The 72089-nt window shown below is 42.1% G+C and overlaps 3 protein-coding genes across 4 annotated transcripts; 2 read left to right on the top strand and 1 right to left on the bottom strand.

Moving 5' to 3' along the window:
• Positions 1 to 14872: 14872 nt before the first annotated feature.
• On the bottom strand, positions 14873 to 21627 carry ky (kyphoscoliosis peptidase). Of its 2 annotated transcripts, XM_024383221.1 has the most exons (7): positions 21512 to 21601; positions 19683 to 20468; positions 19224 to 19338; positions 18420 to 18537; positions 18075 to 18266; positions 17187 to 17377; positions 14873 to 16918 (listed from the first exon to the last, which is right to left on the bottom strand). In XM_024383221.1, exons 2-7 carry the CDS (start codon positions 20433 to 20435, stop codon positions 15606 to 15608), a joined length of 2682 nt encoding a protein of 893 aa, XP_024238989.1. In that variant the 5' UTR covers positions 20436 to 20468; positions 21512 to 21601; the 3' UTR covers positions 14873 to 15605. The 2 variants fall into 2 exon arrangements, with proteins under 2 accessions (XP_024238989.1, XP_024238990.1); XM_024383222.1 differs by lacking the exon at positions 19683 to 20468 and having other exon boundaries at positions 21512 to 21627.
• A 1238-nt stretch (positions 21628 to 22865) lies between these two features.
• LOC121840321 (vegetative cell wall protein gp1-like) lies at positions 22866 to 28632 on the top strand. Its single transcript, XM_042302851.1, has 2 exons — positions 22866 to 22923; positions 27860 to 28632. The coding sequence occupies exons 1-2, from the start codon at positions 22866 to 22868 to the stop codon at positions 28630 to 28632; spliced, it is 831 nt and encodes a 276-aa protein (XP_042158785.1).
• A 5748-nt stretch (positions 28633 to 34380) lies between these two features.
• slc4a11 (solute carrier family 4 member 11) lies at positions 34381 to 64708 on the top strand. Its single transcript, XM_024383220.2, has 20 exons — positions 34381 to 34526; positions 39765 to 39815; positions 41260 to 41364; positions 41946 to 42001; positions 42241 to 42460; positions 42986 to 43067; positions 43206 to 43329; positions 43530 to 43748; positions 45308 to 45392; positions 45990 to 46115; positions 46348 to 46461; positions 46566 to 46698; positions 47047 to 47120; positions 47504 to 47774; positions 48057 to 48163; positions 48326 to 48491; positions 50141 to 50314; positions 50628 to 50823; positions 60680 to 60849; positions 61217 to 64708. Exons 1-20 carry the CDS (start codon positions 34490 to 34492, stop codon positions 61281 to 61283), a joined length of 2577 nt encoding a protein of 858 aa, XP_024238988.1. The 5' UTR covers positions 34381 to 34489; the 3' UTR covers positions 61284 to 64708.
• Positions 64709 to 72089: the final 7381 nt, after the last annotated feature.

The following is a 72089-nucleotide window of genomic DNA, read 5'->3' as shown; positions in this document are numbered from 1 at the left end:
AGTTGAGTATCTAGAGCATCAGCATTTGTGGGTTCGATTATAGGCTCAAAATGGCCAGAAACAAATCACTTTCTTCTGAAAATCATCAGTTTATTCTTGTTCAGATAAATGAAGGCTATTCCATGCGAGAAATTGCCAAGAAACTGAAGATCTCGTACAACGCTGTGTACTACTCCCTTCACAAAACTGCAAACTGGCCCTAACCAGAATATAAATAGGAGTGGGAGGCCGCAGTGCACAACTGAGCAAGAGGACAAGTACATTAGAGTGTCTAGTTTGAGAACAGATGCCTCACAAGTCCTCAGCTGCAGCTTTTTAAATAGTACCAACAAACACCAGTCTCAACGTCAACAGTGAAGAGGCAACTCCGGGAAGCTGGCCTTCTAGGCAGAGTTGCAAAGAAAAAGCCATATCTCAGACTGGCCAATACAAAAAAATATTAAGATGGGCAAAAGAACACAGACACTGGACAGAGCAACTCTGCCTAGAAGGCCAGCACCCTGGAGTCACCTCTTCACTGTTGATGTTGAGACTGGTGTTTTATATTTTGATTTGATGAACAATTTTTGCCAACTACATGATTCCATATGTGCTATTTCATAGTTTTGATGTCTTCACTACTATTCTACAATGTAGAATATAGTAAAAATAAAGAAAAACCTTGCAATGAGTAGGTGTCCGAACTTTTGACTAGTACTGTAAGTATATATTGCTGAAGGGAGGGACATCCATTTTCAATTCAGAGGTCCGTCTTTCTCCATGTAACCCTTATTATAAATAAAGCTCACTCCCTTATGTTGTAACTTTACCTCACATCACTGTCCTTTTTGGATTGATCCTAATGTCATATGTTTTATTTTCAAATGTTATGATTCGTGTTAAAGTTTTCCGAATGACACTCATGATCATCCCAACAGAAACAATCAGTCTCGGTTCAGTGCATTTGAGAATGAATGGTCAGATGTGTGGTTGAACGGCAGTGATAGGAGTTCCTCTAGTCACCTCATTAGTGCTGCTTCACAGCGCCGGGCCTGCTAGTTCAGCAAATATGTCACCTTTGTGTCACATCATGTCCTCAGGTCTCTGAGAGCTCACAGTCCACATCTCACCCCAATTCACGTCCATTGTCTTGCTTTAAAGGTCCAATGCAGCCTATTTTAAATCTCAGTATCAAATCATTTGTGGGTTACAATGAAGTACCTTTCTGTGATTATTTTCAATTGGCAAATTTCTCATTCAATCATCTTTCTAGGACTGTATGGGAGTAGTCTGTGTGGGGAGGGGGAAACTGAAAACTAGCTGTTATTTGCAGAGCGTTTAGGAACTCTGAAATGTCAGGCTGTCTTTTCAAACAGATCTTTTCAAACAGGGGATTATCATCATTTGTACAATTTCACTTTATTATTCCAAACTCATAGTGTGCAAATATATTTCAAACACAAGAAATTAATGTGTTTGGCAGCACTGGGCCTTTAACCAGCCACCAAGGAGACCTCCATTCTCTGCACAATTCAGCAAACCTGAGTCACTGATTATCTCATCCTCTCTCATTAACTCGGAAAGACATTTGCTACCTACCTTGAAACAGAGTAAGATTTCTAGCAGCTCTGTGTTTGTCAAGCTGAGGCAAGTTTCAAGTTTTCTTGTCACACATACAAGTACAGTGAAATTCCTTTCTTGTTTTCTCTTTCCCAACAATGCAGTAATCAATATCAGTAGCACTATAAAAAAATTAATAAAGTAAAATAGATCAAAAATGGGGGGTAAGGTGACTATAGGGGTAAGGTGACTAGGCATCAGGATATATGTTAAACAGAGTAGCAGCAGCATATTATGTGTGTGTGTGTGTGTGTGTGTGTGTGTGTGTGTGTGTGTGTGTGTGTGTGTGTGTGTGTGTGTGTTGAAGTGTAAGTGTGAGTGTGTATGAGTGTGTAGAGTCCTGTGAGTGTGCATAGGGTCAATGCAAAACTAAAACTAAAATATAAGGTTCAATGCAGATAGTCCATGTAGTCATTTTGTTAGCAAAAAAATAAGCAAACATTTAGTAGTAGGGGGTTTAGTAGGTCAGATACTGGTCAGGTCAGGCCAGGTACTGGTCAAGTCAGGTACTGGACCTAGTCAGGTACAGGTCAGGTCAGGTACCTGCACTGGTCAGGAACAGGTCAGGTCAGGTCAGGTCAGGTCAGGTCAGGTACTGGTCAAGTCAGGTACAGGTCAGATCAGGTACAGGTCAGGTCAGGTATTGGTCAAGTCAGGTACTGGACCTAGTCAGGTACTGGTCAGGTCAGGTCAGGTACTGGTCAAGTCAGGTACAGGTCAGGTACTGGCACTGGTCAGGTACAGCTCAGGTCAGGTACAGGTCAGATACTGGCACTGGTCAGGTACTGGTCAAGTCAGGTACTGGACCTAGTCAGGTACTGGTCAGGTCAGGTACTGGTCAAGTCAGGTACAGGACCTAGTCAGGTACAGGTCAGGTCAGGTACTGGTCAAGTCAGGTACAAGACCTAGTCAGGTACAGGTTAGGTATAGGTCAAGTCAGGTACAGGACCTAGTCAGGTACAGGTCAGGTCAGGTACTGGATCTAGTCAGGTACAGGTCAGGTCAGGTACAGGTCAGGTCAGGTCAGGTACAGGTACAGGTACAGGTACAGGTACAGGTCAGGTCAGGTACAGGTACAGGTACAGGTCAGGTACAGGTCAGGTCAGGTCAGGTACTGGTCAAGTCAGGTACAGGTCAGGTCAGGTACAGGTACAGGTACAGGTACAGGTCAGGTACAGGTCAGGTACAGGTCAGGGACAGGTCAGGTACAGGTCAGGTCAGGTACAGGTACAGGTACAGGTCAGGTACAGGTCAGGTCAGGTACAGGTCATGTACAGGTCAAGTCAGGTACAGGTCAGGTCAGGTACTGGTCAAGTCAGGTAATGGACCTAGTCAGGTACATACAGGTCAGGTCAGGTACAGGTCAGGTACAGGTCAAGTCAGGTACAGGTCAGGTACTGGTCAAGTCAGGTCAGGTACAGGTCGGGTACAGATCAGGTCCAGGTCAGGTCAGGTCAGGTACTGGACCTAGTCAGGCACAGGTCAGGTAAAGGACCTAGTCAAGTACTGGTCAAGTCAGATACAGGACCTAGTCAGGTACAGGTCAGGTCAGGTATAGGACCTAGTCAGGTACAGGACCTAGTCAGGTACAGGTTAGGTACTGGTCAAGTCAGGTAAAGGACCTAGTCAGGTACAGGTCAGATCAGGTACAGGTCAGGTCAGGTCAGGTCAGGTCAGGTACAGGTCAGGTACAGGTACAGGTCAGGTACAGGTCAGGTCAGGTCAGGTACTGGTCAAGTCAGGTACAGGTACAGGTCAGGTCAGGTACAGGTCAGGTCAGGTACTGGCACTGGTCAGGTACAGGTCAGGTCAGGTACTGGAACTGGTCAGGTACAGGTCAGGTACAGGTCAGGTACTGGTCAAGTCAGGTACTGGCACTAGTCAGATACAGGTCAGGTCAGGTACTGGCACTAGTCAGATACAGGTCAGGTCAGCTACTGGTCAAGTCAGGTACTGGCACTAGTCAGATACAGGTCAGGTACTGGCACTGGTCAGATACAGGTCAGGTCAGTAGCAGGATTGGCAACCCCTTGTCCTGGTTCAGTCCTCTAACACTAATGAACACAGATTATAGAGTTGGACTCTGCCAAGTGCGTACCACTAGTATTACTGCCCTTTCACCACTCACCCACTGGTTCTGCTAATAAAGGCATCACTCCAGTTGGCCAACTACCTCTACTGAGGCATTTGCTAACGTGCTCATGTCCTATTGAATAGCAAGTTACATACCCTTCATGTCAGAATATTAGCTCTACTGTTTATATTGCTTATTAAAGGGATAGTTTAGTCAAAGTGTACATTTGTTTCTTTACCTTAAAAGCAGTCTATGGACAAATAAAGGACATTTTGACATTTTGGTTTAGTTCAACTAGCTACTGCCTCCAACCACTAATATCTCTGTGTTAAATATCATGACTAAATCTGCTTTAAGGAACGGAAACAAATATGTGAATTTGTAATTTGGCTTAGCTATATTTGGCTTAACGTGACATACACTATACTGTTAAACTGTTAATGGCTGCGTAATGTAGTTTTACACACAGTCCAGATTGTAGACTAGGGACTATATACATTTTACTGAAAATCCTTGTTCAACCCTGTCGATGCATTGCCAATCTTCCCTTCCAAGATCATGTGATTGCCCTGCTACAGTTAGCAGGCTACTTGGTCTTTCCCACACTGTCAGGACTAGTGATCAGACGGCTTGCAGACACACACCTCAGCTGACTAATCTGGACACAGGACCCTGGCTCGCTACAGACAATTGACACCTACAGTACGACTTCCTGTAATATTCCACTGGAATGGAAGTCGTATGGGTAAAGCTGGCAAGGGAGCAGGTCTTAATTCAAAGATGATGCTGAAAGTGATGGGAGAAAAAGGACTGACATGATGGGAGAAAGATAGAGATTTTCATGGAACATAAAAAGAAAATCAAAGTAGACGTTTTTCTAGAATTCAAACAAACTGCAATGTGCCAACATCGATCGCACCTGACTTTTAATATCAATAATAGTAATATATGCTATTTAATGGACTCTTTTATCCAAAGCCATTTACAGTAATACGTGCATACATTTTACGTATGGGTGTTCCCGGGAATTGAACTCACTATCCTGGCGTTGCAAGTGTTAACAAATATAATTGCACAAACGTCTGGGAAATTGCCTTTAAATGTCAAGTGTAGTGAGATGTCGGCGCAGTGTGGGTTCTTTGAATCCAGCTTAAGTTCAGTATCTGATGACCTAATGATAATGATAATAATAATTAAAAAACATACAAAATAATTAAAAAGTCACTAGATAGCGAGCAACAAAATCCGACTTATATCACTCTCATTAGTTAGTTTAGTTTCCGCCATGATCACAACACATATCCCACGTGAGTGTCCTCTCCAATATGTATTCAGGCTCATAATGTGTTACATTTGTGTCATAGCTACTTAATGTCCTCCATCCCTGGTTGCGTACATTGTGTTCCTTCCCAGAACCTCCAGCGCTGCTGTCAGTGAGCCTGTCTGGCAAGCAGCCAATGGGGCACACATTGAAAGCCTCTTGATGCATAGCTGTGTGTAAGTGCGTGGCTGTGCATCATCAATAAGGATATAGTGCTCCACTGTCAATACGAACCTTTCGTGCTGTACATAAATTGAATATAAATTACACTGTCTCAAACTCTGAGTTTTCACAGTGGGTATCATAAGTATCCGCCTCCCTTGGATATTTTCACATTTTGTTTAGTTACAAAGTGGGATTGACGTAAATTTAATTATGATTTTTTTTGTCATTACCACATTTCCACCCACAGTTTTTATGCAAGTAGTCATAAAGTTTCAGTGCAGATTTGTATATAGTACCAGTCAAAAGTTTGGACACATACTCATTCAAGGGTTTTTAAATTTATTTTACTATTTTTTACATTGTAGAATAATAGTGAAGACATTAAACCTATGAAATAAGACATAGGGAATCATGTAGTAACCAAAAAAGTGTTAAACAAATCCAAATATATTTATATTGGAGATTCTTCAAAGTAGCCACCCCTTGACATGATTACAGCTTTACACACTCTTGGCACTCTCTCAACCAGCTTTACAAGTCACCTGGAATATATTTCAATTAACAGGTGTGCCTTGTTAAAAGTTAATTTGTGGAATTTCTTTCCTTCATAATGCGTTTTAGCCAATCAGTTGTGTTATGACAAGGTAGGGGGGATTTTGAGAAGATTGCCCTATTTGATAAAATACCAAATCCAAATTATGGCAAGAACTGCTCAAATTAGCAAAGAGAAATGACAGTCCATCATTACTTGAAGACATGAAGGTCAGTCAATGTGGAAAATGTCAAGAACTTTGAAAGTTTCTTCAAGTGCAGTCGAAAAAACCATCAAGCACTATGATGAAACTGGCACTCATGAGGAACGCCACAGGAAAAGAAGACCCAGATTGGAAATCTCTCCTTTGGTCTGATGAATCCAAATTTGAGATTTTTGGTTCCAGTCCCTGTGTCTTTGTGAGACGCAGAGTAGGTGAATGGATGAGCTCCGCATGTGTGGTTCCCACCGTGAAACATGGACGAGGAGGTATGATGGTGTGGGGGTGCTTTGCTTGGACAAGCATCCAACAACTTCTCAGCATATGTGGGAACTTCTTCAAGTGTTGGAAAAGCATTCCAGGTGAAACTGGTTGAGAGACTGCAAAGAGTGTGCAAAGCTGTCATCAAGGCAAAGGGTGGCTACTTTGAAGAATCTTAAATCTAAAATAAATGTTGATTTGTTTAACATTTGTTTGGTTACTACATGATTCCATATGTGTTTATTTCTTAGTTTTGATGTCTTCACTATTATTCTATAATGTAGAATATAGTAAAATAAAGAAAAGTATGTGTGTATACCCATACCCATACCAAGTATACCCATACCATGATGCAGCCACCAACACTCTTGAAAATAAGGAGGCAGTTACTCAGTGATGTGTTGTGTTGGATTTTCCCCAAACATAAGGCTTTGTATTTAGCCCAAAAGGTTAATTCCTTTGCAGTGTTTTTTAAACTTCAGTATTACATTAGTGCCTTGTTGCAAACAGCATGTTTTGGAAATATTTTATTCTGTATATTTGTATTCTTCTATTCACTCTGTCATTTAGGTCATTATTGTGGAGCGACTGCAATGTTTTTGATCCATCTTCAGTTTTCTCCATTCACAGCCATTGTAGCTGTTTTAAAATCATCAATGGTCTCATTGTGACATCCCTGAGCAGTTTCCTTCCTGTCCTGCAGCTCAGTCTAGAAGGATGACTGTATCTTTGATCTGTCTGGGTGGTTTAATACATCATCCACAGCATAATGTTTTACTTGACCCTGCTTAAATATCCACTGTGAGTGTACAAAGCATTATGAACACGTGCTCGTTCCATGACATAGACTGACCAGTTGAATCCAGGTGAAAGCTATTATTACTTATTGACGTCACATGTTAAATCCACTTGAATCAGTGTAGATGAAGGGGAGGAGACAGGTTAAATAAGTTGTTGACCCTTGAGGCAATTGAGACATGGATTGTGTATGTGTACCATTCAGAGGGTGAATGGGCAAGAAAAGTGGCTTTGAATGGGGTATGGTAGTAGGTGCCAGGCATACCGGTTTGTGTCAAGAACAACATCCAGCCAACTTGACAAAACTGTGCTATATTCCCTGTGCTTTTTTATATGTCCTAGGACAGACACTTCAAAACCTTATTCTTTATCATTTTTTTTCACTGTCTTGTTTTGCTATTTATGAATGTGTTATTCAATGTGTTTCTATGGGCACATTTTATTTCCATTTTTTGTTGGATACCTAAAAGGGTCCTAAAATGTGAAATCAAATAACTAAATTGTCCATGGTATGAACATCTTAAAACAATTCCATATGTTAGCTTAGACCAGAACTTGATGTTAGATTTCACTTGTTTAGCATTTACATGGGCAATCTCAGGACTATGTCTCCTTACAAGCAATGCTAACCTGGCTATCACTTGTCTCCTTACAAGCAATGCTAACCTGGCTGTCACTTGTCTCCTTACAAGCAATGCTAACTTGGCTGTCACTTGTCTCCTTACAAGCAAGGCTAACTTGGCTGTCACTTGTCTCCTTACAAGCAAGGCTAACTTGGCTGTCACTTGTCTCCTTACAAGCAAGGCTAACTTGGCTGTCACTTGTCTCCTTACAAGCAAGGCTAACTTGGCTGTCACTTGTCTCCTTACAAGCAAGGCTAACTTGGCTGTCACTTGTCTCCTTACAAGCAAGGCTAACTTGGCTGTCACTTGTCTCTTACAAGCAAGGCTAACTTGGCTGTCACGTGTCTCCTTACAAGCAAGGCTAACTTGGCTGTCACTTGTCTCCTTACAAGCAAGGCTAACTTGGTTGTCACTTGCAGTTTGTTGTACATGCCTATTTGTTCTCTATTGCTCCTCTATTATTCTTCAAGCAAGATGACATCACATTTGACCATCAGACCAATTCATTAAATGCCCTACTCCTTGAAGTGTGCAGCATTGAATCCAGCCCTAGGTCTGTTTACATCTGTCTTAAAGATGATTTCCACATAGCATGATCATTTGGATAGCCACTCTAGCTTAGCCCTCATGTGCGCTCAAGCAAGCATGCTAGGTAGTGCTAGGTATCAACAGCCAATCCAGGGTGTGAACCACAGTGAGTGAATCACAGGGAGTGAACAACAATGAGTGAATCACAGTGAGTGAGTCACAGGGAGTGAACCACAGTGAGTGAATCACAGGGAGTGAACCACGGTAGGAGTGAATCACAGGGAGTGAACCACAGTGAGTGAAACAGTAACTGATAGTGTGGTGTAATAATCACCTCTCTCTGAGTGGGAGGTTGCCTGGTAATTTGTCTCCAGCCTGGGACATGGGGAACTGGGGCTATTTATAGTGCAGCTGACCTTTACCCAAATGTCTGTTTGTCTTCAAGAGACCATGGCTTTGTTCATTCACTGTGCCAAGCCGCGTCCAAGCCACGCATGGTCAAATGTGAAGTTATTGTTTGTGACTAAGTTCTGCTTATCAAGTGAATACAATGTTATTTCTCAGTCTGTTGAACGTTTTCATGTTGGGGGGTATTATTATATAAGTCTACGTTGTAATTACGTAATTGTGTGTGCTGGAGTGTGTTTTAGGCCTTGGGTTGGTCTTAAAAATACTGTACAAGAAAGTGGTCAAACTTTCCGCTTAACAACTGCTAGTGTACACTGAGTATACCCAACAAATTTTGGTCTCAATTAGTCAGAGCATGGAGTCTACAAGGTGTTGAAAGCATTCCACAGGGATTCTGGCCCATGTTGACTCAAATGCTTCCCACAGTTGTCTCAAGTTTGCTGGATGTCCTTTGGGTGGTGGACCATTCTTGATACACACGGGAAACTGTTGAGTGTGAAAAACCCAGTGGCGTTGCAGTTCTTGACACAAACCGATGCACTACCATACCCTGTTCAAAGGCACTTAAATCTTCTGTCTTGCCCATTCGCCCTCTGAATGGCACACATACCTAATCCATGTCGCAATTATCTCAAGGCTTGAAAATCGTTACATAACCTGTCTCCTTCCCTTCATTGATTGATGTGAATTTAACTAGTGACATCAATAAGAGATCATAGTTTTCACCTGGATTCACCTGGTCAGTCTACGTTATGGAAAGAGTTCTTAATGTTTTGTACGATCAGTGTAAATTACTATACTTTTGCTAATACGTGTACTAATTCCTGTTGTTCATGCATATATGATTACAGGATCCTGTAATAAATGGTTAAAACATAATAAATGTGTTCACAAATTAGGACAAACATCTTTACATATTTCTACAAACTGTATGAATGGTCAACATACTATGTCTGTACTACACTGTACTACACTACACATATTACACTTACGTTCAGCTGGCCACAAACCTAACCATTGCATTACTACTTCTACTTAAGAGAGAGAACGATAAACAGATTGAGACAGATTCAAATGGAAAAGACAGGTAATTGTAATGGTTTACCAACCGCTTCTAAAGACTTTACCAACTGTTTATGAACAGACTATATCAACCGTTTATAAACAGACTTTACCAACTGTTTATGAACAGACATCACCAACCGTTTATAAACAGACTTTACCAACTGTTTATGAACAGACATCACCAACCGTTTATAAACAGACTTTACCAACTGTTTATGAACAGACTATATCAACCGTTTATAAACAGACTTTACCAACCGCTTCTAAAGACTTTACCAACTGTTTATGAACAGACTATATCAACCGTTTATAAACAGACTTTACCAACTGTTTATGAACAGACATCACCAACCGTTTATAAACAGACTTTACCAACTGTTTATGAACAGACATCACCAACCGTTTATAAACAGACTTTACCAACTGTTTATGAACAGACATCACCAACCGTTTATAAACAGACTTTACCAACTGTTTATGAACAGACTATATCAACCGTTTATAAACAGACTTTACCAACCGTTAATAAAGACTATACGAACTGTTTATAAACAAACTTTACCATTAGTTTATAAACAGAGCTCACCAACTGTTTAGAAACAGACTTTACCAACCATTTAGAAACAGATTTACCATTAGTTATATGCCTGTGTATCCACCAGAAAGTGACAAAGATATTGTATAGGCTATGTATGAGACAAGAGTATCCTAAAATAAACTTTAACAATGATACGTTGATTGATTGGGAAATGATATCTCCATTTGAAAAATATTGGCAATTGTTATGCTATTTATCTGAGCTCATCAGGCACCTCAATTTCTATTCTAATTTCTTTTGAATTTACTGGCACGATTTCAGAAATTATACACAGATTATCTTTAACAAAAGAACACCTTGTTACACCTTTTTCATTCTCAATCTGTTTTTGCATGTGTGATATGCACACATTAAAAGTTGTTTTGCTTTACATCGGCACAACCTTTCCGTGTTGAATGGACGCAACAATAGACCTTATTATCTAGAACCTGCTTTGAATTATATTGTCTCTCACATTGCTTAACTCAACCACGCAGTGACAGCTGTGGGTACTTGTATTCAACTGAAGTGAGTGACACTAATTGTGATGATAAATACACCCGTATTCACGCCGTCCTTTTCTAATACAGGGGACCCCAATATACAAGAGGACACATCTGTGTCATAACATAATCATCTAAATAATATGACTGTCAGTGATGAAATAGGAGGAGAATAGGCAGCGTGTGGACATCTTTGTCGTTGGCACATGGATGTATCATCACATAATTGACTGTAATTTGAGCACACTCCAAGTGTTGTTCAGATAACATTTGGCAGCAACACCCTCCCAGGGGCATGTGCTAAGCCCTACAGTATAAATGTATTACTCAAGCATATATGTATCATGATGACCAAGTATGTGTACGCTGAATAATGCATCTACATGAAATGCATTGATTACATAATGTCCTCATTTACATTATGCCTTCATAACCAAGGGCTAAATATGTATGTTGGTACACTCTGTACTACACCATTAGACAGTCATTGACTTCTAACTCATTCAAATGAATAGTTTACTATTTAGTGAGCACTATATCCGCAGTTATATTTAAAGCCACTGTTAAATCCTTAATGGTGAAACTAGCACGTCCGTTTGTGATGTTACAACAACAAAGAAATGACTTCAAACAACAAACACTGTATTTTTCCCCTCGGAAATCATTGCACATCATTGCACATCATTGCACTTCATTGCACTTCATTGCACATCATTGCACAACATTGCACATCATTGCACATCATTACACACATGATAGAACAGTAGAGTATGTATTGCCATGTTTTTACCACGATGCTGGACGCTCCTCGATGCTGGACACCCCTCTCCTCCATTTCATCAACAAAACAATAAACAATAACAGATGTGCTGGGGGGCCAACAGTGGCACTGCTTCCCCCCATGCAGATTCCAGCTTTAAGGCATTAGAGGTACCAAAAGTCCAGCATTCACAGTTTCAAACCTTATGCTACAGTACATAGCCACTAGTATGTGCTGTATAGAAGATTGTGTAAGCACTAGGCTGTAGGCTATAGTAGGTTGCGTTATGTGTAATGTGCTGTCCCTCAGGGGAATGGTGATAATCAGTCCATCCGGTGGAGGATTGTCAAGCAGACCAACACCCCTCGATGGCACAGCCAGACATAGACTTTGCCTGGGTTCAACTGACTGGTCACTACTGAGCCCCTATTGAATCAGGCTTTAATGGAAGCTCTAGCCACTTCAAATGGGACGGCTGATTGAGGTGGATGTATTAAAACTAATCAGACGCCTGCTCACCTTGAATAAGGTGCGGATGTGTCTGTTAAAGGGACAGGTTTTCCTTGCAGTGGGGAGAGTTTTATTGAAGTCTCATCAGATGCATTTTATTCTATCAATCATATTTATATGTTTACTTGTTTAATCAGTTCACTATTACATCAGGAGGGGGTAAATACTAGTCAATTAGCTGTGGCTGTTAGCTAGAGCTGAATGGGCATTAGTTAGGTAACTTAGCTAGCTTGCGCTTGGTTCCAAAACTGAACAAAATTCCACTGTCATTATTGATGTCCATGGGGTTCAATCTAATTGACATGTTTTGGCTATAATGATCTTTCCACCAAATTTCCCCCCATTATAAAAAATGTAGCTCGCTGGCATAGGCAGGTCAGTCCTTAAGTAGCAATGTCCCACCCATCTGAGGATCTGTCTTTTTCAGCCATCTATTTCCTGTGTTTTTAGGGTGCAAAATACACTTTTCACTTACATTTCCCTCAATTGATTTTTTTCATTTTACTACTACGACTCTTTCATACTCTTGCTTGTGCCTGTTGTTTTTTCCCCGTTAACATTGCGACGTTATGATGTTACGTTGGTAAAAAAAACAGCTATTACTGGCAGAGAGGTTTGGAACTTTCTTATTGGTCTACCCTTATCAATAATAATTTTACAAATTCTTTGAATAACGTGGCTAGTACATAATATACTTTCATTGACATTCCTGACCACTTTCCATTTTTCTACTTCTCTTTGGCAGCTGGATATAAACAGACATTCTCATTGACCTCCATACAAAAGTTCCTTGCTTGGTGAGCGAAAAAAACAACATCAAAAAATGCCACCTGCAGGAGAAGACAGATTTTGGGCACAGTTAACCCTCTCGCTTCGCATTTTCCTCTCTGGTGCAGGTAGGCCTAGCCAGAGGAAGTTTTTGTGGTTGCAGCCCTGTTACACCCCTTTATGTTAATGAATTCATAAATAAAAAGTATCTTCACCCTTTGTTCAACTTTTACATTTATTAGAATTGTTTTGAAAACATTTTAACAATTTTGATGACCGTTGCTACTTTAAGTTAACAACATCGGCTAATGTGTCCAACTTCGGTTGGAAAAGATGCACTGACTGCCTTTCCCAAGAGCAGTGGCAGCTTGCAAGCTTTCTTATAGTTAGCATAAGTCGTGTCATTAGCTTCTGCTAGCTCGTTAGCCTCCTTCACAGCCAACTGTCTCCTATCAAACAATGAGATAGCAAGTTAAGTGTTGGCTTTTCCAAATATATATGTTGTTGAAAACACAATTTCCCGATCAGTAGGGATATAATGAATGATGCTTTCTGCACTTATGATGCATATCAATGTTTTCTAATGATACTATAACTACTTATGAGCAATTATAGCCAGTATTATAAGGAACTATAATATAAGGAACTAAGTGTATTATACAGCATTATAAATATACTTACTGTGTAAGGCATTATATGTGTAAATCTCATAGAAAGTGTAACTAAATATTACATGTTGCTCCTGTAATTGGCTGTTATCGAGTCTTGGATGTGTATCACAATGGACTGTGCGGCTTTGACTAGACCACTCTTAGACATGAATGGTTTGCTTGTGTACCACAATAGCAATTTCATGGAGATCAGTGTGTTGCTAGGTCTCAAACATGCAGTCTCATACTCTTTGCCTTAGCCTCTATCTTTGATGTTGCCAAGCAATGTTCGCAACTACAGACTGGCTGAACAAATGTTTGTCATTCTCTTTGGTGTATAAATATTGAAGGTGTGAAGCAAAGTGCAAGAGGGGAAAAATGGTCTTTGATTTGCGTGAGCGAGCAGCAGGTACAGGGAATGGTGCGGACAGGGATGAACATGATCCGTGCCTACAAGTGTAGGATCTTAAATTGATCACCCTGTTGCAGTAGAACTTTAAACATTTCAAACATGTAGTGTATCTGAGATTTAAAAGTTTTAAACCCCTACAAAAATGTCAATTTATTATAATCCACATAATTCCCTGGTATAGCAAAATGGCTCAAATTAAGATCCTACACATTTAAAAGACTATGTCGGGCTTTAGCAAGGGGGTGACATCATCTAGCAGGCAGGCTGACTAATGGAAAATATGCTGAGCTCGCTGTTGACATAGCAACTGACACAACAGTAAAGAAGGTGAGATCCACAACCCAGATGTAAAATAAAACCAAAAATAAGTTGATGGTGAGGTGGTGACAATGTCCACAGAGCCAGGGTTCATAACTCTTCAGATTTCATAACAGCTTATAAAGAAGACTGTTCATGGGATAGTGTTGCATTACTTAGACATACAGTATCAGTACATAGTGTTCATTATGAAATGAGTTTCTGTGCTAGAGGCCAAGTACAAGCTAAAGGTGTAAAGGGCTTCAGACACTGATTTCACCTTCATATAAGCTGTCAATAATGAAAAAAAATCATATCCAACAGGAGTCTAATTGTCACGTTCTTTGTACAGAGGAGACCAAGGCGCAGTGTGATGCGAATACATGATACTTTAATGAAGACGAAGACCACTAAACAAACGTGAAGCTATAATATACTGAGTGCAAACACAGGCAACTAGACATAGACAATAACCCACAAAATACCCAAAGAGGATGGCTGCCTAAATATGGTTCCCAATCAGAGACAACGATAAACAGCTGCCTCTAATTGAGAACCAATCTAGGCAACCATAGACATACATAAAACACCTAGATGGTAAACAACCCCATAAACATACAAAAACCCTAGACAGTACAAAAACACATACATCACCCAAGTCACACCAAAACACATACATCACCCACGTCACACCCTGACTTAAGAAAACAAAGAATACTAAGGTCAGGGCGTGACACTAATATAGAGATAAACACCCATCTAGACAAAAAAAGACTTGAATAAAAAAGGAAACAACAATGATTTGTGATCTAGAAGGGTTTTATTAACCTTCAAGAGACCAGAACCTTTTGAAAACTTGAATACACTAAGTCTAACCACTAGCACCTTCTTTAGCAGTAAAAACACAAGTCAATAACGTGTAACAGACAATATAGGATCAAAGTATTGCACAGGATAAAATAACTATCATTTTTACTATTTTCTACATTGTAGAATAATAGTGAAGACTTGGCCTCCACAATCACCCGACCTCAACCCAAGACCCTTGAATGAGTGTGTCCAAACTTCTGACTGGTACTGTAAGTATAATAACTGTTTCATCCATAATTGCACAGCTCATAAAGCATTCGGCAATTCATGTTACTACTAATTTAATAGGATTCTGACAAATGGTAATGATTCTAAAGACATTTTTATACAGAGCAGCAAAGTCCATACTAATAATTATTATACACAGGAAGAATGAATTTGTGTTTCATACAGCACCTTGCAAGGAAACTTTGAGGCATAGTCAGATATAATTTTCTGATGAACTAAACAAACAAACAAATCAGAACCAGAAATGAAAGCTACAAATAATTTCACATTTATGCCATTCAGTACCTCTGTCAAACCAAGGTATTTCTGATGGAGCACCTTATTCCTTGAGCCTAACCCATCCGTGCTTTACTGTGCTTCAACAAGGCTATGGTAAAAGACCTGTTTATACAGTCTCTTATTAATCCCTCGCCTCCCCGCCCACCTGCTTATCGCTTTACATTTCGTTCTGCTGGCTCAGCACGTCGAAGGACATGATAATGGCCATGTCAGTGGAGCCCCCTCCACCCCCACTGGCTGCCAGTTTGAGCTGGGACATGCTGGCCCCGGTGAACACCTCTCCCTCCCACACACGGCTCTTACTGAGCTGCAGCTCCATCAGCTGCTCTCCCACCACGCTCACCCTCTGGGCCCCAGGCACCCTGACCCTGAACAGCACCCAGGACAGGGGCTCCAGGAGACCCCCGCGGGGCTCGAACAGCACGCTGCCCCTCTGCCAGGCTGTGTAGGTGCAGGGGAACGGAGGCCAGCTGCTCCCTGAGCTATTGCACAGCACAAAGTCACATAGCAGACTGAAGTCCTGGTCAGTGGAGGTTTTGGCGTAAAGGCCCAGCTTGTAGACTCCGGCCTCGGGTAGGGCCACGCTGATGGTCACTTTGCTGCTGTTGTAGGTGAAGAAGACGTGCCGGCAGAGTGGGTGTCCCAGTCTCTTGCGTTGTTCCTTGAACAGCACAGCGTGGAGCTCCAGGTCTTGTTGGTTTTGGAAGGTAATGTTGCATTTGCCTTGCTGGGTGCTCACCAGCGCCCCTGTGTGGCTGAACTTGGAGAGGCCAGCGTCTTGCGTCCGGATGCCAGGCCCACAAGCAGTGCTAAGGGCAGGGGGAAAGAGCTCATTGAGGTTGATAGCGCCTCCTGTGCAGTGCAAGAGGAAGTTGCCTCCATTCTGGAAGCCGTCTTGGGGCCGCTCGTAGTTCCGAACAAACACAGACAACCGATAGTAACCTAGATAGGGACAGAGGACGTTACAGGTGAGGCGGTCAGATTGGATTTGAGTTGCCAGACACCTCTTGGCTATGGACGAGTCAAGGTCTTTCTGGGTCAGTTCACACAGCATCATGAGTGGTCTGGAGGTGTGCAGGACAAGCTCGAAGGAGCCAGTCTCCGACACCGCAGCCTCTGCTCCGTTGCTGCACTTCTTCACCCCCAGGCTCTCTGCGCTCCGCTGCAGACCCCAGGACAAGAAGGGGTTCTCAGGGAGTTCTTTAGTTGGTTCCTGTTCTGGACACTCCACCAGGAGAGAGCAGACCCAGCTGAACGTCCCTGAGTTGTTGCCTGACCGGGCAAAGATCATGACGTCATACGTGCCACCTGTAGGGGGCAGCAGTCGTAACCTCATGCTCTCCCGGGTCACAGTGAGCAGGCCAGATGAGCTATTGACCGCTTTGGGTTCACAGCCGCTCCGCTGAGAGATCTGGTAGGTGAAGTCGACAGGCTTGGTGAACTTCATGGACACCGAGGCCTCACCATTTTCTGACCAGAAACAGAAACAGCAATTAGCAAAATCAACATATTGTACAGTATGGGCCTGAATGATGGTACCTCTTCAATGGTAACTCTTCAATGACATATTCATCTACAACTACTTTATGACTAACTGTGAATAACTTCTGTGAACAGTGTCCACTTTCAACAACGTGTTAGCCTACCATTTATGTTGTATAATTCAGCTTTGAGCACTAGTCTCCAGTTTTTGATGGACTGTGCCTCCATTTTTGTTTTATATGGATGCGGGACTGACCTGTGACCAGCAGGAAGTGTTTGGGATGGAGGAGGGTCAGACCCAGTCTGTAGAACTCCGAGGTCTTTAGAACCCTCTTCTCAAACTCCTCCAGTGGGATGGGATCGTCCAGAAGCTGCCACTCTTTCTCATCTGGACAGTGGGAGTTGATGAAGTCCTCAGGGTCTGTCAGGAAGTAGAAGTCATCGTACCTAGACGACAAGGAGAATGACTTAATAGCAGAAAAGCTAATGCTAATGCTAATCGAAAGTGACAACGTTTGGGAGATGTTGCAGTAATGTTTTTAAAATAAATTCCACAAGTACACTCTTTGATAAAAAGATGGTATCTAGAACCTAAAAGTTTTTTTTTTGCTGTTCCCATAGCAGAACCCCTTGAAGAACCCTTTTTGGTTCCAGGTAGAACTCTTTTAGGTTCCATTGTAAAGCCCTTTCCACATCTGGAACTAAAAAGTGTTCTACCTGGAACCAAAAAGTGTTATCATATGGGGACAGCCGGAGAATCCTTTTTGGAACTCTATTTTTACATGATTGTAGTGAGATAATTCCAGTCTTATTTGGCACTAGTACTGTTGTATGTATGGTCCTGTTGACCACCTTGTTAGAATTGGTCCATTACAAAAATAGCCTTTGTAATGAGTGGCAATCATCATTACTTGTTTTCATCATTATCAAGTAACACGGTTCTTGACATTCCATGCACAAATAACCCACAGGGTTTATTTTAGAATAGCTAATCAGACACTAGTTATTTGCTATTCTTAGTGATTCAATTACATCTATTGGCAGCTTGTCAACATAATAAATGTTCTGTGCTCAACAGTATAGTATGTACTAGCACAGTTACCAATCATGTAGGCCAATTGCTTTACTTGGAACTCATATTCACCTCTTAATAAAGGCTTTGTTGTCCATGTCTACTCTCCCTGCTCCCCAACATGCGTCCAGTAGATACCAGTGGCCTCCCAGTTTCACTGCGTTCCACATGTGGAGAGACTTGGTGTTTTGGTAGCTCTGGCCTTGCCTGTACCCAATACCTTTGCCATGGCCAGACACCTCTTGGCATTCAATTCCTGCCTCCCTGCAAATAAGCAGGAAACATGTAAGGGTGGAGTGTCTGATGTGTTTATTACTGACAATGGCATGCAATTTTAGACCACTCAATTGTCAATGTGTTTGGTGTTTTTATTTGATTTTTACAAATTATTTTTCAATGGACCAAATGCTGTCTTACTGGCACATCTGCATGCAGACGCTGGAGTACCCACAGCACACGCCCCGACCCGTCTCAATGACCCTTTCTGGGGAGCACAACTTGTCCGTCAGGCCAAGGTAGCCACTTACGTCGTACTCTGCAAAAAGAACCGCCCACCCCATAACATTTAGGGAAGGATATGTAGAGAATTATGCCACTATCTTGCATAACTCAAAATGTCACGATCAAGGTATTCTGCAATCAACTTCCCTGGAAAGAGTCCATGTCTAACATTGGGACATATGAAAAAAGACACAGTGTAACTTAAATTGAATTATAAGGATTTAATCCCCCACTATAACCACGGGACTGCTTGCCCATTTAATTAGATAACGAGGCCACTTATCACGTCAGACTGAAACTGTGCGGCTATTTCATTAACATTTCCAGTGGACCCAGAGTGAGATGAATGAATGTCTATTTTAATGAACGTCTGTCCTTGTTAGGTTGAACCGCAAGGTCCCATCCACCAACAGCTGATCCCTGTATATACACAGTGGAAAGACCTTAGGGTTGCATTGTTAGGACAGCTGTGTAGGGATGGAAAGTTTGGGATGTATATCTAGTATGGTAAAGAGCCTAATGAGACCAACTCTTACCTTTTAGTATGGGGCTCTAGAGTAAAGCTCTCTGATGCACAGTGTTCTAAGTGGTGTTATGTTATTGGCAGGTTGCTGCAGTGTCGCTGCGCTGTCATGAGTAAGCCGTGGGTTGGATAATTGAGAAGGTGTGTAGGAGTATACGGCTGTTAAAAGTGTGTGTGTGTGTGTGTGTTTTACTGACCGATGTTGTGGCAGAGCCAGATCCAGATGGCTCTCAGTTTCTCCAGCTCATTCTGTGCTCCTTCTGTGATGGTCTGGGTGATGGTCGGAACTGAGAAGATCTTTTGACTGAGCAACTGCAAAACAAACAGGATTTATGGAAAAAAATTAACTTAAATGCACACACACACACACACACACACACACACACACACACACACACACACACACACACACACACACACACACACACACACACACACACACACACACACACACACACACACACACACACACACACACACACACACACACACTCACTCAAGCATTTAAGTGCACAAATATACAAAAGCATATATAAATATACACACGCACGCTGAGATGTACAAATATATGCATAGACACACATACACATATACACACACACACACAGTGGTGTCCTACATGCACACACAAAAATAATACACTATTAGAAACAGACTTTTCCAGTATTGATGGCATGGTTATCCACACTGCTGAATACTTCTGTGGTGGCAAAGAGTTCCCTTTTGAGCTTTTTTTTTGAGACGCTTCCACTCTTCACTGTACTGGAGCTCTCCCTTGGTCTTGGCTGGAGTTTGGGCCTCACCGGGGCTCGTCCTTCCACATCCCTCTGTATGTCCCCCTCCTCCCTCCTCACTGTACTCTTCTTCACCACCCTGAGGGAGTAAGCAGCGCACTCATCTGACAGCTGTCGCTTGGTCATGGGTCTCTGGACCTCCAACTCCATGGCAGCCCATTTCTGAAACACAGAACTAGTCTTGGACTGGGCCGCACCGGCAATAGTTGCCACTGTCGTTTTGGTTGCTACGGTTGACGCTACAGTTTTGTGGCTTTTCATGATATTGCTGTTATTTAGTGACAGAACCTCCAGCTTCCACTCTTGCTGGACAACTGACGGACCTTTTTTGTCGTCTGATGTTGTTTTTGAGGTGTCTTTAGAGTGGCCATCTTGGGGTTTGGAGGCTTTCTTTTCACCACTTTCCCCAGTTTTGACCTCCTGACCTGAGGCCTTCTGTGTGGCCTGAGGGTAGGACTCCTCCTCGGTCACTTTAGTGTTGTTGCTGTTGTTGCTGTTGTAGCAGTAGTGCTGTTGGTAATTGTTGGTAGGGAGGGGGCAATGGACGCTGCGGAGGTTGAGGGATCTCTTTGGGAAAGGGATCTCTACAGACCTCATGTGAAGAACATTGCCCATCGTTTCCAGTTTTGGTTATATCGGAGCAGAAAACTGAGAGAGAAAAATAACTGTTAATTAAAGACGCAATATTAAAGCAATTAAAACTGATCCTGGGACACAGAGGTGTAAATAATAACACTGCAATAAGAGTGAAAGTTATTTGAATCTGCACCTCTGCACTGTGAAGTGAAGGGCAAATAATACTAAATTCAGACTGAAACTTGGTATTTTCAAAAAAGACAATGGTGTAAAAAAGAAGGTTCACACTCAAGGCAATGCTGCTGGAGAAAAAATATAGGCATCAAATTATACCTGAAAGCAGATGGTTGCTATTGATAGTGTGGGTAAATAGTAGCTTTACGATATCTACTTCCTCTATACATCTGTACTCATATGCCCTTCATACACACAAATATACTTCTGTAAACGCATCAAATAAATGACAGACGAAGTCATTACGAAGAGAGACCATGCTATAGCACTTGACATGTTAATTAAGGTAAAATACAAGTTTTCTCTGTGGTTTCTGAAAATGTGACGGCAATATGTGTGTTGCAGATGATTTGTGCTGTGTGCAGACAATGTTGTCTTAGTGTGTGCTATGTTAATCATATACAGTAGCAGCAGTCTGTACAGTTAGTCTTATGTTAGTCTATGTTAGGGCTGGATTCAATCCATATCGCCGAGGTATCCTGGAAGATCAACATTAAAATGTATTGGTAACTTCCGATTGAGCTGACATATGCAGCGTTTACCGTGAATGCAGTTTCATTGACTTTGTCAATCGCACTATAAAGTGGATCTTCAGCGCAACAGATTGAATTGAGCCCTTTGTCTTATCGCAGCAGCTTGCAGAGTTTCATGATAACCTCAAACTGAACTATACAGACAATAACTTGCAAATTAATCGTAATAATGCCCAGAAGTAAACACACACGCCATGCCTCATATTCAAGTGATGATCTCAATAAATCCTAAAAAATGGATTGGTAAGAGAGTAATGTATTTTTGTTGCGTTTATGGACCCCAGGAAGATTAGTTTTCCCTCATGGTGTCAGCTAATGGGGATCCCAATAAAGATAAATTATTCCTACCTGGTGTTGATGCTTTGTCAGCAATGGTAAATCTGTCTGTCTGTCTGTCTGTGTTCTCTCCATCTATGTCTTGACAGATCTCACCTCCCGAACCTGTGTCTGTTTTATACTCTGTGTGTCTCTCCTCGGGGCTGGGATGTGTAGGGTTTCCACGGCGAGGGGATGACAGACCTAAAAATATACAAAGCAGCTGATAGAGACCAATGGCACAACTTTCCACGAGCGCTACCCTCCAGGGGTAGGGGTGGGCTGAGGGTCTGGGGCTGCAGAAGGGAGCCAAGGGGGGGCTCTGGGAAAGGTGTGAGATTTTGGGGAGGTTAGAGGTGAGCTGGGTTCATGCTAACACATTTTTTTGTTTGTTTACTTCAATTGTGGTACATTTGAAAGTACTGTATTTTAGGCTGACAGAGCTGTAGTTTTATCTGAGAAATGTTCCACGTGTGGGAGATAAACTCCATGAGTGGCAACATAAGTATGTTGAAAGCATTAGATTAGATTTTTATTTAGTCACACGCACACGGTCACCGATGTAGTTGCAGTGTACAGTGAAATACTTAAGATCCAAGCTCCAACAGTGGAGGTGTGAATGAAACAAGAAAAATTAAATATAATAATAACAATACTTATAATATCTACATATTTACAACTGTGACCATTATTCCGCCGTCTCTAGGAATTTGTTACAGTCGGGTGGAAACACATATTCATACTCCAATATTTCTGCCCAGGTGTATGAAGTGATGCACAAAACAAACTGAGTAAGCACATTTGAGAAAAGCACTAGACAAAAAGAGAATGTTTTTTAGCAGCTCTAGGCGATGCGCCATCTGTTGGTGCCATCTTAGCCATTGAAGGTGTTACTGTTTGCTCAATATATATGGCTGCACACCCCACCCCTTGTCTTTGATGGAATTTAGGAGTTGTTACATCACAGGCTGCTAAGTGCCATTGCAGCAGTTGGTCCTGCAGCCACAACCAAGGTGGTCCATTGCAGAACATTTAGTATAACAGTGAGATAGTCCATTGGTAAGTGGAAGGTCCTTCGTTCAATCGGTCATCTACATTTAAATATCAAAGGTGCCCCCCCCTTCTTACCTCAAGCATAAGTGACCAACTCCACTGTGATTTGTTAAGAAGACTGTGAAATGTTATTCATTGATAGTCCCTTGTACTTTCTACCTGTGGGGCCTGGCTGGCTTTGTGACAGTAACCACTCATGCTACACATCCCACAAAGCCTTACGAGTCTCTGTCACACCGTCTCATAGCTTCACATAGCATTTTTGGTCTGTGTCCAGCAACCTCTGACTCTGAAGTGACTGACAAAACGACAAAACAACAACCTTGACGGTGAGATGAAAACTGAGAAGGAGCCGGGGGTCGTACTCATCACAGAGAATAGTGTTTTGGAAGGTAAGAGAGTGTATTGTGTATCTCACGGTCTACAACGACTTGATGATGGTTCAAGTACAATGATGATTAATACTATGAAACACTGAATATGGGTTATTTATGAAAGCTTGTTAATTGTCAGCAGTCAAGTTAGACATATGGACTGAGTTTGGAGTATTTTGATAAATGTTCAGGGGCGGACTGGGACATACTGTGTCTCAAAGCCATATAAAATATCTTGGTTGTAAAATAGTTGCTATTGAGTTGAATATTGGGAAATGCAAATTATACCTACAGAAAGCTGAGGCCCTCCTCTCTTCGACAGGGACATGGGGGCGAAGCTTCCAAGGCTGTGTTTTTCCTGTAATTGCATTTTGAAATGTTACATGATCGGAACACATTTTTCTTTCAAGCGCATGGGTGGGGGAGGAGGCGAGGGCGCAGGGGCAGGGCAGACACTTTCATTACAGGAATCCTGTGGATAATGCACTACTGTTTGACCAAATCATGGTTTTAGCCTCCCCAAAAAAAGGAAGTTTTGAGTGAGGTGACAATGTAGAATGTATTTTTTCAACATTTACAGGCACCCTTTCAGACCCCTGGGGGTACTTGGCCTATCCAGGGTGGGTAGTTAAGAGAACATAGACCTACTGGTAAAATGCACAGAGACATTGTGCAACAACAACAAAAAACAATTATCTTAAAGGTTCAGTCACCTTTTTTCATAGTTTTATTTTTATATAAAAAATATATTTTGGTTTGTTTGTGTCATCAACCAAAAAAATGGTGGGGGGGGTTCCTTATTATTTTCTATGTTTGGTTAGGTCAGGGTGTGACTCGGGTGGGAAAATGTTTTCTATTTCTTTGCTTTTGGCCGTGTGTGTTTCCCAATCAGAGGCAGCTGTCTATTGTTGTCTCTGATTGGGGATCACATATAAGTTGTCTTTTTCCTTTTGGGTTTTGTGTGATCTTGTTTTCTGTATAGTTTCTTAGCCTTACAGAACTGTGCACTTTTTTGTTGTTGTTGTTGTTGTGTTTGTTTGTTGCAGGTTTAGCACTAAAACGTTTTACGTTCGTTGTGTTGTTTATTGGTTAAAACAGCCACCACCTAACCTCCAAGCTAATTATATTCAGGTGTATGTAATTAGGCTCTTACCCTTCCGGGCCACCCTCTCTCCCAAGCAGAAATATACCGGCCTTCACACACCCACCCTCTCTCTCCATCACACTTGGTTTGTACCTGGAAATGAAAACTTTATTTCCAAAATGTTATATTCATAATTTTTTTTAGAATTGCTTATGGGTACCTTCATGTGTGTGTGTAAAATATGACTGTTCTCAGATTTTTTATTCAGATTGTATGTGTTATTTGCAAAACGCTATACATCCATTGTTTAGCTGGAATACACAGTTCATATCCTGCATATTTGACTGTGATATGTGCTTGTCTCACCTAGCTATCATAAGATGCATGCACTTCTGGATAAGAGCATCTGCTAAATGACAAAAATGTTTTATGTACCGATCGTAACATTATGACTAGAACTACTGTTCCCTGAAGGAGGGAAAAGAGGTACAGCATACTATTTGGAGTCGCACGGTTGAAGGATCTACAATCATGCCTGACAAGGCCAATGAAATCTGCACCTCACTGGAAGCCCGCCTTCCACAGGTGATAAGCGTGAGGCTTGGATTCATTCCTTCAATTTAATACCGCTCTTCGACAAGCCCAGGGGCTAAACATGTGTTGTACCTAATTTCCCATCCGTAAAGATCTACATCGCCCCCTGCCAATAATGTCCCATACCTGAGAGAGCTTCCACTCCTGAGAGAGATGGTGCAACCTAGATAAAAGTTCTGCATCCTCCAAAGCGAAAGCATGTGTGCACTGCTCTCCAGCAATAGGGAGCGAGCCAAGGTTAGGAGGGAGGCAGTCTCTCCCCATCTGTTGATGCATGCCACCAGCCGGCCCAACAAAATCAGGGGGATGCGCTTGAGCGCCAGAAACTCTGGATAATCTGTCGTGATCACCTTGCAGGATACAACTCAGTCCATAGGAGCCCCCTGACAATAACAGAGGGTCCCACCACTGGGTCATGGCCCGTAGGCCTAACAGAGACACCTGAAGTGATCGGCTAAGGCTGCGAGATGCGTCCAGGTGAGGGGCTAGCACAGTATCAACAATAGCCACACAGGAATGACTTCCTCACAGAAGCCATCTTCCCCAGTAGGCATAGGCAGTGGCGTAAGCGCACAGTGTTACCCAGCCAAAATGTGGCTAAGCAAAGCCATAACCCGGACACCCTCCGTGGGGATAGAAAAGCGTGATACGCGAGTGAGTCTAGCTCGAGACTCAGAAACAGAATGCACTGAGCTGGAGTCAGACAGCTCTTATTCTGGTTTCTTATGAAGCCTAGAGACTAAATATGGGACAGTAGCATGGATGTGTGTAACAATGCTTGCCCCCTCGACTCCACCGCCACCAGCCAATCGCTGTAACAGCCGGCGGCTCGTGAGCATTCTGAGCATGTAGACTCTGAGGTACTTGCTGAGGGCACATAGGTCTAGAACACAATGCAAAGTCCCGCCCCTTTTCGTAACCATGAATACCGGCTGTACCAGCAGTCCCAGATCTTCCACATAGCAACCACTTGGATTGCCTGCTTCTGGAGAAGGGAGGATATTTCCTCAAAACAGGCTCTGACGCCTCATGAACAGTTGATGTGATGACGCTGCAGAAGTGTGCGGGACACACAACAAATTGTAGCCTGTACCCTGACATCACTGTTAGCATGATCCAGGGCGACACTGCGCATGCGCTCCATTGGTCGGAGCAGACAGCGAGACTCCTGTGAAGTACCATCTGATGGGGCGGGATGCCACCTTGTGGACTGGGAGAGATTGGTTCTTCTTCCATTTCAACCACTCTTGAAAACCACGTATCAGAGCATGGAGAAGGAACACTTTTCATAGAACTCATATATGGGAGACTTTTACACTTTTTAACACCTGTGAACACTGTGGAACTCAGTTGAATCAACTGTGTTTATGTGGCAAGTTTTGCCTAAAGCCCGGCCCACTCTTGGTACACGGGCTCCGGCGATCAGTGCCGTACCCCGATTGGCCATGCCACTTGGGGGTACTGTTGTCACCACTAACCTCACTCAGTTTAGGTGGTAAGATGCGTTCAGGTAACCTGCTGGAACCCAGTGCTGGACCGCACACATTAAAAATAGACCCAGAGAAAAAACTTTATTATGGAGGTTACCCTACCGACCAGTCATGGGTACTGGTGACAAAGAGCCTTGTAACCTAGCTGGGAATGGGACAGACAGCTCTGAAAAATGTACCCTTTCTGTTGTAACAGACATGGGCGATTTGTAATTGAATTGAATTCCCAGGAATGAAAAGCGTTGAACTGGAGACAGACAGCTTATTTGGGGGCTCATATAACCACAGAGACTGCGTGTGGGATAATAGGGTGGTCGTATCCAACTCTGCTCCTTTCCTCATCTCCGCTACCAACAACTAATCACCTATAGGGCCAATAACCTGTACCACTAGACACCTCATAGGGACTAATGAGCTACAGGCAGGAATCAGCAAGGAATCCCAATAATGAGCCACCCATTGGGGAGGGGCGCCCCCTTGTGGACAGTGACCCAACTTGTCACTTTCACTCTGGGGAGAATGATATACCCCTTGAATTTTTTAAGTATATTTTTTAATTTAACCTTTATTTAACTGTGAACCCTGTGAAGACTGTGGAATGTGGAGTAACAGAGGGGGCAGCAATAAACATGGACAAGCGTCCAACATACGCTGTGCTTCCATGAGACTGTATAGCCTGCATGAAGCCTGGCACCTTTACGGGCACAGGGGGCTCTGGCAATGGCTGACATAGTACCTTGTTTGCCAAACATGGGGGGCATTTTTGTCACATTGTTTTCTGCCGGAGGGGCGCACGGGTCACTCCAGGGTCAGCCCAGCCAAGTGCTCGGGGGGCTGCTTCTTCATCAGAGGTGCATGCCAACCCCGTTTCCTTCACTGCCATAACGCTTGGGAAAATCTTGCAAGTTTCACTTGCTCTAAGTTAAGCATGCTAGCTGAAGTTAGTCAGCATAAGCTAGGCTATCTAGCCTCTTTGACCACAGCACGGTCCGTTTAGAATAACTTATTTTTAATTATTATTATTTTTTTAAATTTTACCCCCTTTTTTTCTCCCCAATTTCATGGTATCCAATTGTTAGTTACTACTATCTTGTCTCATCGCTAGATCGCTCCCGTACGGGCCCGGGAGAGACGAATGTTGAAAGTCATGCGTCCTCCAATAAACAACCCAACCAAGCCGCACTGCTTCTTAACACAGCGCACATCCAACCCGGAAGCCAGCCGCACCAATGTGTCATAGGAAACACCGTGCACCTGGCAACCTTGGTTAGCGTGCACTGCGTCCGGCCCGCCACAGGAGTCGCTGGTGCGCGATGAGACAAGGATATCCCTGTCACTGCATCCCCCACGCCCGTACGGGAGCGATGTAGCTCCCTAACCAGGACGACACTATGCCAATTGTGCGTCGCCCCAAGGACCTCCCGGTCGCGGCCAGTTACGACAGAGCCTGGGCGCGAACCCAGAGTCTCTGGTGGCTCTTAACCACTGCGCCACCCGTGAGGCCCCATTTAGAATAACTTAACAACTTAGATCTCTGTATACTAAACAGGAGAGCTACCCCAGAAAATCCACCGTGGGCAGGGAGGAATAGCTAGTAATAGCTAGCTCACCTCGACGAGTTACCCTGGCTAGCACGCTATGCAGCCCTCGTTTAGCTAGTCTAGTCTCAAATGTCCACTTTGGACCAGATCTATTCATCAAGAAGTCTGGGAAGAGAGGCAAGCTGTGCTTGACCGAGGTGGCAGGGGGTACCCACCAAACCTGGCCGCCCTCTGTCTTCAAGTAGACTCCTGTAACCGGCGACAGACTGCACAGCCACCGCATGACCCAGGCCCAGGCAGCTACCGCATCCCCCACACCCAGGCAGGCACTGCATTCCCCACGCCCAGGCAGCTACCGCATCCCCCACACCCAGGCAGGCACTGCATGCCCCACCCCCAGGCACCCAGGCAGGCACTGCATGCCCCACCCCCCAGGCAGCCACTGCATCCCCGCCCAGGCAGCCCAGGCAGCCACTGCATCCCCCGCCCACCCCCAGGCAGCCACTGCATCCCCCAGGCACCCCCCCAGGCAGCCACTGCATCCCCCGCACCCCAGGCAGCCACTGCATCCCCACGCCCAGGCAGCCACTGCATCCCCCACGCCCAGGCAGCCACTGCATCCCCCCCCCCACGCCCAGGCAGCCACTGCATCCCCCACGCCCAGGCAGCCACTGCATCCCGCCCAGGCAGCCAGCGCATCCCCCACACAGGCCCAGGCAGCCACTGCCCCCAGGTCCCACCCCCAGGCAGCCACCGCATCCCCCACGCCCAGGCAGCCACCGCATCCCCCACCCCCAGGCAGCCACTGCATCCCCCCCCCCAGGCAGCCACCATCCCCCACCCCCAGGCATCCCCCACGCCCAGGCAGCCACCATCCCGCCCAGGCAGCCACCGCATCCCCCACGCCCAGGCAGCCACCGCATCCCCCCCACCCCCAGGCAGCCACCGCATCCCCCACACCCAGGCAGCCACCGCATCCCCCACACCCAGGCAGCCACCGCAGCTTGCCATTTGCTAATCTGTAAAGGGTATGGAGAGTCACATATCCCGTTAACAATTCTGTAGCTACAGTATGTGCTATTCTGAAGTTTTGTCTGAATCAGATCATCTTGATGGGAACATTTTAAACTGATTTATTTGAAAGACATTTTAAAAAGCATACAGTGATTTCCCAACAAAGGAATGGACACGGAGTGAATCATGCGGTCATAAATCTCCATATACTGCCCTCATTTTCTTGTTTGTATTCCTGTACTGAACACAATCAATATGGAATGAAAAAGTACCTGATCTGTAGAACATATTCAAACAATCTTATTCACTGCCGGGAGTATTGTTGTTTTTGACTTATCCAGGAAAGACAAGTACTGTAGTTGATTAAGGCCTAGTGTTATTGTCAGTGTTTGACCACCTCATTCAGACTGTTTGGTATGATTTGTGATTTAAGATCATTGAGTCCCTCCATGTGTGTGCATATTTAGTTTCAAGTTTCTAGTTTCAATTAAATTGTTAACTGGATTGTTGATCTAACATGAGTTCAATCTGTACTTGACCATGCACCCAGTTAAAATAAAATAGCTTTATTTGTCCAGAGGGAATTTGGTTATACATTTGTAGCTCCAGTTCAGTAAATGAGTTCACTGTTTACATTCCTCCAGTGAGTTGTTATGATGACATGGCACAGGGGGAGAGCTTTCCTCTTTTGTTCTCTATTGCTCCTCTATTCTTCCTTAAGCGAGGGGGGAGGCCGATAGCATGACGAAGCCCCATTAGACCAACTCCTTGAATGGCCGACTCCTTGAAGTTTGCGGTTGTCTTAGGCGACACAGATTGAATTGTGCCCAAGGTTTGAAATTAGAGAGCATGCAGAAGCCATTTCAATTGGTTTTTCTTTTTTTTCTATATTTGTATTGGACATATGAGAGCATACAATTTACAATTGTTTACAAACATAAACAATTGTTTACAAATATATATATATTTTTTATAGTGGTATTCCAGACAGTGTTTCTCCCAGTTTGTCTGTGCTGGACATGGAATTTGTTTCATGTTTTACAGTAGCTATTGTGTGAAAAACTTTGTCCCTGCAATGAACCCGCTGACCATGCACCATGGTTCACAATCATCACCAATCAACCAGGTAAGGTTGGGCAGGCTCGGTGCTCAAGAGCTCCAGTCCGCCTGCACGGTCCGGTCTATCCAGTGCCACCTCCACGCACCAGCCCTCCAGTGGCAGCCCCCCGCACAAGGCTTCCTGTGTGTGTCCAGAGCCCAGTACTCCCTGTTCCTCCTCCCCGCACTCTCCCTGAGGTGCGTGTCCTCGGCCCAGTACCACCAGCGCTGGCACCAGCGCCGCCAGAGTCTTCCGCCTGTCCAGAGCCGCTGGAGTCTTCCGCCTGTCCAGAGCCGCTGGAGTCTTCCGCCTGTCCAGAGCCGCTAGAGTCTTCCGCCTGTCCAGAGCCGCTAGAGTCTTCCGCCTGTCCAGAGCCGCTAGAGTCTTCCGCCTGTCCAGAGCCGCTAGAGTCTTCCGCCTGTCCAGAGCCGCTAGAGTCTTCCGCCTGTCCAGGGCCGCTAGAGTCTTCCGCCTGTCCAGAGCCGCTAGAGTCTTCCGCCTGTCCAGGGCCGCTAGAGTCTTCCGCCTGTCCAGGGCCGCTAGAGTCTTCCGCCTGTCCAGGGCCGCTAGAGTCTCCCGCCTGTCCAGGGCCGCTAGAGTCTCCCGCCTGTCCAAAGCTGCTAGAGTCTCCCGCCTGTCCAGAGCCGCTAGAGTCTCCCGCCTGTCCAGAGCTGCTAGAGTCTCCCGCCTGTCCAGAGCTGCTAGAGTCTCCCGCCTGTCCAGAGCTGCTAGAGTCTCCCGCCTGCCCAGAGCTGCTAGAGTCTCCCGCCTGTCTTCATCTTTAGACGAAGAGGAGGAAATCAGCCGTGACAGCAGTAGATCTGTTCTATGTGTGCTATTTCCATGCTTCCTTTTCGTTATGTTTAGTTTTTGCGTCTTTTGCTTTGGGGTTTGGTACACCAGCTTCAAAGAGCTGAAAATACAATATTTGCAGTTTTTGAAAATATATTTCACAGTGGTTTAGATGGTACAATGATTATCTTGTCACATAAAATGAAATCAGGAGAACTATTAGAATTTTTGCAACCAGGAAATGGCAGAGCAATTTCTGCATATGCACCTTTAAAGAGCGACTGCCTTTTAAAAGCAAGGAACCCCTTTGGAAACAGCCTATGAGTCAGAAACAGTTATTCTAGTGTCAAAATTGAGTACCTAGTGTAAATAGGATAATTTGATCATAAAGTCACTCTGCAAAAATTGAGTTTGGAACATCCATGTGTCACAACAGGTAAATTAAGGTTGGGTTTGATTTGAAGATGTATATGTATATGTTTTAATTTATGTGTTTGAGCTGATCTTGGACCTAGCGGTATCCCACTTTGGGTGAGGTTATATGAAGGTAACATTTAATATCCATACAGACATGCCAGATATGAGCAGAGAATACTTTTTAATTGGAGTAATGAACAGACAGTTTTCTGGTTAAGATCACGACAGATCAGTTACACACTCTAGTAAGGCTGTTCCCTAATGCTCCACAAGATGGTGCTGTGTTGATGTGATTGGGAACTCTGCCTCCCTTTCCCTCCATCACCTTATGCTAAGCACACAGTCCGACTCCACAGCTCAGCTGCATATGGGTGTCAGATAAAATTGCCTCTCGAGCCTGATCTTGGGTCAGTTTAGCATTTTCCCCACTAATGGTTAGTGTTAGGATTGGAGGAGGGGAGCCTCTGTATGAAAGCTTATGTTTTAATTGATTACTCTTACTGGGAGTGGTATGTTACCCATTTATCCAAAATGCTTAAGGCTGAATGCTCAACTGCATGTCAACAAAAATTGGAGGGTGCAAAATTATCCATGCCCTGAGGTCTTGTGTAAATCAACTGTCCGTCATACAGTCCTACATTTGAATGATCTCCCACATGAAAAAATTATACAGTTTACTATAGAATACTACAGTACTTACTACAGAATTATATAGTAAACTGTAGTATACTGTAGAATAATATAATACACACTGTAGTATCCCTCAACCATGTTATACAATAGTAAATACTACAGTATTATCAGCAAAAAAGCACTGTAGTAAATATTACAGTAATATCTGCGAAAACACTACAGTCAACAAAAACACACTGCTTTAGCTATAGTAAATACTACAGTATTTAATATGTATATGCTATTCCCAATCCCCTCACAATTTGTGCCTCCCATAAGAGTGAAACCTACAGCAACCATTACACGTAAAATATTTCAAGAGATTCAGAGATCTTTATCTTTATCTATATTTTAAGGGGTTTTCATTATTCGCTCTTCTATAAATCCGTAAACTTATGTATATCCTGCAGAACCTTGTCTTCTCAAGCTCAGACAGCTTGTATAGTTCAGAGCTACCTGTTGTAAGGTGCTGCTCCCGACCCCTGGCTTTAGCCTCAGGCTACATCACACTTGGCAACAGAAACCAGCAATGAAACCACATGCACAGAGGTAACACAGTGCCTTTCCCACCTTATTACGATGCCTATAGCATCTCAGCGAGAGGCTTTACTATCTAGACTTGTTTGGCATCTGTCTATTAACACACATGCAATCTTTGTACTATCTGAAATGAAAGTTTACTGTGAGCCTACGGTGTGTTGCGGAACTGCCTTTGATGTCAATTTAAAAAGTTTTACAAGGTTTGTAACCTTTGCAGAAATAACAAGCAGGTACGACAGTTGTAATTACATCCCGATAGGAGGAATTCGATGGAAGGTATCCATGGAAATATAACACAGGGTCATCCAAACAGAGCAGACCTATTTTAAAAATATGAGCATAAAATCACTAAGCTCATTATTTGGTTGGGAAATGATTTTGAAGTCCCCCATCCTTTTATCTTTTCCCTCTGAAACTATTTTCTGAGAATATTTTACCGTATCAAATTCAAAAAGTAAAAAGGAATTAAGGATATGCAAAACTGACTCCAAAATCTATTTTTCATCTTGGACAAACCCCAGGAGGAGGAGGAACTATAACGAACCAGCCCAACAGAACAGGGTAATTCATTATTATGCTATTTGGTAATCAGTAAGACATATGCATCCAAAGCACCTACAGTAAAAACACGAGGCTCTGCAGATATTCTGATGCATCTTTAGACAAATTCAGACTATGGCGTAAAACATTTCATTGCTTCACTTATTTATTTTTCCTATCAAGGTCAGTTTTCTTGGCCTCAGCCAGTAGATATGGTCTCAAGGCCGAAAACGGTTTCTATGTCTTCAATCGTACACAGTGTTACAACAACAACCTTCCACTCCCTGATGAGTAAGCCTACTCAGGCCATACCCTGAATGGAGATTTTATATAAACCCATTCCAACAAATTAAAACTGCAGTAGGGGAATGCATATTGTCTTTTATTTTCCTATGTTTATACAATATGATGTTCTGGGACATATTGAACAACAACAACATCAGTATCAGGTGTACAAAGCTGCATGTCACATTTCATCTTTTTTTGTATTTGATCCTTATCCATGCTCTTACCAGGTTCAAAGCAATCTGATAGAATAAATCTCATGTCTATCTCCTATTACTATCTTCTTATAGTCCATACATGCTAAGATCAATACGTATTCACTTGACAAATCATAGCTACCCTGCTCTGGCTGACGGCAAAGTCGGCTCAAAACCAAAGTGACATGGGTTAAGCATGTGGAGTAATGAGTAGTATTCAGTGTTTTCACATGCAAAAGTGACAAAAATGAGTAGTATTCAGTGTTTTCCAAAAAGTGACATGGGTTAAGCATTTTCACATGCAAAAGTGACATGGGTTAAGCATGTGGAGTAATGAGTAGTATTCAGTGTTTTCACATGCAAAAGTGACATGGGTTAAGCATGTGGAGTAATGAGTAGTATTCAGTGTTTTCACATGCAAAAGTGACATGGGTTAAGCATGTGGAGTAATGAGTAGTATTCAGTGTTTTCACATGCAAAAGTGACATGGGTTAAGCATGTGGAGTAATGAGTAGTATTCAGTGTTTTCACACACAAGTGATTGCTTTTGATAAAAAACACTTTACCCTACCTTCCCCCTGTACCCTACCTTTATGAAAATGTATGTTATATGGAAAAGGTGTTGTATGTTTTGAACAATGCATTATGCTGCCTTGTTGACGACATGACAGAGCGACTCAGATTACGATTTGATTAAAGAAGGGTGCTCCTCCCTCACAGCTTTTGTCCGTTCACGTCACGAGCCAAAGACCGGTGCACTGTGGTTCAGTTTAATCGAACTCCCTTCATGTTACAAATGCAGATTCTAGCTTTAAAGTGATAGTTTATTTTATCTTATTTTCCTCAAATTGTTAGCTGGTTAATTACCGATCTCTTGAGTCACTTGGCTGTTATTTTTGGATGTAGCAATGCTAGTGGAAACAAATTGCATAAATTAGTGCTTTGGAAGACACAAAAATAAAATGCAACGTCCCTTTAACTTCCAAGCATTCATTATTCTTTTTCCCAGAAATCAATCTTGATTGAATAGGCACCTTTCATGAGTGAAGGCCATACAGACATTGAAATTAACCAGGTTTACCAAATATAAAAAAAGTGGGCATGTTACTATTTGTACATGAAAGATAGACACAAGGACCCAGGAGTTGACAGCCCCCCCCTTCCCCATGTGCTAGGGGAGGTACTGATATCCTCCCTTCCTGAGTGTGAACTCCAGTGAAGACTGTGGGCATAGGGAGTATAGCTGAGGTGATCCCACTAGAACTTCTGAGGATGATGGGTTGACCTGGGAGGGTCTCTCACCTGAAAACTTGGAAATTATGGAAGCCATAAAGGTCCTTCATTTTGTGCCATCTGGTAAGTCAGTCAGTTTGCCCAGGATTGGAGGGTTTCCCTGCTGTGCAACCCGAGAACCCTTGTGCAAGCGTGTACCATTTGCCTTCTAGACTTTACACCTGACAACCCGGAGGGAAGTCTTGTATGTTTAGTGAATAAGTTGAATTTTAGGGTAGGACTGTCCTTTTACACTTCAACAAGACTTGCCTTGATTTTTGTCTAGTTTTACATGTATAATGTGTGAGTGAGTATTGTTTTTAAATGAATCTGTGGCATTATCTACATGTGCTTACAACTTGTTACAACTAGTTACTGAATGAATCATGTTTGATATTTTTCCACCAGCATCTTGATATTGAAACCATTCATGCTAAATGAGATGCCTTTATTGGCCTGGACAGCTGGAAATTTCAAAAGCAAATGGTGTGGGTCAATATTTACAATATGACTGTAAATGGAACCCTGGCCGTTCCATGGGAAGTACAGCTGCACCCGTTAACTATCATTCTGAAGTGGGCTGACACATTTTATCTGGTTGCCCATGGGTGAACATAACAAGGATATCATCTGATGCGTATTTGACCATTTCTGATATGACTCGGGTTATTTGCTTGGTGACTGACTCTTTGTCTGAGGCGCAGGACTGTTTGCCTGAGGTGAATAGTATTATGGGTTTTCTTAGGGCAGAAGATGTGCCTCTGTAACAGTCGTCCTCCCAAACACCAAGATAACCTCCTACTTATTCCTACATATAGTCCACACCTTTTGTATTCGGCACATGTGACTAATAACGTTTGATTTCATTTGAACTATAACGTCTTACCAACTCAAGTCCTTCACCACACAAACTTCTCACTGTACAAACAACGTAGACGGCTGCATGCCACCAACCAATTAGTTACAGTATGTAGGGCACTATATATGAATAGCACAACAGGGCAGTTACGAATAGCACAGCCTTTTACTTAAAATATGTATGACACAGGTAGCTCAGACAATCTCTGTAGTTATCATTGGGGCATCCACCCCTTTCCACTTCCTGTATTGGCTCTTCTGTGGTCTTCATGGGTTAATGTGCTCTGGTTGAATTTTCTCAGGCAAGGGATTAAGTAAGATTATCCAGTAGAAAAAAGCCACATGTTCTAATCTGGTAAATTTCAAGGTTTCCACTCGTTGAATGTATTATTAGACCTGGGATGGTTTGTTGAGACTTATTTAATAATACAAATATCATGACCATACGGAATTATTTAATAAGGCACTTCATGGAGCGGATAAGATGCTCTTCCCTGTGGCCTTACTTTGAACCAGTTGCTTGAGATAGAGTTTTATTTAATCCACTTAAAAACGGAAGATAATTAGCTTGATTTTTCTCGTCGTTACATTCTTTGCCTTCAAAAGGATTATCCCTCGTTGCCACACAGAATTGGTGTCAAGGAGAAGCAACTGTTTGAAGTTGTCTTTTACTATTCATGTATTGGCACCAAGCTGGAACTTGCTATAATTTGACTGATTTCCTTGTTCTTCTACAGCATGTGTGTGCATATCTGTAACGTCAGCACAGCTGCAGGGTAGGGCTTCAGTGCCTTGAAACAACGGGAGAGCACAATGGCAGTAGTTGGCATCTGAGATTCTGATGCCAGAAACCCCACAATCATACACTATTGGTCCGGTTATCTTTACGGAGACAAACCTATTGTGCACCTTGACGAGGTAATCACTCCACCTGGCATGCAAAAGCACTCTCACCGGTGTAAGGTATTGTGGTAGAAAGAGCTGTATGTCTTGCTTTCACACTGGCGTAGTGACCTGGTGTACATTACACAACACAACCTGCCGTTAATGTTATTACACCCTGTACATGTGAGGCAGTACGACTATTTTTTCTGCCGGTTGCTTTTCATGTTTACGGTAGTCCTGCATTTTTTATTCATTAATTTAATTTCTCATCCACATAAATTATACAATATGGGGAGACTGTATTTCAGAAGGGGAGATAATCATTTGATTTAGCAAAATGTATCCCATTCTTCCAGAGGGGTTATGACCTTGATAATATTTATCCCAAAGGGGGTAAAAGAAACTGCTCAAACAGAATAAAGAATTCATAACATTTCCCACTTTTTGCAACTAGCTGAATGTACTATTTGAAAAGACTTAACTAGGACAAGGCTATTCTGTTTCTAAACTCCCAAGGCCAGTTGTCTCAAGCTGATAGCCTTTTCCCTAAACAACGATAGTGAGGCTTTCCGAGCCACGCCCCAGGTATGAACCTAGCTTCTTGTCCTTATTCAAGGTAATAACTTTTCCCCAAACCACAAATATTCCCTCATTAGCTGTCATTCGGAGAGTTGAAACCATGCCATTAACCGTACAGTTTACCATACAGTTTACCATACAGTTGATCATACAGTTTACCATACAGTTTACCATACAGTTTACCATACCATTAACCATACAGTTTACCATACAGTTTACCATACCATTAACCATACAGTTTACCATACAGTTTACCATACAGTTTACCATACCATTAACGGTACAGTTAACCCTACCGTTTACCATACAGTTTACCATACTGTGTACCTCAAAGAGAACATAGGAATGACATGTTATCATACCTTGGAAGGCGATACAAACCAAACAGCATCATTAGAACAGAAATATAAAAGGAGATAAATAGAATTTCCCTCCAGCAGTTGTCTGAAGACATGTTAGCTCAGACCCCATATGGCTTTCTGGAAACAAGACAGCCATTTTAATGAAAAACATGCTGGGAATATCAAACCGTCAAATTTAAAACTCTATTTCTAGTCCAAGAATCTGCCTCAGAGCGCAATGTGACTCTAAAATAGATCATGTGGTCAATTAAAAGCAGATTGAATAAAAACAAAATAAAAAAATGTCACCTTCCAAAGCAAACAGGAAGATACACATTTTAGCAACTGAATACAACCAGGAGCAGGACAGTGGAAGGTAACTATTTTGGGGATTGATTTCGATGGCCAAGTTGCCATGCGGCCTGCAGCAGGACAGTATATCTCTGTCAACACCACGAGACCGCGCCCTCAGGAAGTCAGACTGCCTTCTAAACAGGACATCCACAAGCACAAGCACATGAAGAAGCCCTGGGGAGGAGACATGCTGTAGTGGAGGGAGGTGTACAGTAGGCTTCAATTGGTACTACAATTTTTATTTACATGTCTTGGTAAGACTTTACCAGCCCACAGGGCCCACCAGCCCACAGCCCACAGACTTTACCAGCCCTTTACTGCATGTGTACACCTTACTGTTACATCTGTTCACGTAGGAAACTTCTACAACAGACTGAATGGCTGTCATTTAGTCACTGTCTTTCTGAGATGACAATAACACAATGTAAGGGATCATACATCCGTATGAGGAAGTATTTCAGTGCGTTATGACCACTTCATTATGCATAATGCATTTTATTTAATTAATTTTTATTTCATGTATTTTTGTTTGTAATCCCAGCCCCTATCCCCGGGAGGCCTTTTGCCTTTTGGTAGGCCGTCATTGTAAATAAGAATTTGTTCTTAACTGACTTGCCTAGTTAAATAAAGGTTCAATAAAATAAATAAAAATAATAATAATTATTATTATTATACCTATAGATGTTCATGACCTAAAATATACACTATTGACAGAAGACTTCAACTTGCCAAGTGGTCGTCTATATAACACACAAAAAAGGCTGGCATAAAATATCATAGGGTCTCCTAACACATTGCTCACAGTCACATAAGGGCCCTGTTACGTAAGGTCCTCAGTCAGTTGATGAGGTGAAACCCTGTGAAATGGGAGAGGCATGAGAATCTTCCCTCTAATCACCATAGAGATACAGTATACTGGAGCCATAGAAATAGAATTCATTGAACGGACACTCCCATTCAAGTCGATGTGCTGTGGTCTGAATTTTTTTCTCTCTTCTAGTCCTTTTATTTCTATAGTAGAAAGGCTGTGAGGCTACTCTCTCCCAGTAGTTTGCTAGGAACAGGACTGTCTCTATGAGATACCTGACTACACACACAAACATTTCCTCATGCCCTTAAAACACCATCTGGGGTCAGGTTCACGGTAAACTTAACTGAATTCATGTGTTTCTTTTGGGGATCAAATGTCTTGACACTTTCAATGATACAAATAAGAGACATATGAGAAGACACCTCTTTCAATGTCCTAAATATCTTCTCATAGTGCTCTGGCATTCTACAAAATGCAATATTTCTCCTTACAGACGCATACATAAAACTATAAATTCATAGGAAATAAAAACCTTCCAGATTAAATGGAATTTACTTCAACCATGTTAGTAATGCCATTTGCAATGCTATGACTTTACACACAACTTGCTGCTGTATGTCTGTCAGGCATTTCAGTGCTACGAGCCTGCCGGTGGATTTGAAAGCTAACGAATGACATTTATTGTTGTCGCCTGCATTCTGTGAGCTGTTTTTGAAGGCATGCTAATGCCAAGAACATTGGGTTCACCCTGTGTCAGCTCTGTGTCAGATCGACTCTGTGTCAGATCCATTTTCACTGAGACCTGGGGACATTCTCTACTACACCCTTAACCTTTAACTTTGCACTGTATGGTGCCAGGTTCCACTATGTCCTAGTAACACGTAGGGGACAGGATATCCCATGTGGAAATAACAAAATCGTTTACATACAGTATAAAGAGAAGGGACATCATGACGCTTGCTGATGCATCTCACCAAGCACAGCTAATACAGGTGAAGGATCTTAATTTAAGCCAGTTTACTACAGCAGGAAAATAATCCTGCAGCAACAGGAAATGTGAATTATTATGTGGATTATAATTAATGAACATTTTTGTAGGGGTTGATACATTTTTCTTAAGGGAAAATCAAGTATGACATTTCTAAGTGGAAATTACAAACTTCAGAAGCCTTTTTAAACCTCAACTACACTACACATTTTATATTTCCAGCATTGCAGGAAAGTTCTCCTTCAACAGGGTGATCAAATGAAGATCCTACATCTGTATACTGTAAGGCCTATGCTATCTATATTGTACAGCCAGAGTACAAATATGTCATGAGTAATTAAACATTTACAACATTGATTTGTTCAGTCTCTTGGTACACATTATAGCTGGCTTGACCCATTGTTTTATCGATTCAAGTGAAAATATCGAAAACACTCTTTGACATTACAAAACTCAGACCATTTCCTCTTTTTTAATACCCATATTTCTCTCTCTTTTCCCCACAGAGGCTCCATCATCTGGGAGGTCAAAGAATGGATATGTTTTCCAGGAGATGGGTGAGTATGGAACAGAGTTTCATTGTTGACTTTGATCCCTTTGCTCAGCGGTACTCTCATCTGCTGTGGTCTCTATCACATGATAGGATGATGGATAGGATGTGACATGACATCAGAGAATGATAGATAGGATGTGACATAGCATTATATCACATCATAGGATGATAGATAGGATGTGACATAGCAATATATCACATCATAGGATGATAGATAGGATGGTACATAGCATTATATCACATCATAGGATGATAGATAGGATGTTACATTGCATTATATCACATCATAGGATGTGACATGACATCATAGAATGATAGATAGGATGTGACATAGCATTGTATCACATCATAGGATGATAGATAGGATGGTACATTGCATTATATCACATCATAGGATGATAGATAGGATGTTACATTGCATTGTATCACATCATAGGATGATAGATAGGATGTTACATTGCATTGTATCACATCATAGGATGATAGATAGGATGTTACATTGCATTGTATCACATCATAGGATGATAGATAGGATGTTACATTGCATTGTATCACATCATAGGATGATAGATAGGATGTTACATTGCATTATTTCACATGATGAGATACTTCATATTTGTTTGACAAAATGTGTCAATTTTGAATAGGTACTGACCAGTGGTAAGAAATACTGTAGATCACTCTGGGCAAAGCTAATATGCACTGATTGCAGTGGTTACTTATGCTAATCCTTCATTTCATACACCAATGAGCACCGTCAGGCCTTTAGCGGTAGTAACAAAGAAAACAAACTAGTAAATAACTAGGTAGATGACAAATGAGCCGATGCCATGGAGGAATACTCATATATCACATGTGTGCAAAGTTATAGCTCAGCCAAGCTAATTACCACATCAAGCTGCATTGTTGTTCATGGATACAGTCTTCGTGCCCTCTTTCTCTCTCATAAAACATGCATGAATCTACAACACATATTTCTCTTCAATACGATGAAAGAATTTACGAGGGGACGTCTATTGTTATATTGTGCCATTTCTGGTTTTAGGGGGATTATTTTATAGGACCTCAATGTTCTGTACTGTGTGTTCTATAACAGATGGTAATACAGACAGAGGGCAGACCAATAGCTTCATACTCTAAATACTGTTGACCTTGTCTAATACCTTAACCTTGAGACCAAAACTGAATCAATCGATATTGTAGTAGCTACATCCATTAAGCTAACACTATGCGTTTTCTGCAGCTTTGTCTTTGGAGGGCAAGGTTCTGAAAATATAACTGTACTTTTCCATCATTCATATATGAATGTACCATAACATCAAGCAAGGCACTCCAGTGAAGTAAACTAGCCTATTCAGAGATAGAAGAACCTGCATGGTAATTTATGACATTGGAGAGGGTATCCTAATCCTTGACCTCTGACCTTTGCTGTGTTGTTGTGTCTGCAGAGTTGCGAGATGTGGAGCGGGAGGAATGTGTTGAGGGCAAAGTGGGGAACCATGACAATACACCTAAGGACCACAATGACATTCCGATCCAAACAGGGATTTCAGGTCAGTGTGTGTGTGTGTACGTGTGCGTGTGTGTGTGTGCATCATACTAATCAATTAAATAGTATTTACCAAGGGCTGCCAAAAACTACTATTCTCTGTCTAGCTTCCATATTTTAGAAGAAAAAGAAACGCACACCTATTTAGACGAGGTGCTGGCTAGCGGAGTAGAAAACTTAAAAATAAAGGAGAGCCGCACACTCTAGGAGCTCAGATGCAAAAATGTAATATCCAAAGTTTCGACAGCCAGGCTGTCTTCATCAGGTTATAATCGTGATGAAGACAGCTTGGCTGTCGAAACGTTGGATATTACATTTTTGCATCTGAGCTCCTAGAGTGTGCGGCTCTCCTTTATTTTCTAACTTCCATATTTTGACATTTTGTTATAGTTATGAGGTACTAGTCAGTGCCAAGAGTTCCTCAGAAGTCAAGGAAATAAACAGTCTGTCATTGTGTGTCCTTCTACTATTCCACCTGCTGTCAGAACTGACTATTTATAAATATGGAGAAACAGATCTCTTGAGAGCTATGTGCCTATGTGGTCTGTTGAAAACGATGCCGACTTAAAAACCTTTAATCTGTAGTTCCAGATGACCCTGGGGATGACCCTGGGTTTGGGCTCCTGAACACATCAAGAAAAGTAAGCTACTCTTTTAAAACACTCTCTGTACAGCTCTAATATTAGCTAAAGGAACTTGAGAAGTGAATCCCAGTGGAATTATGACATATTTGAAATCAAACTTTCACCCAGACCGAGTACTAACTTCAATGGGATGTTTGCATGAGAAGGTTTGAAATTCGCATAATGTATCTGTATGGTGTTGGAACCCTTTACAAGTCTACTCCTACCAACATCTTCCCTGGCTTTGCCTCCACCAGTATGTGAAGCCGATGAACTTCCAGGAGGAAGTGCGCGGCCACCGGGACCTAGATGGCTTCCTGGCCCAGGCCAGTATCCTATTGGATGATAAGGCAACCACTCTAGACGAGGTGCTAAGGTGCATGCTGACCCATGTAACGGAAGACGGCCACGGGGGCTGTGACATGGACGAGGTCATGAACACTGTGTTCACAGACACAGGAGGAGATGAGGACAATGGTGTGCACCGGGGAATAAAATGCAAAGTGCAGTTTGCAAATGGCAATTGCTGGAAGAGGCCAATGTAGTTCTAAAATGAGGAAGTTGATAGAATCTCGTTTCTTATGATTATCAGTAAAATGTGTTAAAATGATAGATTACTACGTAAAGCTTTGTCAGACTATAAATGACCAACCACCCAGCTTTGGAATAGTTAGGTCAATTTCTATGCTTTTGAGAGGAGCTGGCTACTGTGCCCGGAGACTTCCAGCAATTGTGCTAAGCTAACAATAAGCTAACTTCAATGATTTTTAAACTCCACGTACAGACATAAAACTTATATCTGACTGTGGGTAAGTAGAATCCCCAAAATCGTGCAGTATCCCTTGAAGCACACAAGGTATTGGTGATAAATGAGATGGAATATTATATCAAGGTAGGCCTAATATCTCAGTGAAAACATTTATCATGATTTAGCTTTGTTTTTCAATGTACTAGAAAAAGATACACTTGTTGATATTAGTACCCACTGTTTGCTCTCTCCAGTGCAATTGTTGTCCGAGACCATTCAGGGTGTAACTGCTTCTGCCACTGGAGTCCGCTACCAGCAGTCCTGGCTCTGTGTCCTGTGAGTAACAGCTGACATACTGCATTATCGGTCATTACTTGTTATTACTTTACGTAAGTAATGTTTCCAACACAGTCAAACCTCTGAGTAGGGACAAGAGGTTTGACTGGATTTGTCTGTCTGTGTACGTCTGTCCAGATGCAATGTGAAGAGCCTCCAGAGACGCCACGTCTGCATCGCCCGTCTGGAGAGACCACAGAACTGGGGAGCAAACTGTTGTGAGGCTCGATATGTCATCCTCATTCTCTCCCCACCTAGAACGGTAATGCTCCATTTGACCCATCTACGATTTAACAAGCAGAACATGATGTTACACTAATACCAATATGTCTGTGGCAATATTACAGTAATTCCCATATTTATGTGTTTTGTGAGTTGAGAAATTTACTGGCAACTGATTAATATCTTAATAGTTCCATTATGTTCCTCAAATATTCTCTAAGTATTCTCTCGCTCCCCCAGAAAAGCACCAAGACAGCTATCGAGCTGGGCCGCACATTCGCCACCATGTTCTCAGACATCTCCTTCAGACAGAAACTGCTGGACGCCAAGACCCAGGAGGAGTTCAAACAAGAGCTGGTGCACCAGCGTCATCATCTCTCCATAGTCAATGAGAAACCAGCTACAGAGAAGCAGATGATCCATGCAGAAACGGACCCACGCAGCAAAAAAACACTAAAAGTAGGCAGGGACTACCTCATCAATCTGACGGGGACTGACATGGCCAACATGTAGCAGCTTCACTGTTCAGTTGGAAACACAGTGCCGTCTGAAAGTATTCAGATCCCCTGACTTTTTCCACATTTTGTTTGGTTAGGCCTTATTCTAAAATGTAGTAAGTTGTTTTTTCCCCTCATTAATCAACACACTGTGTTCTTGGGGACCTTCAATGTTGCAGAAATATTTTGGTACCCTTCCTCAGATCTGTGCCTCGACACAATCCTGTCTCGGCGATCTACAGACAATTCCTTCGACCTCATGGTTTTGTTTCTGCTCTGACATGCACTGTCAACTGTGGAACCTTCTATAGACAGGTGTGTGCCTTTACAAATGATGTCCAATCAATTGAATTTACTACAGGTGGACTCCAATCAAGTTGTAGAAACATCTCAAGGATGATCAATGGAAACAGGATGCACCTGAGCTCAATTTTGAGTCTCATACCAAAGGGTCTGAATACTTATCTAAAGGGTATTTCTGTTTTTTATTTTAATACATTTGCTAACATTTCTAAAAACCTGTTTTTGCTTCGTCATTATGGGTTATTGTGTGTAGATTGCTGAGTATTTTTTGTATTTTTAATCCATTTTAGAATTAGGCTGTAACATAACAAAATGTGGAAAAAGTCAAGGGGTCTGAATACTTTCCGAAGTCACTGTATCTGTTACTTAAAGGGATGGTTCACTGTTTTTCAATCTTATTTTTGACACAGGGTGTGGTTGTTTCATTCAAAAGACTCTGGATGTAAATAACCAGCTAACAATCTTAAATTTGGTTTGGATGAAACACTAAGTCGAAAATAAGCTAAAACGCAAATAAAATAAAGAGCATTACTTTACTTTTACTTTGAGTAACTATTCCTTTAAAGCGGCATGATAAAAGTATTTTCCCTGTTAGTGGTGTGGTCCCCTTATGAGATTTCCCCCATGTGGAGATGGACCACCCTCAGGTTTTCCTTTATCCAGACATATAAAGACTCGCTCCACTATGTAGTAATACTTCAGCCAATTTATTTTATCCCTTTCCCCCCTCTATCATCAAGTCCTCAGGAATGGTAAGCAGCTGGACTGCACATTCAGCTGTATGCCAAAATGTTGTATTTCGCTGGCAGCAGACTGCATCTAGGCTCTTGTAACGACAAAGTACTTCATTATGTAGCCTTCTTTAATCAAGGGGAAATTTCTAGACTTAGTGTGTAGAGACGCAACACAGAAATGCCTGCCCGGTTAAAGAAAAGTTGTGCTTGAAGTACCTTAGTAAAAATGATTTTGAATAACCAACCAACGCATCCACAATAATCCAGGTCAAATACTTATTCCAGAGGGCTTTTATTTCTGTGTGCCTTAACAAACACAACTGTGGTGGATGTTGTGGTTTCAGGCCCCTCTGGTTTAGTGTCTTGCATTACTGTATATAGACTTTATTATCCCTAAAGGACTACGTGCTTTGCAGTAGACCTACAGACCACATAATAGTACAGGATAGTTCAACCAATCAATAAAACGTTTGTTTCTCCACAGTGTGCAGATTTCTTTAAAGTTGGCCGAGGTATCTATGAGGATCTTCGTCGGCGACTACCACTCTATCCCTCAGACTTCACAGACGGTATAACTTTTAAGCTTAGCCTTCCTCTTGTCACTACATTTTAAAAGATACTTTGCCGTTATTTAGACCGGTCATGGATAATTATTTTTGATAATTGACTTCAATATGACATACACAGTTTTTTAAATCATATTTAACACATCACATAGCCTAAACTTGTGAAAAAGCTCAATCTTTCACCTTACAATTGCTGTTGTCATTACGATTATCACAGCTAGTTCATATCCAAGATTGTACCTGTATTAACAGTTGGCTGAGTTGAACTGCTCTCTGGTTGGTTAGCAGAGTTGTAAACTGCTCTCTGGTTGGTTGGCAGAGTTGTAAACTGCTTTCTGTTTGGTTAGCAGAGTTGTAAACTGCTCTCTGGTTGGTTAGCAGAGTTGTAAACTGCTCTCTGGTTGGTTAGCAGAGTTGTAAACTGCTCTCTGGTTGGTTAGCAGAGTTGTAAACTGCTCTCTGGTTGGTTAGCAGAGTTGTAAACTGCTTTCTGTTTGGTTAGCAGAGTTGTAAACTGCTCTCTGGTTGGTTAGCAGAGATGTAAACTGCTCTTTGGTTGGTTGGCAAAGTTCTAAACTGCTCACCTGTTGGTCCGTACAGGTATGTATGGCAAAGACCGCTCCTGGCTGAAGTACACCACCACCGCCATCTTCCTGTACATTGCAATTCTACTTCCTAACATCGCCTTTGGTTCGCTGAACGATGAGAGCACGCGGGGAGAGATAGGTACAATCATCTGGATGTCTCCCTATCCCCCTGTCTTGTGCCTGTCCATCTGTCAAAGCCTGAATGACCCTGACTTAAATGTTTGAATAATTCAGCTTTCAATTAAAGTCAAATAAATTATATTTTCTGTTGATTGAATCCTGAAAATGTATATAGTCACTCACTGCATCTTTAAAAATATATATATAAAATCTTTGCCTACACTAACATTATAATGGTCTGTACTTGATAGATGTCCGGAAAGTCATCGTTGGCCAGAGCATTGGAGGAGTGATCTACTCTCTGTTTGCTGGTGCTCCTTTGGTTATCCCACTGACTACTGCACCCCTGGCCATCTTTATTAGCGGTATGTCTACTACACTGGAAGATGATCTTAGAGAAACATCTGGACAACATAAATACTACATCAATATCCTGTAGTATTATTTGTCTGATATTTTATGTTTGTAGTGATCCGGGGAATCTGTGATGACTACGATTTGGACTTCCCTGCCTTCTATGCCTGCATCGGCTTGTGGAACAGCTTCTTTCTCATCCTGGGAGCACTTTTGAATGTCAGTCTGTTCATGAAGCTCTTCAAACGGTCAGTGGACAAACAGCCATTCAGTGAATCAGGCTTCTGCTGGATGTATAGCCAGACCAGTGCAGGCCATTGCAGTACAGCTTGGATCAGCTCTGTTTGGCTCAACTTTGTAGTTAGGAAAGGACCTTGACAGCATGACTACTGAACCCACTAAACATGTGACATTCCTGTCTGTTTTGACTTCATTTTTCCCATAAACATCATTGAAGGTACTCATCATTTCATTGAAGGTACTCACTTGTAATCAGTGTTGTGACTTTGCCTTGGTTTGTTATGTCTTGGTCTGTGGTTTATTCTGTTCAGATAAAGGGGTATACTCTGTGTTTCTTTTATACCCTTTCCTTACAGCTCATCAGAGGAAATCATAGCCCTGTTCATTTCAATAGCCTTTGTTGGGGACTCGGTGAAAGGCACTGTCAAAAGTGAGTCTGGGGATGGGGGGCTTACATTTACACAACATATTCAGGTGTTCCGCCCGCCGGGGAAATCCATCTTAGTGTAAATGTAGAGGAACCTAAGCGGGCTACCCGTCATCTGCACAGTAAATGTACCCAGCATATATCCATCAGTCTTTTTAAGAGGCCAGCGAAGCATGCAATCAAACCATTCCCCTGGGCAGGCTCTGAAGGGAACTGACATGTGTTTCGGAGGACGCCCTTGAGTTAAGCACAAGTCAGTGGCTGAGGAAGTGGCAGACGAGCGTATACATATGTTGCGGTCTCTCTCTTATCCTTGGGCTGCCCGATTAACTCTTTCTTTCCCTGCCCTTATCCCTATTTCTACCCCTTTCTTTCTCTCCCTATAGTCTTTAATTACTTCTACCACGGGCCCACGCTGGCAACCAATAACAGCACTCGGGTGCTTCTAGAGATCAAGGAGTTAATGGAGAAGGCTGCAAATGCAACAGAGAGTCTGGGGAGTAGGACCAGCGATGGGGCCCCTGTGGTGAAGCATGTCACGCATGTGTTTCTGCCCGAGTCTCTGGTCCTGTGTACCAGGGAGAGGCCTATCCTCTGTCTCCTGCTCATGCTGGGGACTCTGTGGTTGGGGTATGCCCTCTACCAGCTGAGAAGGAGGTAAGTTCAGATCAAGTTGCACTAATATGCGGGCTGACCGCTGCCAGGCTGACCACTGCCAGGCTGACCACTGCCCGTTCAATGGTGGCTAAAGGACACACGTTATCTCAGGGGTCTCCAATTCCAGTCTGCTGATTGTTTTTGTTCCAGCCCAGCACTATCACTTCATTGTCGAACCGTCTACTGCTAAATTCAATGTATATAATTTAGAGTAGCAAAATGTTATTGTGTGCCCAATGTATAGTTGACATACTGCTATGTGGCTTGGTTTACTTCCCACAGTCCTTATCTGCATGCCAAAGTGAGAGAGGTGGTGTCCGACTGTGCCTTACCCATCGCTGTCGTTATATTCTCCTTCATTGGTTCCTTCCTTTTCCTTGATATAGAGCGTGAGTAGTACACATTATTGTTCAGAAAAGGGAATTGTCTGTTTTAAAATGACCAATTTGTCATTGATCAAAATGTTTCAAGCAAGCCTTGAAAAAGACTAGATAAATGCCACAAGACAAATCATGCCACTTTTCTAAACTGTTCCCAACATTTCAAAACAGTTCCTGTGTTCAACTTCCACAACGGGAAGATCTTCAGGCTGGCCCAGTTTGACAAGCTGACGGGCATGAACTGTCTGAGCGCTGTAGGCTTAGGCTTCCTCCTGGCGCTGCTCATCTTCATCGACCAGAATATTGTCATATCACTCACCCACGTCCCCGAAGCAAAGTAGGATCTTCCATATTTTTACTTTATACTCTAGGTAAAGAATGTGTGCTGCAAAGTGGATATAACTGCACCGCCAGGAGAATATTGCAGAATCATTACATTAACGTTTAATGATTGCAAACGAACCTGCAAGAGTGTTTGTCACAATGATGTACTTTTGCTGCAGCACAGCACATGCATTTTTTCAACACACTCAACTGTATAGTATACTCTATAACGTTACTCTATTATTCTGTATATTGTATTTGGTTTTCATTAAATATGACTTTGTCGTAAGGCTTTGACCAGTGCTTAATTTGAGGCGGATTCGGTACCTCTCGTGGCATGAAAAATTGTCACTTTTTGCAATGTAAAAATTCTAACAAACGCGATCAAAGTTCATTCGAGTTCTAGAGCCGCGCAAAGGGTTCTGGAGGAGCTTCTGCACGCCTGATAAATTGAAATACATTTTCCAAAGTTATAGAGTTACTACTGTGTGTTCCGAAATAAATGAAATAATTCAGAATAGCCTTCTACACCATGAGAAAGACAAAATATTTGCCACAGAGGATGACTTGCTTATTTAAAAAATAGCCTAGCTGTGGAGTGTAGCCCAATGAGGCATAGCCTACAGTAGGGAATGCGCGACAAATCTCTCAGTGAACAAACAGCATGCAGACAAAACTGGCCTTTCGTAATATTTCAAATAGTCTACAATCATGGAAAACACAGGTTGGAAAGCAAACGTCTAACGCTGAAAGGAGAATAATCTAATTTGTCAGCTGTAAGCTAACCAAATATTTGATAAACTTCCAAATATTGTTTAACAAAGTAAAACAAGAGAGAGAGGCTTTTGGCATGAGTGCATTATGCCATCACCAGTGAGTGAGCTGCGATTCATTGGGAGAGTCAGTGAAACTGGAAAGCATTTTTAGGACTATAATTTCCTCCTCATATTGTAGCCTACAATATGCGTCCACACACACAGGACTAGACTATTGATGGATTCAAGACAAGGTCGTTTTCATTGATCTCAGATACTCAGTTTGTCAGTGTCAAAGTAGCCTGTCATTTCCATAATTTGTGGGGTATTATGGTGCTTTTAACTCTGAAAAAAACAAGGTCGAATCATGATGTCAGTGATCTTCAGATCGGAAAATTGGAGCTCTAGAAAGAATCTAGAGTTCCCACTTGGAATTCCCTGTTAAATTCCCCCATTACCCAGTTCTTGAACGCACTAAAGTCGGAAGTCTGAGATTTCCATAAAAAGATTATGCCAAAGTCTACCTTCATGTAAAATGAGGTAGAATTGCATGAAATTAGTTTATTAAAGGCCCAATATGTCCTGGACCATAGGCCACTAAAATGTGGCCTAGGGTCCCATGTGTGCTACTTCTGTAAGTGCCTCTACTCTACTGCTCAATGCCACTACGCAAATATGATGCAATGCTTTTCGGTGCCCCACTCTTTTGCTCAGTTTTTGTTCCGGCCCCTCCCGATTTATAAATTAAGCACTGGCTTTGACAAGCTCAACCAACACGTTGGTAGCCTATCCAGCCAGTATGTTGGTAGCCTATCCAGCGCGATGTCATCCATGGTCCACGATTAGTCCATGTTTGTCTGAATTGTATAATGCCAAACTGTTCTGTGTCTATGTGGTAATGTTTCAGGTTGTTGAAGGGAACTGCATTCCACTGGGACCTGATGCTGACCGGCTTCATCAACATCCTCATGTCGTGTCTGGGTTTGCCGTGGATGCACGCCGCATTCCCACACTCCTCCTTGCACGCACGTCAGCTGGCTAAGGTGGAGCTGCACGTGGAGGGGGGACACCTCTATGAAACGTGAGTGAGGGCAGCTTGACCAAAGATTTAGAGGCAGTTTTCTGCATAACTTATTGTGAACATTTATTATTTTTTGAAGCAGTTACTTACACGGACGGTTGCACAGTCCCAGATGAAGACAACTTAAGCCTACTTTAAAAAAGATTTTTCATTTAACATTTTTATTCCTGTAGTCTGTGCAATCTCCAATATTCTATTTGGAATATGTTGTTCAATGGCCCTTGGAACAAGATTATGGGTGGGTGTTTCTAATGAGACTAAACAAGAGGCTCTCTCTTCAAGAATGCCAGTTTCTGTTTCTGTCGGTTTACAGCATTGTCAATGTGAAGGAGACGCGGATCACGGCTCTGACGGCTAACATCCTGATCGGCCTGTCAGTGTTCTTGTTACCCATCCCTCTGCAGTGGATCCCCAAGCCTGTCCTCTACGGCCTTTTCCTCTACATAGCAGCCACCTCCCTCGACGGCAACCAGATGTTTGACCGCATGCTCCTCCTCCTCAAAGAACAGGTGAGAGTGAGGAAAATAGGGGCATGTTTGTGTGTGCGTGTGTGTGTGTGTGTGTGTGTGAATGTGTGTCTATTCCATCCACCCATCCATCCATCCATACTGTACATACATAAGTCTGTCCATCCATATGTATGTATGTATGTATGTATGTATGTCTGTATGTCTGTATGTATGTATGTATGTATGTATGTATGTATGTATGTATTTATACAGTTGAAGTCGGAAGTTTACATACACTTAGTTTGGAGTCATTTTTCAACCACTCAAATTTCTTGTTAACAAACTATAGTTTTGGCAAGTCGGTTAGGACATCTACTTTGTGCATGACACAAGTAATTTTTCCAAAAATTGTTTACAGACAGATTATTTCACTTATAATTCACAAAATCACAATTGCAGTGGGTCAGAGGTTTACATACACTAAGTTGACTGTGCCTTTAAACAGCTTGGAAAATTCCAGAAAATGATGTCATGGCTTTAGAAGCTTCTGATAGGCTAATTGACCTCATTTGAGTCAATTGGAGGTATATCTGTGGATGTATTTCAAAGCCTACGTTCAAATTCAGTGCCTCTTTGCTTGACATCATGGGAAAATCTAAAGAAATCAGCCAAGACCTCAGAGGTCCTTGGGAGAAATTTCCAAACGCCTGAAGGTGCCACGTTCATCTGTACAAACAATAGTACGCAATAATAAACACCACGGGACAACGCAGCCGTCATACCGCTCAGGAAGGAGATGCAATCCGTCCCCTAGAGATGAATGTACTCTGGTTCGAAAAGTGCAAATCAATCCCAGAACAACAGCAAAGGACCTTGTGAAGATGCTGGAAGAAACTGGAACAAAAGTTTATATATCCACAGTAAAACGAGTCCTATATCGACCTAAAATGAAAGGCCGCTCAGCAAGGAAGAAGCCACTGCTCCAAAACCACAATAAAAAGCCAGACTACGGTTTGCAACTGCACATGGGGACAAAGATTGTACTTTCTGGAGAAATATCCTCTGGTCTGATGAAACAGAAATATAAATGTTTGGCCATAATGACCATTGTTATGTTTGGAAGAAAAGGGGGAGGATTGCAAGCTGAAGAACACCATTCCAACCGTGAAGCACGGGGGTGGCAGCATCAAGTTGTGGGGGTGATTTGCTGCCGGAGGGACTGGTGCAATTCACAGAATAGATGGCATCATGAGGTAGGACAATTATGTGGATATATTGAAGCAACATCTCAAGACATCAGTCAGGAAGTTAAAGCTTGCTCGCAAATGGGTCTTCCAAATGGACAATGACCCCAAGCATACTTCCAAAGTTGTGTCAAAATGGCTCAAAGACAACAAAGTAAAGGTATTGGAGTGGCCATCACAAAGTCCTGACCTCAATCCTATAGAAGATTTCCTTGGCAGAACTGAAAAAGCGTGTGCGAGCAAGGAGGCCCACAAACCTGACTCAGTTACACCAGCTCTGTCAGCAGCAATGGGCCAAAATTCACCCAACCTATTGTGGGAAGCTTGTGGAAGGCTACCCGAAACATTTGACCCAAGTTAAACAATTTAAAGGCAATGCTTCCAAACACTAACTGAGTGTATGTAAACTTCTGACCCACTGGGAATGTGATGAAAGAAATAAAATCTGAAATAAATCATTTTCTCAACTATTATTCTGACATTTCACTATCTTAAAATAAAGTGGTGATCCTAATTTACATAAATCAGGGAATTTTTACAAGGATTACATGTCAGGAATTGAGTTTAAATGTATTTGGCTAAGGTGTATGTAAACTTCCAACTTCAACTGTATGTACAGTGCCTTGCGAAAGTATTCGGCCCCCTTGAACTTTGCGACCTTTTGCCACATTTCAGGCTTCAAACATAAAGATATAAAACTGTATTTTTTTGTGAAGAATCAACAACAAGTGGGACACAATCATGAAGTGGAATGACATTTATTGGATATTTCAAACTTTTTTAACAAATCAAAAACTGAAAAATTGGGCGTGCAAAATTATTCAGCCCCTTTACTTTCAGTGCAGCAAACTCTCTCCAGAAGTTCAGTGAGGATCTCTGAATGATCCAATGTTGACCTAAATGACTAATGTTGATAAATACAATCCACCTGTGTGTAATCAAGTCTCCGTATAAATGCACCTGCACTGTGATAGTCTCAGAGGTCCGTTAAAAGCGCAGAGAGCATCATGAAGAACAAGGAACACACCAGGCAGGTCCGAGATACTGTTGTGAAGAAGTTTAAAGCCGGATTTGGATACAAAAAGATTTCCCAAGCTTTAAACATCCCAAGGAGCACTGTGCAAGCGATACTATTGAAATGGAAGGAGTATCAGACCACTGCAAATCTACCAAGACATGGCCGTCCCTCTAAACTTTCAGCTCATACAAGGAGAAGACTGATCAGAGATGCAGCCAGGAGGCCCATGATCACTCTGGATGAACTGCAGAGATCTACAGCTGAGGTGGGAGACTCTGTCCATAGGACAACAATCAGTCGTATATTGCACAAATCTGGCCTTTATGGAAGAGTGGCAAGAAGAAAGACATTTCTTAAAGATATCCATAAAAAGTGTCATTTAAAGTTTGCCACAAGCCACCTGGGAGACACACCAAACATGTGGAAGAAGGTGCTCTGGTCAGATGAAACCAAAATTGAACTTTTTGGCAACAATGCTAAACGTTATGTTTGGCGTAAAAGCAACACAGCTCATCACCCTGAACACACCATCCCCACTGTCAAACATGGTGGTGGCAGCATCCTGATTTGGGCCTGCTTTTCTTCAGCAGGGACAGGGAAGATGGTTAAACTTGATGGGAAGATGGATGGAGCCAAATACAGGACCATTCTGGAAGAAAACCTGATGGAGTCTGCAAAAGACCTGAGACTGGGACGGAGATTTGTCTTCCAACAAGACAATGATCCAAAACATAAAGCAAAATCTACAATGGAATGGTTCAAAAATAAACATATCCAGGTGTTAGAATGGCCAAGTCAAAGTCCAGACCTGAATCCCATCGAGAATCTGTGGAAAGAACTGAAAACTGCTGTTCACAAATGCTCTCCATCCAACCTCACTGAACTCGAGCTGTTTTGCAAGGAGGAATGGGAAAAAAATGTAGTCTCTCGATGTGCAAAACTGATAGAGACAAACCCCAAGCGACTTACAGCTGTAATCGCAGCGAAAGGTGGCGCTACAAAGTATTAACTTAAGGGGGCTGAATAATTTTGCACGCCCAATTTTCAGTTTTTGATTTGTTAAAAAAGTTTGAAATATCCAATAAATGTCGTTCCACTTCATGATTGTGTCCCAAAAAATACAGTTTTATATCTTTATGTTTGAAGCCTGAAATGTGACAAAAGGTCGCAAAGTTCAAGGGGGCTGAATTCTTTCGCAAGGCACGGTATCTAAAGTCAAATCAAATCAACGTTTTTTGTCACGAATACAACAGAGTGAAATGAGTGAAATGAGTGAAATGCTCACTTACAGGCTCTAACCAACAGTGCAAAAAAGTATGAGGTGAACAATTAGTAAGTAAAGAAATAAAAACAACAGTAAAAAGAAAAAATAGCAGTTGTGAGGCCATAACAGTAGCGAGGACAAATACAGGCACCGGTTAGTCGGGCTGATTGAGATAGTATGTACATGTAAATATGGTTAAAGTGACTATGCATATATGATAAACAGAGAGTAGCAGTTGCGTAAAAGAGGGGTTGGCGGGTGGTGGGTGGCGGGACACAATGCAAATAGCCCGGTTAGCCAATGTGCGGGAGCACTGGTTGGTCGGCCCAATTTACATGAATGTATAGTTAATGTGATTATGCATATATGACAAACAGAGAGTAGCAGCAGCGTAAAAAGAGGTGTTGGGTGGGGCACACAATGCAAATATTCCGGGTAGGCATTTGATTACCTGTTCAGGAGTCTTATGGCCTGGGGGAAAAGCCATTTTGTCCTAGACTTGGCACTCTGGTACTGCTTGCCATGAAGTAGTAGAGAGAACAGTCTATGACTGGGGTGGCTGGGGTCTTCCTCTGACACCGCCTGGTGTAGAGGTCCTGGATGGCAGGCAGCTTAGCCCCAGTGATGTACTGGGCCGTACGCACTACCCTCTGTAGTGCCTTGCGGTCAGAGGCCGAGCAATTGCCGTACCAGGCAGTGATGCAACCAGTCAGGATGCTCTCGATGTTGCAGCTGTAGAACCTTTTGAGGATCTCAGGACCCATGCCAAATATTTTTAGTTTCCTGGGGCGAAATAGGCTTTGTCGTGGCCTCTTCACAACTGTCTTGCTGTGTTTGGACCATCCTAGTTTGTTGTTGATGTGGACAACAAGGAACTTGAAGCTCTCAACCTGCTCCACTACAGCCCCTTCGATGAGAAAGGGAGCGTGCTCGGTCCTCCTTGTCCTGTAGTCCACAATCATCTACCTAGTCTTGGTTAAGTTGAGGGATAGGTTGTTATTCTGGCACCACCCGGCCAGGTGTCTGACCTCCTCTCTATAGGCTGTCTCGTCATTGTCGGTGCTCAGGCATAACACTGTTGTGTCGTCTGCAAACGTAATGATGGTGTTGGAGTCGTGCCTGGCCATGCAGTCGTGGGTGAACAGGGAATACAGGAGGGGACTGAGCACGCACCCCTGTGGAGCTCCAGTGTTGAGGATTAGCATGGCAGATGTGTTGCTACCTACCCTCACCACCTGGGGGTGGCCCGTCAGGAAGTCCAGGATCCAGTTGCAGAGGGAGGTGTTTAGTTCCAAGGATCCTTATCTTAGTGATGAGCTTTGAGGGTACTATGGTGTTGAATGCTGAGCTGCAGTCAATGAATAGCATTCTCACATAAGTGTTCCTTTTGTCCAGGTGGGAAAGGGCAGTGTGGAGTGCAATAGAGATTGTATCATCTGGGGATATGTTTGGGCGGTATGCAAATTGGAGTGGGTCTAGGGTTTCTGGGATAATGGTGATGATGTGAGCCATTACCAACATTTCAAAGCACTTCATGGCTATGGATGTGAGTGCTACGGGTCTATAGTCATTTAGGCAGGTTGCCTTTGTGTTCTTGGGCACAGGGTCTATGGGGGTCTGCTTGAAACATGTTGGTATTACAGACTCAATCAGGGACATGTTGAAAATGTCAGTGAATACACCTGCCAGTTGGTCAGCACATGCCGGAGCACATGTCCTGGTAATCTGTCTGGCCCCGCAGCCTTGTGTATGTTGACCTGTTTAAAGGTCTTACTCATGTTGGCTACGGAGAGCATGATCACACAGTCGTCCAGAACAGCTGATGCTCTCATGCATGCCTCAGTGTTGCTTGCCTCGAAGCGAGCATAGAAGTGATTTAGCTCGTCTGGTGGGCTTGTGTCATGGGCAGCTCGCGGCTGTGCTTCCCTTTGTAGTCTGTAATAGTTTGCAAGCCTTTCCACATAAGACGAACATCGTAGCCGGTGTAGTATGATTCCATCTTAGCCCTGTATTGACGCTTTGCCTGTTTGATCTTTCGTCGCAGGGCATAGCAGGATTTCTTGTAAGCTTCCGGGTTAGAGTCCCGCACCTTGAAAGCGGCAGCTCTACCCTTTAGCTCAGTGCAAATGTTGCCTGTAATCCATGGCTTCTGGTTGGGATATGTACGTACAGTCACTGTGGGGACGATGTCCTCAATGCACTTATTGATAAAGCCAGTTACTGATGTGGTTTACTCCTCAATGCCATCGGAAGAATCCCGGAACATGTTTCAGTCTGTGATAGCAAAACTGTCCTGTAGTTTAGCATCTGCTTCATCTGACCACTTTTTTATAGACCGAGTCACTGGTGCTTCCTGCTTTAATTTTTGCTTGTAAGCGGGAATCAGAAGGATAGAGTTGTGGTCGGATTTACCAAATGGAGGGAGAGGGAGAGCTTTGTAAGCGTCTCTGTGTGTGGAGTACAGGTGAACTAGAATTGTTTTCCCTCTGGTTGTACATTTAACATGTTGATAGAAATTTGGTAGAACTGATTTAAGTTTCCCTGCATTAAAGTCACTGGCCACTAGTAGCGCTGCCTCTGGGTGAGTGGTTTCCTGTTTGCTTATTTCCTTATACAACTGACTGAGTGCTGTCTTAGTGCCAGCATCTGTCTGTGGTGGTAAATAAACAGCCACGAAAAGTATAGCTGAAAACTCTCTTTGCAGGTAGTGTGGCCTGCAATTTATCACAATATACTCTACTTCAGGCGAGCAAAAATCTAGAGACTTCCTTAGATTTCGTGCACCAGCTGTTGTTTACCAATATGCACAGCCCGCCCCCTCGTCTTAATGGAGTGTGCTGTTCTATCTTGCCGGTGCAGCATATATCCCGCTAGCTGAATATCCATGTCGTCATTCAGCCACTATTGCATGAAACATAGGATATTACAGTTTTTGATGTCCCATTGGTAGGACATTCGTGATCGTACCTCGTCTAATTTGTTGTCCAATGATTGCACGTTGGCGAGTAGTATTGGCAGTAACGGCAGCTTTCCCTGTCGCCTTCTCCGGGTCCTGACCAGGCATCCAGCTCTTTGTCCTCTGTACCTGCGTCACTTCCTCTTGCAAATAACTGGGATGTCGGCCCTGTAGGGTGTTTGGAGAATGTCTTGTGCGTCGTCCTTGTTGTAGAAATATATACAGTGGGAAGAACAAGTATTTGATACACTGAAGATTTTGCAGGTTTTCCTACTTACAAAGCATGTAGAGGTCTGTAATTTTTTATCATAGGTACACTTCAACTGCGAGAGACGGAATCAAAAATCCAGAAAATCACATTGTATGATTTTTAAGTAATTGATTTGCATTTTATTGCATGACATAAGTATTTGATCACCTACCAACCAGTAAGAATTCCGGCTCTCACAGACCTGTTAGTTTTTCTTTAAGAAGCCCTCCTGTTCTCCACTCATTACCTGTATTAACTGCACCTGTTCGAACTCGTTACCTGTATAAAAGACACCTGTCCACACACTCAATCAAACAGACTCCAACCTCTCCACAATGGCCAAGGCCAGAGAGCTGTGTAAGGACATCAGGGATAAAATTGTAGACCTGCACAAGGCTGGGATGGGCTACAGGACAATAGGCAAGCAGCTTGGTGAGAAGGCAACAACTGTTGACGCAATTATTCGAAAATGGAAGAAGTTAAAGATGACGGTCAATCACCCTCGGTCTGGGGCTCCATGCAAGATCTCACCTCGTGGGGTATCAATGATCATGAGAAAGGTGAGGGGTCAGCCCAGAACTACATGGCAGGACCTGGTCAATGACCTGAAGAGAGCTGGGACCACAGTCTCAAAGAAAACCATTAGTAACACACTACGCCGTCATGGATTAAAATCCTGTAGCGCACGCAAGGTCCCGTTGCTCAAGCCAGCGCATGTCCAGTTCCGTCTGAAGTTTGCCAATGACCATCTGGATGATCCAGAGGAGGAATGGTAGAAGGTCATGTGGTCTGATGAGATAAAAATAGAGCTTTTTGGTCTAAACTCCACTCGCCGTGTTTGGAGGAAGAAGAAGGAGGAGTACAACCCCAAGAACACCAACCCAACCGTAAAGCATGGAGGTGGAAACATCATTCTTTGGGGATGCTTTTCTGCAAAGGGGACAGGATGACTGCACTGTATTGAGGGGAGGATGGATGGGGCCATGTATCGCGAGATCTTGCCCAACAACCTCCTTCCCTCAGTAAGAGCATTGAAGATGGGTCGTGGCTGGGTCTTCCAGCATGACAACGACCCGAAACACACAGCCAGGGCAACTAAGGAGTGGCTCCGTAAGAAGCATCTCAAGGTCCTGGAGTGGCCTAGTCAGTCTCCAGACCTGAACCCAATAGAAAATCTTTGGAGGGAGCTGAAAGTCCGTATTGCCCAGCGACAGACCCAAAACCTGAAGGATCTGGAGAAGGTCTGTATGGAGGAGTGGGCCAAAATCACTGCTGCAGTGTGTGCAAACCTGGTCAAGAACTACAGGAAACGTATGATCTCTGTAATTGCAAACAAAGGTTTCTGCACCAAATATTAAGTTCTGCTTTTCTGATGTATCAAATACTTATGTCATGCAATAAAATGCAAATTAATTACTTAAAAATCATACAATGTGATTTTCTGGATTTTTGTTTTAGATTCCGTCTCTCACAGTCTCACAGTGTACATATGATAAAAAATGACAGACCTCTAAATGCTTTGTAAGTAGGAAAACTTGCAAAATCGGCAGTGTTTCAAATACTTGTTCTCCCCACTGTATCTATCTTAGCAATAAGTGATGTAATGGTGAATAGCAGAGCAGCTAAAATGGTTAACCATGATGTTAAACCATCCCCTCTCCCTCTCCTTCCCCTCACACGTCCCAGTCAACCATGATGGTAAACCATCTCCTCTCCCTCTGCCTCCCCTCACACATCCCAGTCAACCATGATGTTAAACCATCTCCTCTCCCTCCCCTCAGACCTCCTAGTCAACCATGATGTTAAACCATCTCCTCTCCCTCTGCCTCCCCTCACACGTCCCAGTCAACCATGATGCTAAACCATCTCCTCTCCCTCTGCCTCCTCTCAGACGTCCTAGTCAACCACAACGTTAAACCATCTCCTCTCCTTCCCCTCACACGTCCCAGTCAACCATGATGTTAAACCATCTCCTCTCCCTCTGCCTCCTCTCAGATGTCCTAGTCAACCATGATGTTAAACCATCTCCTCTCCCTCTGCCTCCCCTCACACATCCCAGTCAACCATGATGTTAAACCATCTCCTCTGCCTCCCCTCAGACGTTCTAGTCAACCATGATGTTAAACCATCTCCTCTGCCTCCCCTCAAATGTTCTAGTCAACCATGATGGTAAACCATCTCCTCTCCCTCTGCCTCCCCTCACACGTCCTAGTCAACCATGATGTTAAACCATCTCCTCTGCCTCCCCTCAAATGTTCTAGTCAACCATGATGGTAAACCATCTCCTCTCCCTCTGCCTCCCCTCACACGTCCCAGTCAACCATGATGCTAAACCATCTCCTCTCCCTCTGCCTCCTCTCAGACGTCCTAGTCAACCACAACGTTAAACCATCTCCTCTCCTTCCCCTCACACGTCCCAGTCAACCATGATGTTAAACCATCTCCTCTCCCTCTGCCTCTTCTCAGACGTCCTAGTCAACCATGATGTTAAACCATCTCCTCTCCCTCTGCCTCCCCTCACACATCCCAGTCAACCATGATGTTAAACCATCTCCTCTGCCTCCCCTCACACATCCCAGTCAACCATGATGTTAAACCATCTCCTCTCCCTCCCCCATGATGTTAAGGGATAGGTGGGGCGCTACCGTCCTACCTCGACAACATCCAGTGAAATAGAAATTCAAAATACAGAAATAGTCATATTAAACATTCATGAACATACAAGTGTCTTACATCGTTTAAAAGCTTAACTTCCTGTTAATCCAACCGCCGTGTCAGATTTCAAAAAGGCTTTATGGTGAAAGCATACCATGAGATGATCTGAGGATAGCGCCCCACACACAAAAGTGTCACAAAAGTCAGAAATAGCGATTAAATAAATCACTTACCTTTGAAGATCTTCCCCCATCTCCTCTCCCTCCCCTCAGATGTGCTAGTCAACCATGATGTTAAACAATCTCCTTTCCCTCTGCCTCCCCTCAAAAATCCTAGTCAACCAAGATGTTAAACCACCTCTTCTCCATCTCTCTCCCCTCTGACGTCCTAGTCAACCACAATGTTAAACCATCTCCTCTCTCTCCCCTCACACGTCCTAGTCAACCATGATGTTCAACCATCTCCTCTCCCTCCCCTCAGATGTCCTTGTCAACCATGATGTTAAACCATCTCCTCTCCCTCCCCTCAGACTTCCTACCCTCCCACCCACTACATTCGGAGGGTGCCCCAGAAGAAGGTGCACTTCTTCACAGCCCTGCAGATACTGCAGTTGATCATCCTGTGTGCGTTTGGCATGTACCCTCTGCCCTATATTAAGATGATCTTCCCCTTCTTGATGATCCTGCTCATTCCCATCAGGTAACAGTCACATAATTAAATAGAACACATTTTTATTGTACCTCTATTGAATTGGTATAGTCCTCCTGACCAGCAGGGGGCAGAGAAGTCCACAAAAAAACTGGGAAGCTGAACCAGTGGCTTTTGGCTTTGAACAAAGGGTAGCAGTAGCCTCTAGTGGTTAGAAAAACGTGCCTGGTTGATTTCCATGGTTAAATATTCAAGATCACCAATAATTGATTGTTGTGGCTTTCTATTAACAAAGATTATAACAGGTGTATTTACCATTGAAAACAACCAAGACTGTAGTTCAATGACACTTACTACAGTAGTGAGTTTGATTTTGAATTAATTGGGTTTAATGTGTGTCTCTGTATCTCTTCACCAGGACTAACCTGCTGCCAAGGGTAATTGAGGCGAAGTATCTGGACATCATGGATTCTCAGCACATGTAGACAGACGGAGGGAGAACTCTGAAAGGACTGATACCAAGGCCTTGATTCAATTTGTAGCGTTGAAGACCTGCGCTAAAGCTCAATAGAAATGTAAAGATAATGTTCCCGCATTTGCGGAGACTGCATTCAAAGAAGGTACTGTCGGCTCGCTCAGAAATTACCGTTAATTTAAAATCGCACTACAGTGCAAATCTTCAGCTCTATGAATTGATTTGAGCCCCCTAAAATACAAAATCTATTTTGTAAACTGGGTCAAAGACGTATAAGGTTTTCAAAGAAGCAAAAAAATAAAATAGCAATTACAATTCCCTTCAAATCCTTTTTATGTTCTTTGGAGTGTCATATATGCCCTTATATTAGTTATATTCAAGAATAAAGCCAATAAAAAAATGTGATTCATATGAATGTACCCTAGTAAAATGTCATTCAGTATAACACTAAGTGTTAAAAAAAATTAATGTATGCCCATTATTCATAATCCCAAGGTTATATTCATGCTTAGACTGGCAGAAATATAACTACCCAGAAAAAAATGACCATTATTTTATTTTGAATACCACATATTTTATGTGTCACAGGTACAACTCAAAATCTATTGAAGGTCTTTTACAAAAACTTCCTGCCTTACACTGAAAAAAATTGTAAAATCACCGAAAATATCTTTCACTTCATCCTTTGAGATTTGTTTTTATCTATCTGAGTCAACAAAACAAAGTGATTGCATTTTAATATAAAATTCTGGTGTTATACTGTATGACAATATTTTGTTACCCTGAATGACACATCACTACGGCCCAAAAATATTGATTAAATGTGATTCCTTTAGCAACAACAATAATGCTATGAATGATTATTAGTAGCCACAATAGTATTTTTCAAGGACTCAGATGGTTGATCCAGTTCTGGAGGTGCAGGTTCATGTTGTACTTGTACAAGTTTTTTACAAGAGTTTCCTTCAGTGGATACTGGAGTTAAGTTCATCACCACATTATTTTGTTCGATTCTTTCACGGTGCTTTCTCTAATTTAATCTCACATTTTCCCTCTTTTTCAGAATGAGATTGTGTCATTGTATGGATCGGTAGATGATCAGGATAGACATCCTTCTTTCTTCTCTGATAGCTAAAAAACTAAAATGTAATAGTTATGACACTGGCACAGAATAGGATTCACATCCATGAAATGTTATTAGTATTCTATTAAAAGTAGGCTATACAATGATAACACGTAATCAAAGTTTAAAAGTTAAATCAACTCCCTCTCCTTTTCTCTTTCAAACATGTTTTGTTACTATTTCATTGCTAATGTTAACAATAATCACTTTACTATAATTTGAGCCTGTGGCAACACTTTACGTTGCATTAAATTGCATTATTACACGATTATTACATAATAGTTAATGTTATAATTATACATTGTTACACTGTAACTGGTAAATTTATTTTTAATGCAGGTACACAAATGTAATTCCAAGATACCTACACAAAATAGCTACATAAAATGGCCATCAAACTACTTCAATTCAAATTTGTACAGTCTCGATTTTTCATATAGTGCCCCAAATGTGAAGCAGCAATAAACCAAAATCCATTTTTTAATCCATAATCGTGTGTGTGTTTGTAATATTATATTAACTAATATACTCCATCAGTTATACCTTAACTGAAGTGCAATAAAACATTAACTACAGTGTAATAGTGCAACTTAATGTTAAGCATTATCCACCCAGCTTTATATGCTATTGTATCCTATTCTGTTGCTGACAGTAGCATGAAACAATGAAAACAATACCTTGCTTTTCTTCTGGCTAGTCTTTCCTCCCTAGCAACTGGATCTGCATCAATCTGTTGTCTGTGCCGTGCAGCCCTCTTCTTATTAGACAACGGCATCTACAGTATAAACATAATGTGCCTTGAAATACCTTAAAATGTCATAAATTAGTTTACAATTCAGTATTCAAACATCAAGTAAATATCAATTGTATGATTTAATGTTGTAAACTAGTGAAAACATGGGATAACAAAGCTACTGTCATTCAGCATAACGGTGACAATGTGGTATAACATGAAACTTTTGTTGTGCTGAAGAACAAAAGCGTGATACTTAAGGATGGATTTCATAAATAAACATATTTAACAGGCAGTTCCTTGGCCATCTATATAAATTAATGACATTGACCTATAAAGATTATTCTTACTTTTTATATTTAATAGAGCTTTTTATAAAATAATAACATTAAAATATTATTTTCTGTATTGTACTGAAGGACATGCATTTTCGTTACAATGGTTACTAGAGGGTGAAAAGGTGAAATCATCAAATATTTCAGAGAGATTTACTCACCTCATCACATTGATAGAGGGTCTTCAATGGGTATTCTTTGTGATGTCACACACTGTCACATGATTACCATCATGTGATATGCTTAAAAATGGCTTTTTACCTTTGTTATACTGAATGACTTTGATGAAACTCAAAATATATTATATTTTTTAGATACAGTATGTCACCCATTATTCTATATATTGTTGTAAACACTAACACAATTATGCCATAGATGTTCATTTATATTTTTAGGATGAATTTTTACGTTTTAAAAACACTTTTGTCATTCAAATTTTACCCGGACAGTTACACAGAAGGACTTTTTGACAGTTTAGAGCTCAATCCCTCTCTTAACTTAAATGAATGGCCTTCGGACACCAAATTTACACGTCTTTGACCCAGTACATGTTAAGACCCTTTGACTCCAAGAGTACTAGACTGTGACTGGGTTGCAACCGGTAGTTGACTGAAATTGAAATCTGGATGGACCACAATTTTTACCTTTTTTATTTGTTACGTATAAGCCGTGCTTCTACATCTGCATTGCTTGCTGTTTGGGGTTTTAGGCTGGGTTTCTGTATAGCACTTTGTGACATCGGCTGATGTAAAAAGCGCTTTATAAATAAATATGATTGATTGACGTACAGTAGTTGCTTAATCTATGTAGTTGCTTTATCTATATAGTTGCTAAAATATTTAACATACTCTTTAACCTCTCTTCTTATTGTATTATGAGAAATTCTGTACAACACAAGGCATTATCTAATTCTGCCCCTGACCCACATCCTACCTTTATATAACATGTTTAAGCTCATTGTATTGTTGTATATGAATAAGGTAAACATTTAGAAAGATCAACATTGTTTTGGTTTTAGGCTGGGATCTGCAGATAGTCATGGTTGTTTATAGTTCAATATTTTTGGTTACTTATACAAAATCAATTCACAATGAATTGGCCAGATTGCAATGCAATTGTGCCATAACTTCAGCAATTACAAAGTAACATACAGGATATTAATGTAAAACAAACAAATATGTTGCACAGTATACTGCTTTCCTGCTGTTTAAGCTGTTACCAAACGAATAAAGCCTTTTAAATTATTTGAATGTTTGTATTTAATTATAATCATACTGCGACAGATTAACATGTTCATATTGCTAACTTTCTGTACTGTATTACCTCATTCTGAAGACGTGTAAAACAGTCCTCCCTTTCGAGTTCTTGGTTGATGGTTTCACAGCATTGCAGATATGTGAGAGAGTTCACCCTGTGCAATTGTCCCAATAGATGGCACTATAAGCCCACCTAGAATAACCTAAACCTGGATTTTCAGAGGAGAGTTCTGTGTAGTCTTATTGTCAGACTTGTTACTTGTCAGCTGTTCTTTGCAGTGGTTTCTAGTGTCACTGATTTTAAAGCCAATGTATACATTTCAAAAGGTGTTATGAACAAACTGTTCCCTAAAGATCACTGCTGTGTCAGATAAATTGTGTTGCCTTCAACACTTCAGAGTAGAGTGGACTTTTTTAAAGGGAAGCGCAGTCAAAAACGTAATTTCCCTGTATTTTTAAATTATATTTCCACATTATGAGGTGGAAAAAACACAATAAAAATGTGGATTGAGCAGACATATGCAGTGTTTACCAACATTGCCTATAAAATGGGCAGTGTTGACATAGCGCGGTTGGATTGAATCCCAGTCCTTTTATTTAACTAGGCAAGTCAGTTAAGAACAAATTCTTATTTACAATAACGGCTAATGGCTAAACTTTGATGTCACTTAAGATAAATTGACAATAAATCTAGGTGAGTGAACATATACAGCTCAATTGTTCACCACCCTATATGACTCCCCATCACAGCCAGATGTGATTCAGCCAGGATTTTAACCAATGACTGTAGTGATACCTCTTGTACTGAGATGCACCACTCTGGAGTTCTACAGTAATGGAATTGTAAAACACTTGAACTCCTATCAATAGCTGAACTTTGATTTCACTTAAGATAAATTGACAATAAATCTAGGTGAGTGAACATATACAGCTCAAACGTTTGTGTGAATTACGAACCTCAAATAGGTTCTGGATGACATCCCATCTTTGAGGAATAGAAATGTGATTCCAGAACTTCCATGCTGGTAGGCAGCAATCAGTGTTAAAGAAACTGAGCAATACTACCGCACAACTCCTTCACAATTACCATACACAGGCCGTTCTCGTATGCCTACGTCGATGCTGGCTATTTCGAGACAGAAACTCATAAGCACAACATTGGAGAAAAAGTCAAATTGATTAAATTATCCTGTTTAAAAACCACGATACATTGAACATGGATGGGCAGATTTAAGACAAGAACACAATCTGCAAAAACCACCAGCCACGGCGGGTAGATTGAGTCATTTGAATAGTACAATACTTTTGTATTATCAACAGTATGCTAATAACTGACAGTTTATCAGAACTTTTAATTCAGATCCTTTGATGTGATAAATTCTGCTCCACTTCAAGACAAAACAGAACCAAATCTTTAGGATCCAGATATAGGATCTTAATTTGAAACAGTTTGCTACAGCAGGAAAATAATCCTGAAGCTACAATACATTAGAATTATTACCGCAAAACATACGGTTATAATATAACTTCTATTCCCTGAAGAAGGGAATGAGTTATAACATACTATAGGGGAGTCAACGACCAATCAAACATGAAATCAAACTCAACAGGCTTGAAACCCATTTCAGCGAGCAATAAGGAGAATAAACTTTAATTTGAAGGCTCAAACCTACTGGGAACTGTGGTAACCTGGATAAATGTGCAACCTGCGTCCTGCCTAACACCCAATCCCGGGCCCAGCAATACGAACACTATGAGCCACACTTGGAGCAGTTACATGCAAGCGATAAAACCTCAAAGGTATGTCACGAACCCCAACTCGCTGCAGCAGAGATTTCACCAATTATTATGCCCTGGATAATGCCCAAGCAGCCTCCACACCTCTAGTGTGAACACACACACCGCTAGGCAACCCTTGTGCTTCGCTGTCATACGTCAGAGAGAGAGATTCCACAATTCAATGAGAGACGTTGCTTAGAAAACGTCCTATTCCGAGCTGGATTAGCGAAACAGACAAAAAAGCTCACAAACACGGATATCATTGGTCCTATCCATTCGTGCATAAAGCGACCCTCAAACACTCTCCACTTATATGTATGCAATCCTCTCATAAAAGGCGCATGCGCCAACTAGTCATAATCAGGTTCGAGGGTAATCCCCTAGCCGTCAAATGCAACCTTTCAGGGACCAAACCCACAGATCCCATTGCTGCGGTTGTGGGTGCCAAACTCTCCCCTGTGCATGGGACAATAGATTCTGATGATACTGAACCCCCTACTGGTCTCCACCCAACAGGCGGATGATATCAAGGAACCAGTGTTGTCTGGGCCAAAGTGGCGCCACCAGAATAAACAACACACCCTCCTGACAGACCCTCTCCAAGGTGGATTGAATCAGGTCCACCGGAGGAAATGCATTCAGCAGGGTTCAAGGCAACTGGTTCCCAACGGAGCGGCCAGACCCCTCATTGAGAAGAACAGACTACAATGCGTGTTTTCTCTCGATGCGTAAAGATCTAAGTCGGCCCTGCCTAATTTGTTGCTAAAAAACCTGCTAATATAACAACTAAATTTTAAAATACCAGTTGCTGAAAACAGGTGGTCAAGCTAGAAAAATGAAGGAGAATTTGACAGCATAGCTCCACATGCGTCATGACTGCAACAGTAGGGACCAGAGAAATTAATGTTCTTCACTCACCACGTTTGAGTACGTGGTGAGTGAAAAAATAAAGAAATAATGTATTCGTTGGACCAGCGTTTTGAATGTGTCAAATTTCGGTGGTTTTGTGTGGTTGTTGGCTTAGCTTTCTGTAACTTTGTAACAAGTATTTGTAGGCACATTTTGTGTTATGATTGCAAGGTGTCCTGATATCTTTTCTGATATCTTATCTTTTCTGATATCTTGTATAAGGGAATGATAATAGAGTACTACAGTATGAGTCATCATACCCATAAAATCTAGCGGTCAAACAGGGAAATGGTTCCAATAGTTTTTCCACCATTCATTTTTATCACTTCAAATCAGGGTTGTGTTTCGTGAAGGCTATCATAAAGAACTACAAATGCCATGATGATCTGGACGAGACTGACGAATCGAGACAAAGGTAAGAATCTCTGGATTAATTATCAATGTTACTAAATGTAGTAACGAAAACATTTGCTACATTTCTTCAAATTAACAATTTTGTGAACTGTCTTGTTGACACAATACCTGTTAGCAAAGGTGTCAGCTAGAGATGACTTGCAGGAACTTGCAGGGATTTGTAGTTTTGCATGAAGTCTACTTTGATGCTAATAAGCATTTTCGAGTTTGAAAGTAAATAGATCCGAAAATGTTGATAAAAATCATCTTGACCGAGAGAGATTTACAGCACATGGTTATCAAAATGTCACGCCAGGGTAAGCCTAAATGAAACACGGCCCTTTTTTGAAGTGTTTCTAAAATCCCCTGTAGGGAAAATGAATGGTGGAAAAACTGTCGGAACCATTTCCCTGTTTGACCTCAAGGTGTTATGACTATTATGACACCTCCACTGTGGGGCTCTGTCTCATACTCATTAAACGTTTCATTTCAAGAAATGTATATTTTACATATTTTGGACAAAGCATTCAGAGCAATCTTGAGGGAACCCTGAAATTTCCATCCCTAACTATAACATTTTCCGACAAGATAGAACTGCCAAAGGGGGCGGTGTTGCAATCTACTGCAGAGATAGCCTGCAGAGTTCTGTCTTACTATCCAGTTCTGCACCATCCTACAATCTATGCTTGATGCCCTCAATCTCACACAAATTATCAATGAACCTACCAGGTTCAACCCCAAATCTGTAAACACGGGCACACTCATAGATATCATCCTAACTTACTCGCGCTCCAAATACACCTCTGCTGTTTTCAACCAAGATCTCAGCGATCACTGCCTCATTGCCTGCTTCCGTAATGGGTCTGTGGTCAAACGACCAACCCTCATCACTGTCAAACGCTCCCTAAAACACTTCAGCAAACAGTCCTTTCTAATATACCTGGCCGGGGTATCCTGGAATGACATTGACCTCATCCCATCCTTAGAGGATGCCTGGTTATTCTTTAAAAGTGCCTTCCTCACCATCTTAAATAAGCATGCTCCATTCAAAAAATGTTGAACCAGGAATAGATATAGTTCTTGGTTCACTCCAGACCTGTCTGCCCTTGACTAGCACAAAAACATCCTGCATTAGCATCGAATAGCCCCCGTTATGCAACTTTACAGGGAAGTTAGGAACCAATATACACAGGGAGTTAGGAAAGCTAAGGCTAGCTTTTTCAAACAGAAATTTGCATCCTGTAGTACAAACTCAAAAAGGTTCTGGGATACCGTAAAGTCCATGGAGAATAAGAGCACCTCCTCCCAGCTGCCCATTGCACTGAGGCTAGGAAACACTGTCACTACCGATAAATCCACTATTATTGAGAATTTCAATAAGCATTTCTCTACGGCTGGCCATGCTTTACACCTGGCTACCTCTTCCCCGGTCAACTGGACGGCACCCTCCACAGCATCCCGCCCAAGCCCTCACCATTTCTCCTTCACCAAAATCCAGATAGCTGATGTTCTGAAAGAGCTGCAAAATCTGGACCCCTACAAATCAGCCGGGCTAGACAATCTGGACCCTCTCTTTCTAAAATGATCTGCCAAAATTGTTGCAACCCCTATTACTAGCCTGTTCAACCTCTCTTTCATATAATCTGAGATTCCCAAAAGATTGGAAAGCTGTCACGGTCATCCCCCTCTTCAATGGGGGAGACACTGTAGACCAAAACTGCTACAGACCTATATCTATCCTACCCTGCCTTTCTAAGGTCTTCGAAAGCGAAGTTAACAAACAGATTACCGACCATTTCGAATCCCACCATAGCTTCTCCGCTATGCAATCTGGTTTCAGAGCTGGTCATGGTTGCACCTCAGCCACGCTCAAGGTCCAAAACAATATCATAACTGCCATCGATAAGAGACATTACTGTGCAGCCGTATTCATCAACCTGGCCAAGGCTTTCAACTCTGTCAATCACCACATTCTTATCAGCAGACGTAACAGCTTTGGTTTCTCAAATGACTGCCTCGCCTGGTTCACCAACTACTTCTCTCAGAGTTCAGTGTGTCAAATCGGAGGGCCTGTTGTCCGGAACTCTGGCAGTCTCTATGGGAGTGCCACAGGGTTCAAATCTCGGGCCGACTCTCTTCTCTGTATACATCAATGATGTCTAGTCACCCCCAAAGCCAATTCCTAATTTGGCCGCCTTTCCTTACAGTTCTCTGCTGCCAATGACTGGAATGAATTGCAAAAATCACTGAAGCTGGAGACTCTTATCTCCCTCACTAGCTTTAAGCACCATCTGTCTGAGCAGCTCACAGATCACTGCACCTGTACATAGCCCATCTGTAAATAGCCCATCCAACTACCTCATCCCCATACTGTATTTATTTATTTATTTTGCTCCTTTGCACCCCTGTATCTCTAATTGCACGTTCATATTCTGCACATCAATCACTCTAGTGTCTAATTGGTATATTTCTTCACCATCATGGCCTATTTATTGCCTTAACTCCCCTTTCTTACCTCATTTGCACACACTGTATATAGATATTCTTCAACTGTATTATTGACTATGTTTTATTTATTCCATGTGTAACCCTGTGTTGTTGTATGTGTCGAACTGCTTTGCTTTATTCTTGAGGTTAAGACTGTTCAGAATGATGATATGATAAGAGGTAATGATTAATAAGATGACTGTTTATCGATGTAATAGATATATACCTTCTAGAGCTTAATTCAGGTGACGCTTTAAACAACCTCTTCCGTGGTGCCCCAAATCCTAATGAGGTCATTGTTACATGACTAATTTAATTGGGTAACAATTAAACATAGTCAGATGATTAAAAAAGTAACGGTCATCAGATTAATGAAAGTAAGGTCACGCCAAGTGCCTTCAGAAAGTGTTCACACCACTTTACTTTTTCCACATTTTGTTGTGTTACATTCTGAATTTAAAATGGTTTGAATGATCTACAAACATTTTCCCATTATTTCAAAGTAGAATTATGTTTTTTTTATTTGTACAAATTCATAAAAAATGAAAAGGTGAATATCTTGAGTCAATAAGCATTCAACCCTTTTCAATGTAATTGAATGGGTGAAATGATGGAAGCTTGTACAGAATAAAAATATGCCAAAACATGCATCCTGTAAAAAACATTTGGCATAGCAATTCACTTTTTGGGGCAAATCCAATACAACACATTACACACTACCCATCTCCATATTTTCAAGCATAATCTTTGCTGCATCATATTATGGGTATGCTTATAATCATTAAGGACTGGAGAGTTTTTCAGGATAAAAATAGAAAAAAATGGACTTAAGCACAGGCAAAATCCTAGAGGAAAATCTGGTTCAGTCTGCTTTGCACCTGACACTGGGAGATTAATTCACCTTTCAGCAGGAGAATAACCTAAAACACAAGACAAAATCTACACTGGAGTTGCTTACCAAGAAGATAGTGAATGTTCCTGAGTGGCCAAAAATCTATGGCAAGACTTGATAATGGTTTTCTAGCACTGATCAACAGCCAAATTTTCCAAGCTTGAAGAATTTTAAAAAGAACAATGGGCAAAAAGTTTATAATCCAGGTGAGTGAAGCTCTTCGAGACTTACCCAGAAAGCTTTAACCACTACCAAAAGTGATTATAATATGTATTGACTCAGGGTTATGAATACTTATGTAAATTAGATATTTCTGTGTTTCATTTTCAGTAAATTTGCAAAAAATATGTTTTCACTTTGAAATTATGGGTTTTGTGGGAAACGGGTGAGCATTTTTTAAAATCCATATATACAGTACCAGTCAAAAGTTTGAATACACCTACTCATTCAAGGGTTTTTCTTTTTTTTTACATTGTAGAATAATAGTGAAGACATCAAAACTATGAAATAACACATATGGAATTATGTAGAAACCAGAAAAGTGTTAAACAAATCTAAATATATGTTATATTTGAGATTCTTTAAAGTAGCTACCCTTTGCCTTGATGACAGCTTTGCACACTCTTCCATCCATAGGTGGTGTGCAACGAGCCCCTTCTTCCATACAATGTACATTCATGAATTCGCCATAACCTGGTAGCACCAGCCTGGCTGAATGAAATTCCAGGTGTACTTTAGCTCATCGGCGAAATCTTTAAACAGGGATAGGCGACACTTCACCGCTGCAGGGACAGGAGGTAAATACCTTCCCCAAAACCTGGAGGAACTGCGGGGGAGAAGGCGGCAAATCCACCCCCAGGTGATCTGCTGCCCTAATAGTTCACCCTCTCATGCCGAATCCAAAGCCCG

Source organism: Oncorhynchus tshawytscha, linkage group LG21 (assembly GCF_018296145.1).
Source record: "Oncorhynchus tshawytscha isolate Ot180627B linkage group LG21, Otsh_v2.0, whole genome shotgun sequence".
Lineage (NCBI taxonomy): Eukaryota > Metazoa > Chordata > Actinopteri > Salmoniformes > Salmonidae > Oncorhynchus > Oncorhynchus tshawytscha.
The sequence above is the reverse complement of the archived record's forward strand: the minus strand, read 5'-3'. Positions and strand labels throughout refer to the sequence as shown.

Bases quoted from the DNA above. Each gene is read 5' to 3' on its own strand.
- ky (XM_024383221.1), bottom strand. From the start codon at position 20,435: ATGGGCAATGTTCTTCACATGAGGTCTGTAGAGATCCCTTTCCCAAAG. The intron at 18,538-19,223 runs GTCAGTAAAACA...TTCTTTTTGCAG, and splicing joins CTGGCTCTGCCACAACATCG to AGTACGACGTAAGTGGCTAC. The intron at 18,267-18,419 runs GTAAGACAGCAT...GCTTATTTGCAG, and splicing joins GTCTGCATGCAGATGTGCCA to GGAGGCAGGAATTGAATGCC.
- LOC121840321 (XM_042302851.1), top strand. From the start codon at position 22,866: ATGAAAACTGAGAAGGAGCCGGGGGTCGTACTCATCACAGAGAATAGT. The intron at 22,924-27,859 runs GTAAGAGAGTGT...GTCTTCAAGTAG, and splicing joins AGAGAATAGTGTTTTGGAAG to ACTCCTGTAACCGGCGACAG.
- slc4a11 (XM_024383220.2), top strand. From the start codon at position 34,490: ATGGAAGCCATAAAGGTCCTTCATTTTGTGCCATCTG. The intron at 48,492-50,140 runs GTAGGATCTTCC...GTAATGTTTCAG, and splicing joins ACCCACGTCCCCGAAGCAAA to GTTGTTGAAGGGAACTGCAT. The intron at 50,824-60,679 runs GTGAGAGTGAGG...CCCTCCCCTCAG, and splicing joins TCCTCCTCCTCAAAGAACAG to ACTTCCTACCCTCCCACCCA.